General features: G+C 36.1%; 4 protein-coding genes and 2 non-coding genes across 8 annotated transcripts in view; 2 read left to right on the top strand and 4 right to left on the bottom strand.

Annotated features, from left to right (window-relative positions):
• Nucleotides 1-9,130, bottom strand: part of LOC110095832 (guanine nucleotide-binding protein subunit gamma 3) — a 23,345-nt gene extending 14,215 nt beyond the window's left edge. Inside the window, exon 1 of the mRNA XM_020821541.2 lies at nucleotides 8,701-9,130. Coding sequence (XP_020677200.1) covers nucleotides 8,701-8,847 — 147 coding nt within the window. The 5' untranslated portion in view covers nucleotides 8,848-9,130. The remainder of the gene's footprint in view (nucleotides 1-8,700) is intronic.
• A 12,344-nt stretch (nucleotides 9,131-21,474) lies between these two features.
• LOC110095835 (serine/threonine-protein kinase RIPK-like) lies at nucleotides 21,475-26,187 on the bottom strand. The gene is made up of 5 exons (XM_020821544.2): nucleotides 25,540-26,187; nucleotides 25,332-25,467; nucleotides 24,699-24,835; nucleotides 22,847-22,970; nucleotides 21,475-22,217 (listed from the first exon to the last, which is right to left on the bottom strand). Exons 1-5 carry the CDS (start codon nucleotides 25,912-25,914, stop codon nucleotides 21,667-21,669), a joined length of 1,323 nt encoding a protein of 440 aa, XP_020677203.1. The 5' UTR covers nucleotides 25,915-26,187; the 3' UTR covers nucleotides 21,475-21,666.
• Nucleotides 26,188-35,500: 9,313 nt separating this feature from the next.
• LOC110095833 (transcription initiation factor TFIID subunit 9) lies at nucleotides 35,501-42,638 on the bottom strand. Of its 2 annotated transcripts, XM_028694713.1 has the most exons (3): nucleotides 42,285-42,638; nucleotides 36,319-36,493; nucleotides 35,501-35,649 (listed from the first exon to the last, which is right to left on the bottom strand). In XM_028694713.1, the coding sequence occupies exons 1-3, from the start codon at nucleotides 42,621-42,623 to the stop codon at nucleotides 35,612-35,614; spliced, it is 552 nt and encodes a 183-aa protein (XP_028550546.1). In that variant the 5' UTR covers nucleotides 42,624-42,638; the 3' UTR covers nucleotides 35,501-35,611. The 2 variants fall into 2 exon arrangements, with proteins under 2 accessions (XP_028550546.1, XP_020677201.1); XM_020821542.1 differs by lacking the exon at nucleotides 35,501-35,649 and having other exon boundaries at nucleotides 35,795-36,493.
• Nucleotides 42,639-42,701: 63 nt separating this feature from the next.
• Nucleotides 42,702-42,783, top strand: TRNAS-GCU. The gene has a single exon. It is a non-coding gene; the product is annotated as a tRNA-Ser (tRNA).
• A 9,783-nt stretch (nucleotides 42,784-52,566) lies between these two features.
• Nucleotides 52,567-52,648, top strand: TRNAS-GCU. The gene has a single exon. It is a non-coding gene; the product is annotated as a tRNA-Ser (tRNA).
• Nucleotides 52,649-53,849: 1,201 nt separating this feature from the next.
• LOC110095824 (copper-transporting ATPase PAA2, chloroplastic) lies at nucleotides 53,850-71,356 on the bottom strand. 2 transcript variants are annotated; one of them, XM_020821526.2, is made up of 17 exons: nucleotides 70,661-71,355; nucleotides 70,453-70,530; nucleotides 69,003-69,100; nucleotides 68,843-68,893; nucleotides 68,374-68,460; nucleotides 67,833-67,997; nucleotides 64,116-64,226; nucleotides 62,922-62,990; nucleotides 62,731-62,840; nucleotides 62,251-62,356; nucleotides 61,856-61,922; nucleotides 56,236-56,315; nucleotides 55,626-56,080; nucleotides 55,132-55,300; nucleotides 54,895-55,026; nucleotides 54,634-54,784; nucleotides 53,850-54,402 (listed from the first exon to the last, which is right to left on the bottom strand). In XM_020821526.2, exons 1-17 carry the CDS (start codon nucleotides 71,292-71,294, stop codon nucleotides 54,311-54,313), a joined length of 2,655 nt encoding a protein of 884 aa, XP_020677185.2. In that variant the 5' UTR covers nucleotides 71,295-71,355; the 3' UTR covers nucleotides 53,850-54,310. The 2 variants fall into 2 exon arrangements, 1 of the variants encoding a protein (XP_020677185.2); XR_003700664.1 differs by lacking the exons at nucleotides 53,850-54,402; nucleotides 54,634-54,784 and having other exon boundaries at nucleotides 55,132-55,293; nucleotides 70,661-71,356.
• Between the last annotated feature and the right edge of the window lie 733 nt (nucleotides 71,357-72,089).

The following is a 72,089-nucleotide window of genomic DNA, read 5'->3' as shown; positions in this document are numbered from 1 at the left end:
GCACCATTTGTTGATGATCGTGGACAAATGAATAGGTATTTATGGTTCCATTATGGATAGTCCCTTTGTCAAATTGCCAGGGTCGTCCCAACAGCAAATGGCAGGCGTCCATGGGGACGACGTCACACTGAACACGATCTTTGAATAGTCCTATGGAAAAATAAATCAGACACTGTTTGCCCACCTGTACTTCAGCATTCTTTCGTATCCAAGATAATGCATATGGCTTAGGGTGATCAGTGGTGGTTAGTTGTAGCTTATCCACCATGACAGTGACAACAACGTTCTCGCAGCTCCCACTATCTATGATCACGTTACACACACGATCTTTAACGGTGCATCTTGTTCGAAAGATGCTATGACGTAGCCATGAATCATCCTTGTGAATATTTAGGGACTGCTGTAAGACTAGCATATTTCCTTCATCTCCCATTAGGTAGGTAGGTTCGGATATAGGAACCTCAGCAACCGAGTTGGTGGTTGAATCTTCAGGTTCAGGTTCTTCTATCATGGTCACCACACACCTATTAGGGCAGTTGGACGCAATATGACCAAATCCTTGACATTTAAAACATTTACGAGCTGGAGCAGGAGTTGAACCTTGAGTCCAACGAGCAGACATACGAGCCGGCGCTTCGTCCGGTTGTCTACTCGGCCCGGCGACATTTTTGGAAACTTTGGCTTCCTTGTCGCTCACAGACTCTGGACCGACATTCTTCTGATAAAATTTTCGGGCCTTGGATTGCTGCTTTTCTACTTTTAAAGCCAACCCTGTGATATCCTGGAAGGTCTAGTATGGCTGTAATTGCACAACATTGGCAATCGTCGGTTGTAATCCAGATAAGAATCGAGCCATAGTGTGCTCTTCTGGTTCTACGATGTCACATTTCAAGGATAACTGCTCAAACTCAGATATGTATTCCTCTACAGTCAGCTGTTGTTGTTAAAGCTGAGTGAATTTTAGAAAAATGACTTGCTTATACTGGTCGGGAATGTATTTTCTTTGCAATTCCTGTTTCATCTTAGCCCATGTAACAATCTTGCTCTTTCCTTCTCGGTTTCTTGATCTTTTCAAATTTTCCCACCACAGGGATGCAGTTCGTTTGAGTCTGATCGCAACGAACTTGACAATTCTGTTTGCCGGGATTTCTTTAAATTCAAGAACCCTCTCAACTGTTTGAAGCCAGTTGATGAATTCGTCCGGGTCCATTCGTTCGTCGAATTCAGGGAGTTCTATTTTAATTCCACAATCATGGTGAGTGTTCTTGTTAGATCTCACCACCGGTCGTCTTACAGTTTCATATTCACTAGAGCTTTCTTGATGAAATGGGTTAACCTCTTCTTCCTCATTTGTATTGACTACCGGATCACGTTGTTCGCATCTAGCTAGTCGTTGTTGTAACTGAGCTATCTCTTGTTGCAGATCTTCAATCAAGACTTCTTGAACTGGTCTCTAAACATTCTGGCGAGGCAGCATCTTGCCGGCTCTGATACCACTTGACTCCGGACTCGAAGAAAAAGGTCGCGGAAAACTTCTGGACGGAGAATCAAGAACTCTGTCGACGTTGTGTAACTCGATCGTAGAACAGGGGCGAACGTCGTCGTCCTTCAGGCGACGATGATCGTCAATTGTTCGAACTACGATCGGCCAATTCGTTTGAATTCTTGTTAACGCGCCAAAAACCACCACCGGTTGCAAAACCGGATACAACACTCAAATTCCAAAAGGAAAATGAAAATGTGAAAATTCACTATTCAGCCTCCTTGATTAATTCGATACACGAGTATTTATACAGTTATTAGCCACATATAAGGCTACAGTAACATAGGAAAGAAACTAATCACAAACACATTAAACTGAAGTTGCCACTAATACTTCAAAACTATTTCTCCTTCAGCTCCGGCGTCATTTTGAGCATCCAATTTGAATGTAATGAGCTCGCTGTGATGAGCTACATCCTATGACATGATCTGTATGCAATTATAAGCTTGTTTTTTCTTGATTTTGTCTTTGAGTAAAATTGACAGTTACTTTTGATTTAACCATTTGAATTATTGAAAGATTTATGCATTGCATCAGAAATTATGCTTTATTAGGTACGAATTTGTATGATGCCAACAAAACTAACTAAATTTAAATGACATATTAATGATTTAAAAACATATTATTTTTATAGAAGTTAAACTAATTCATAATTATTATTCATCAAAATTAGTAGATCTTACTTGTGTTATATTTTACCTTTTAAGATTCAAATTTTAATAAAAAATAAAATAAAAAGCTAATCGAAGTATCAAACAATATATTTTTCATTAGAAATCATATCATCGTTATCTACTTATCTATATTAACATAATAATTTTTTTTTAATGTAGAATGAAGAAAATTGCGGTATGAATATGAAAGTAGTCATCAGACCCTAAACCGTCACTAGGTGAACATTTCACAGGCTTTTAATAAATTATTTGTTATGTTCCACTTAAATATATAAACAAATGATCCAATGTTCAAGTTTACAGTATTCAACCTTATTCATTTATATATTGCATCATCAAAATCTTTTCTAACTTGATCAATCTTCAAGAGAGATGAGATTTGTGCGATAAATTCCAAAATTTAAGTCATTTCTAATTATTTCAGTTGCGCTCTTCGACCGTTGGATTTGGGCAAGGTATCATTGATCATAATCTAAACAAGTAAGCATAAAGCAGCCTAATTAAGCGCTATATATTCTGTTGTTCCCTTGCATCCTTATTAAGAAACTGGGACCGCTCAGTAACTCAACCCTTGCATCCCTATTAAGAAACTGGGACCGCTCAGTAACTCAAACCTAATACGACAAATCATCTATTAGCCATTGTGGTAACTGTTAAATAGTGACCCTACTTCATTACTTAATTTGCAATGACCACTTAGTAAATATTAATTTGATCAATGTCACGCACAGTAAATTCTCATAAGAAAGAAAAAAATCTATTTTTGCCTAGAATTTTTGGCAAATTTACTCATGTGGAAGGCAGCAATTTACTACAATACCGATCCTCATATATTGAAGTAAAAGAATACAGATTGAATCGCTCATCCATTCGGTCAACTATATTCTTTCAGTTGCATCTTTCTGAGAGAAATATAGTGATAAGAAAACTAGAAGTACAAAGTTTTCCTTTTTCTAATGATAGAATTCGTCCGGGTCCATTCTTTCGACGAATTCAGGGAGTTCTATTTTAATTCCACAATCATGGTGAGTGTTCTTGTTAGATCTCACCACCGGTCGTCTTACAGTTTCATCTTCACAAGAGCTTTCTTGATGAAAAGGGTTAACCTCTTCTTCCTCATTTGTATTGACTACCGGATCACGTTGTTCGCATCTAGCTAGTCGTTGTTGTAACTGAGCTATCTCTCGTTGCAGATCTTCAATCAAGACTTCTTGAACTGGTCTCTGAACATTCCGGCGAGGCGGCATTTTGCCGGCTCTGATACCACTTGACTACGGACTCGAAGAAAAAGGTCGCGGAAAACTTCTGGACGGAGAATCAAGAACTCCGTCGACGTTGTGTAACTCGATCGTAGAACAGGGGCGAACATCGTCGTCCTTCAGGCGACGATGATCGTCAATTGTTCAAACTACGATCGGCCGCAAAACAGAAAATTCGTTTGAATTCTTGTTAACGCGCCAAAAACCACCACCGGTTGCAAAACCGGATACAGCACTCAAATTCCAAACGGAAAATGAAAATGTGAAAATTCACTATTCAGCCTGCTTGATTAATTCGATACACGAGTATTTATACACTTATGAGCCACATATAAGGCTACAGTAACATAGGAAATAAACTAATCACAAACACATTAAACTGAAGTTGCCACTAATACTTTAAAACTATTTCTCCTTTAGCTCCGACGTCATTTTGAGCATCCAATTTGAATGTAATGAGCTCGCTGTGATGAGCTACATCCTATGACATGATCTGTATGCAATTATAAGCTTGATTTTTTCTTGATTTTGTCTTTGAGTAAAATTGACAGTTACTTTTGATTTAACCATTTGAATTATTGAAAGATTTATGTTTTGCATCAGAAATTATGCTTTATTAGGTACGAATTTGTATGATGCCAACAAAACTAACTAAATTTAAATGACATATTAATGATTTAAAAACATATTATTTTTATAGAAGTTAAACTAATTCATAGTTATTATTCATCAAAATTAGTAGATCTTACTTGTGTTATATTTTACCTTTTAAGATTCAAATTTTAATAAAAAATAGAATAAAAAGCAAATCGAAGTATCAAACAATATATTTTTCATTAGAAATCATATCATCGTTATCCACTTATCTATATTAACATAATAATTTTTTTAAATGTAGAATGAAGAAAATTGCGGTATGAATATGAAAGTAGTCATCAGACCCTAAACCATCACTAGGTGAACATTTCACAGGCTTTTAATAAATTATTTGTTATATGTTCCACTTAAATATATAAACAAATGAGTTTTGTTAAACTAATATTTTGTGATTTTGTACTTTGGGACTTGATTTTATTGCATCTACTTTCTTATTTTCCACTATTGCTATTATTTTCCTGCTAAAACCCTTAATTTTTCATTTACGCAATTCTGTGTTCGTGAGGCTTACGCCTCAGACCGCCTCGAGGCTTACGCCTCGCCTCACGGACGAAAACCGCCTCGAGGCGCAGTTACGCAATTTTAAACCTTGGTATCACCAGTAAACCATGTTGAGCCGCTTTCAATTCTTGAAGTAACAGAGTGTGACTGAAGATGTTGGTCGCAGAACGTTCTTCATGCTCCATGACTGGAGACGGCAACAACACCATTTGTTGATGATCGTGGACAAATGAATAGGTATTTGTGGTTCCATTATGGATAGTCCCTTTGTCAAATTGCCAGGGTCGTCCCAACAGCAAATGGCGTCCATGGGGACGACGTCACACTGAACATGATCTTTGAATGGTCCTATGGAAAAATAAATCAGACACTGTTTGCCCACCTGTACTTCAGCATTCTTGCGTATCCAAGATAATGCATATGGCTTAGGGTGATCAGTGGTGGTTAGTTGTAGCTTATCCATCATGATAGTGGCAACAACGTTCTCGCAGCTCCCACTATCTATGATCACGTTACACACACGATCTTTAACGGTGCATCTTATTCGAAAGATGCTATGACGTAGCCATGAATCATCCTTGTGAATATTTAGGGACTGTTGTAAGACTAGCAGATTTCCTTCATCTCCCATTAGGTAGGTAGGTTCGGACACAGGAACCTCAGCAACTGAGTTGGTGGTTGAATCTTTAGGTTCAGGTTCTTCTATCATGGTCACCACACGCCTATTGGGGCAGTTGGACGCAATATGACCAAATCCTTGACATTTAAAACATTTACGGGCTGGAGCAGGAGTTGAACCTTGAGTCCAACGAGCAGTCATACGTGCCGGCGCTTCGTCCGGTTGTCTACTCGGCCCGGCGACATTTTTGGAAGCTTTGGCTTCCTTGTCGCTCACAGACTCTGGACCGACATTCTTCTGATAAAATTTTCGGGCCTTGGATTGCTGCTTTTCTACTTTTAAAGCCAACCCTGTGATATCCTGGAAGGTCCAGTATGCCTGTAATTGCACAACATTGGCAATCCCCGGTTGTAATCCAGATAAGAATCGAGCCATAGTGTGCTCTGCTGGTTCTGCAATGTCACATTTCAAGGATAACTGCTCAAACTCAGATATGTATTCCTCTACAGTCAGATGTTGTTGTTGAAGCTGAGTGAATTTTAAAAAAATGTCTTGCTTATACTGGTCGTGAATGTATTTTCTTTGCAATTCCCGTTTCATCTTAGCCCATGTAACAATCTTGCTCTTTCCTTCTCGGTTTCTTGATCTTTTCAAATTTTCCCACCACAGGGATGCAGTTCGTTTGAGTCTGATCACAACGAGCTTGACAATTCTGTCTGCCAGGATTTCTTTAAATTCAAGAATCCTCTCAACTGTTTGAAGCTAGTTGATGAATTCGTTCGGGTCCATTCGTTCGTCGAATTAAGGGAGTTCTATTTTAATTCCACAATCATGGTGAGTGTTCTTGTTAGATCTCACCACCGGTCGTCTTACAGTTTCAACTTCACTAGAGCTTTCTTGATGAAATGGCTTAACCTCTTCTTCCTCATTTGTATTGACTACCAGATCACGTTGTTCGCATCTAGCTAGTCGTTGTTGTAACTGAGCTATCTCTCGTTGCAGATCTTCAATCAAGACTTCTTGAACTGGTCTCTGAACATTCCGGCGAGGCGGCATCTTGCCGGCTCTGATACCACTTGACTCTGGACTCGAAGAAAAAGGTCGTGGAAAACTTCTGGACGGAGAATCAAGAACTCCGTCGATGTTGTGTAACTCGATCGTAGAACAGGCGCGAACGTCGTCATCCTTCAGGTGACGATGATCGTCAATTGTTCGAACTACGATCGGCCGCAAAATAGAGAATTCGTTTGAATTCTTGTTAACGCGCCAAAAACCACCACCGGTTGCAAAACCGGATACAGCACTCAAATTCCAAAAGGAAAATGAAAATGTGAAAATTCACTATTCAGACTCCTTGATTAATTTGATACATGAGTATTTATACACTTATGAGCCACATATAAGGCTACAGCAACATAGGAAAGAAATTAATCACAAACACATTAAACTGAAGTTGCCACTAATACTTCAAAACTATTTCTCCTTCAGCTCCGGCGTCATTTTGAGCATCCAATTTGAATGTAATGAGCTCGCTGTGATGAGCTACATCCTATGACATGATCTATATGCAATTATAAGCTTGTTTTTTTCTTGATTTTGTCTTTGAGTAAAATTGACAGTTACTTTTGATTTAACCATTTGAATTATTGAAAGATTTATGCTTTGCATCAAAAATTATGCTTTATTAGGTACGAATTTGTATGATGCCAACAAAACTAACTAAATTTAAATGACATATTAATGATTTAAAAACATATTATTTTTATAGAAGTTAAACTAATTCATAATTATTATTCATCAAAATTAGTAGATTTTACTTGTGTTATATTTTACCTTTTAAGATTCAAATTTTAATAAAAAATAGAATAAAAAGCAAATCGAAGTATCAAACAATATATTTTTCATTAGAAATCATATCATCGTTATCCACTTATCTATATTAACATAATAATTTTTTTAAATGTAGAATGAAGAAAATTGCGGTATGAATATGAAAGTAGTCATCAGACCCTAAACCATCACTAGGTGAACATTTCACAGGCTTTTAATAAATTATTTGTTATATGTTCCACTTAAATATATAAACAAATGATCCAATGTTCAAGTTTACAGTATTCAACCTTATTCATTTATATATTGCATCAACAAAATCTTTTCTAACTTGATCAATCTTCAAGAGAAATGAGATTTGTGCGATAAATTCCAAAATTTAAGTCATTTCTAATTATTTCAGTTGCGTTCTTCGACCGTTGGATTTGGGCAAGGTATTATTGATCATAATCTAAATAAGTAAGCATAAAGCAGCCTAATTAAGCGCTATATATTCTGTTGTTCCCTTGCATCCTTATTAAGAAACTGGGACCGCTCAGTAACTCAACCCTTGCATCCTTATTAAGAAACTGGGACCGCTCAGTAACTCAAACCTAATACGACAAATCATCTATCAGCCATTGTGGTAACTGGTAAACAGTGACACTACTTCATTACTTAATTTGCAATGATCACTTAGTAAATATTTGATCAATGTCACGCACAGTATTCTCATAAGAAAGAAAAAAACTATTTTTTCCTAGAATTTTTGGCAAATTTACTCATGTGGAAGGCAGCAATTTACTACAATACCGATCTTCATATATTGAAGTAAAATAATACAGATTGAATCGCTCATCCATTCGGTCAACTATATTCTTTCATTTGCATCTTTCTAAGAGAAACATAGTGATAAGAAAACTAGAAGTACAAAGTTTTCCTTTTTCTAATGTTGAAATGGTCGCAAAAATTAGATTAGTATGAAACACAGTACAAAAATATAGAGAGAAATAGATGAAAAAATGAATGAATGTCCCTCTCTCCCTCTTTATATCTATTGGTCTAATATTGGTTTTTTTTAATATTAAACTCTAAAAAAATCAACACAAACTTTGAAGAAAAAATCATAATTTAATTAGATGAGTAATAAAAATCATTCAAAATTTTTAAAAAATATTACTTTTTAAAATTAAATATCTATATGTTTTGACCATTAGTCTCACAAAAGAGAAGCCGTCCTATCCCATCACAAAAGATATCATTAGACTAACAGACACAACATAGCAAAAAAACAAAGCGGAACCCATCACTACTGCAGACAACACAGTAATGTCCACTAACAAGCCTTTTCTCGTCCACTACCGCTTTATCGCAGCAACCTTGTTTCCCACCCGCAAATCGCTCGCCCTACGCCAAAATCCAGCATCCGAATCCGTAAATTTTCCCTTCACCCCAACTTTCCGATCCCACCCAAAAAAAAAAAAAACTCAAAACCAATCCAAAAATCCGGATTCTGTAATTCCACCAACATCAAAACTATTCATCGCACGTTACAAATCGAAATCGTATGCAAATGAATCACAAAACGCACAAGAAATTACAAAGACGAAGAACATGGAAACGGTTGCGATTGATTACCTCGAGGAACAAAATCTCTCGGTTTAGGATCTGCGCCTCGACCTGGAGCCGATGCCGCCCGCAGATATCCGGGTACTTGGGCGGAGATCTCGGTTGTGGCAATGCCGGCGGCACAGGAGCCAACGTCTCCGGCGGCTTTGCTGCCATCAACGGCTATTCTCAAAGGGTGAAACGGAGGCAAAGTGCCGCGACGCGGAGAAAAGGAGAGTTGCGAGAGATCGAAGGCATTTAAGTCACGAGTGTTCGGCGGGAGGGAACGGATTTCGAGGTGGGAGATGGGAGTGGCTTCAGTGCTGCAGGTGAGCAGAGGAGGCGCAGCACTAATATGGGGTTCAGTACAAATGGCTAGTGGAGAGAGTCAAGAATGGTCAACAATTGTTTTTGTTCAAGCGACTAAAGGCTGATTGCTTAGAATCGGTAATGTTTCTCTTCGAGTAAATATATTGCGGATATAATACTCATTTTTTATATTAAATAATATTATTGTATCTTTGAGATATAAAATTTAATATCTTAATTTTATGCAAAGATTCAACATATATATGAATAAGAAATAGAGGTACAAAGGTCATAAAACATATATTATTTTTTACATGAAATTTTTGAAAAACTAGAAAGTATGGCCCAATTCAAAAAAAAAAAAAAATAGTTAAAACCCAATGAGGGACCTACGCGTTAATAAAAATCAAAAGTACAAAGTCATTAAAGAGACCTCAAGCTCGCTACTGCTCATTAGAGCTGCAATAAAAAGTCAAAGAAACCTATGAGCTCAAAGTCCCTACTAGAAAAAAGTACAAAACACCCTAAATACATTCTAAGGTGCATAAGGATAAGCACCCAAAAAAGAAAATAAAAGCAAAAAACATCATTCTGAACCAGCTTCCCATTCGGAGTCAGATTGGTATCAATACATGCAAAAGATTGATTCTGCAAAACAGGATAAAGAACATAATAGCATAAGCAAAAATAAACAAGAGAAATATCAAAAGGAATATTATACAAGTGAGTATAGCCAATATTACTCCAAAAATCTATCCAGCAGCAGACAGTAATCCCAAATCAGGAGGAACCAACAGTTGAAATAATGTAGTAGGCTCGAGTTGAATGCAACATCAAACAGACAGAACAACTCAAAGTACCCAAATTCCAAAGCCAAAATCATAAACCAAAAAAACCCAGCCAAGATGATCCACCCCACAGCACAGCCAGCAAGAGGCAACACTTGGAATAGAAGATAATCCAATGAAAGGAAATAGCAAATAATCTGAGCCCTCAGAGCCACCCCAACCAAAGCACCAATGAAAAGAATGATCCAAAAAATAGCTCCCAGCACCTAGAAACCGACCATAACAGAGAATCAAAGGTCCCATAAATTGATATGCCAAACGACAACTCAGATGACCTAACCAGACAACAGACAAGTAACCAAAATGGCTGGCTCTACAAACCAGCACAAACAGTTGCCTGCCAGCACTAAACATGGAACAAAAATTATAAAACAAATTCCTATAAAGAACTTCTCTAAACCACCTGATGAACATAAGGCAGAGCCAAAACAGAATACATCCAAACAGCAAATTAACCAAGACACCAAGGCAACTGTCGTCTAAACCAAAAGACCAACTAGGAGGTGGAAAAAATAAGACAAAAGCACAAGCAGAATAGGCCACCAGACTACTAGCAACAACCAAAAGAAGAAACCAAAACATTAAGTTCTAATATAAGGAGTCCCCATCCCATCCTGAAAAATAATCGCTCTAACCTGCACATGAACGTTATTAGCAGCATAATCTGTAAAATGAGGCAAATTACACCCCCAATTTGCCAACCAAAAAGTACAGGAATTACCTTCTCAAATGACATGAGAGAAAGAGACATTAATCAATAACATCATTAGCTTAATCTTCATCATCAAATAGAAAAGATTTGCATTGCAATCAGACTCGTCCATAGAATTAAAACATTGAATAATGTAAGAGGAATCAACTTCAATGCTGAAAGTAATAATGCCCAACGAAATACGAAGTTTAATACCATAAAGAATAGCATAAAGCTCAACAAAACTCATATCCCGCAAGGGTAAGAGACTAGCAAAAGCAATAATAGTATTACCAATATTATCCTTGAGGATCCCACTGCACCCCGAACAATTACCACTAACAATACCCTTCACATTAAGCTTGAAAGAACTAATGGGGGGCTTAATCCGGTAAACAATTTTAGAACTAGCCTGATGGCAATTGCCATCAAATTTAACGCCTAAATCATCAGCAACAAACAAGCAATTTTTAAAATTCTTCACTAAAAGCAGGTTAACAGATATTAAGTTCAAGACTTTGTCTTTCACATTATTAATAATTCTATTTTGGTTCATACCCACACCATTAAAATAAGAGTTGTTATGATCCAACCATAAAAATCAAAGTATAAGAGAAGGAATCACATTCCTAATATGACCATTGGACTTGACAAACCAAGATGCAAGGAGAGCATTAATGGAAAGGTTAGTATTAAAATAATTGAGCTTAAATATATCATCAAAGTAAATCTAAGTTTTAATTGCGACGGGACCAGACAAGAAAACATGATGCATATTCTCAATATGGTAGTAACATTGACATTTGGACGGCAAAATAAAATCTCTTTTTATTAAATTGTCCTAAGTAGGAATGAGCATATGCAAAAGTCTCCAAATGAAAATAGCAACAGTATAAGGAATGTTTTTATGCCAAATTAAAAAGAAAATATATGAACACTCTTTATTAGTTCTAAAAAGCATTCCAAGCATCTATAAGCTTAAAAGTACAATCTTTGGACCAGTTACAAAACAGACGATCATCAGAATTGATGTTAAGGGAAGGTTCAAGATCTGTTGAAAAATAGAGTCAGGTATCACATTCATAAGTTTATTATAATTCAAACAGTTATCGATATTGAAAGCAATGCTGGCCTAACCAATGATCATGCCAAAAGAAAACATCACCATGACCAAGATCCCATGATATATGCAGTTCAATCCTCCATTTAATCTTACAAAGTCTTTTCCAAATATTGGAATCCCCTTGTTTGAAAAAACAAATAGTGGGGTGATTACCCATGCAGTACTTAGCCATCATAAAATTAGCCCAAAGATCTTTATTAGAACATAAAGTATACCACAACTTGAGAGAAAAGGCATAGGTAATGACCCAATTCAAATTATTTCACTAGTATTTGTTGTTGATTACAAATGATGTCTTTCCTCTTAAGGGAAGTCATTGACTCAATATAATAAATATACACCGTATTAGCACATTATATCTATTTTTAAGAGATCCTTGGCATGTTTCTTTGGCTAGCAGGATCGTAGTTGGGTGACTAAGGTCAAAGGGAGCATTGTTGGGTGATACAGATCGGAGGGACCATATGTGAAAGCCTTCTTTTTCTTTTCCTTTATGTTTTGATCTGATTTAATTGAGATTTCCTTCCAGGTTCGTCCGGACGAAGTTAGGATCGTCTGGGACGAACAGTTGAAACATTGGCAACCTGAGAGCATCGTCCATGACGAAAATAATTATCGTTTGTATGATGGCAACCTGAGGAGATCGTCCCTGTACGAAGAGCAAATTTTATTTGTATGAACCTTGTTTGTGAACAACCCGAGGAGATCGTCCCGGGACGATTGGGGCATATTGTCCAGACGATCGAATTTGATAAATATCCGACTAGTGATATTTTTTGAAGAAAGGGAAGTGGAGGAGAGAGAAAACGAGGGAAAGAGGAAGAAAGTTGGATTTTGGGCGACTTCGGAATGTTTTCGCCCGTCGCCGTAGTTGAGAAAGTTGATCGACTCGAGGTAAGGCACATTATGCCTTTCTCAATATTCAGAAATGTGATTTTTGACGGATTTTATGTTTAAAATTTTGTTTCCGTTAGTGAAAAACGGGTATATCTTTGCATGATGTTAAGGGAAGGTTCAAGATCTGTTGAAAAATAGAGTCAGGTATCACATTCATAAGTTTATTATAATTCAAACAGTTATCGAGAATGAAAGTACTGCTGGCCTAACCAATGATCATGCCAAAAGAAAACATCACCACGGCCAAGACCCCATGATAGATGCAGTTCAATCCTCCATTTAACCTTACAAAGTCTTTTCCAAATATTGGAATCCCCTTGTTTGAAAAAACAAATAGTGGGGTGATTACCCATGCAGTACTTAGCCATCATCAAATTAGCCCAAAGATTTTTATTAGAACGTAAAGTATACCACAACTTGAGAGAAAAGGCATAGGTAATAACCTAATTCAAATTATTTCACTAGTATTTATTGTTGATTACAAATGATGTCTTTCCTCTTTAGGGAAGTCATTGACTCAATATAATAAATATACATCGTATTAGCACATGATATCTATTTTTAAGATATCCTTGGCATGTTTCTTTGGCTAGTAGGATCGTAGTTGAGTGACTAAGGTCAAAGGGAGCATTGTTGGGCGATAGAGATCGGAGGGACCGTATGTGAAAGCCTTCTTTTTCTTTTCCTTTATGTTTTGGTCTGATTTGAGATTTCCTTCCAGGTTCGTCCGAACAAAGTTGGGATCGTCCGGGACGAACAGTTGAAACATTGGCAACCCGAGAGCATCGTCCCAGGACGAAAATAATTATCGTTCGTATGATGGCAACTTGAGGAGATCGTCCCTGTTCGAAGAGCAAATTTCATTTGTATGAACCTTATTTGTGAACAACCCGAGGAGATCATCCCGGGACGATTGGGGCATATTGTACGGATGATCGAGTTTGATAAATATTAGAATAGTGATATTTTTGAAGAAAGAGAAGTGGAGGAGAGAGAAAATGAGGGAAAGAGGAAGAAAGTTGGATTTTGGGCGACTTCGGTCCGTTTTCGTCCGTCTTCGTAGTTGAGAAAGTTGATCGACTCGAGGTAAGACACATTATGCCTTTCTCAATTTTCAGAAATGTGAGTTTTGATGGATTTTATGTTTAAAATTTTGTTTCCGTTAGCAAAAAACGGTTATATCTTTGCACCGGTAAAACTTTTACCAAGTAACTTTTGATATGTTGTAGAGAATGTAATTTTACACGTTTTGAGTATTTTCTGGAAGTTTTTCACCTAATATTTTGAATTCTGCAGAGTTTTTATCGAATAGTAAATTATCTGGATGTTGAAAAATATTGCTTCAGTACAATAAAAGTCTTGAAATGATGTTTTACACAATCTCTGGTAATTTAAATTTTTTTTGAAACAGTGAATTTTTTATCCGTTGAATTTCTGTTGTTTGTCGTTATACTCTCTGACGATTTTATGATACGAATCTGATTTCTCTGAATTTGATATGGTTTGATGTTTAATATGATTTGAATGATATCAGAAGGGAGTTATAATGGGCCAGAATCTTTTGAGATTCTGTCTCTGTCAGGGAAGGGAGGCATAAGGGGCCAGAATCCTTTGAGATTATGTCTGTATCAGAGAATATGAAAATGAATTCTGATATGATAATTCTGTATATCTGATATATTCTGGTGCTGTAAGCATAAAAGGGAGGTATAAGGGGCCAGAATCCTTTGAGAATATATCTGTGTCAAGGAAGGGAGGCATAAGGGGCCAGAATCTTTTGAGATTATGTCTGTATCAAGAAATTGTGATTTGATATATGACTTGAAATCTGATTTGAATATGTGATTTGTATGATTTATGTTCTTTGATTTTATACGAGTATTTGTTCTGTAAGAATGTTTGAATTCTGTCTGATTATATGATTATCTGTTCTGTATGATCTGTTCTGTATGACGTACCAAATTCTGTTGATTATTTAATTTCTTTATGAATATATGAATTCCGTGTGACCGTTTCAATCAGTAAATGAATAAATATGCATTTTTGTTATGAGATTTTAGTTCTGTGCTTATGTGATTCGTTCTGTGATTATGTGATTTTAGGTGAACTATTTTTAGATTTCGATGAAGTATTTTATAATGAGTTTTTGGAGATTTTGATCGGCTAGTGTAGTCTTACTGAGCTGTTAGCTCATTGTGGTTATCTTCGTGGTTTTCAGGTTTTGGGAAAGAGAAAGAAATTGTGGACTAGCCATTCAGGATCTGATTTGAAGTCATAGGTATTTTTGTATTTTTGATTTTTGTACGGTCATGACTTTCTCTGTTTCGTTCTATTCTTTATGTTTAAAAGCCATGTACTATAGTGTATATGATTATTTTGATGAATGGTAGAGAAGAAATTTATGGATGAGTTTTTTTGTACATTTGGATGTTTGTAGTAGCTATGTATTTCTGTAATCATGTGCATATTGGAAGAAAGTCGGAAAACAAATTCCAAAGCTAGATCCTGAATTCATTCGTCGCAACTCGACGCGATGGGATTCATTCCAATCGGGTTGGGTCGTGACACCGTAGTTGGCAAGCGACTATGGTCAAAGGGAGCGTACTATGTCGATGGAGGTTTGAGGGAACATTGTCAAGCAACTGAGATCGAGTTGACTATAGTTGGCAAGTGATAGAGGTATGGGACCATAGTCGACGGGTGACTGTGGTTGGAGGGATCATTATCGGGTGATAGAAGTTAGAGGGATAGTAGTTGGCACATGACTATGGTCGGAGGAATGGTAGTTAGTCGATGGAGATCTCAGGGATCGTAGTCAGGCAATTGAGGTCGAGGGGATCATAGTCGGTAGGTGATAGAGGTTGTAGGGATCTTAGTTGGCTGGCAAAAGAGTTTGAAGCGACTGTAGTCGGCGGGGTGACGGAGGTTAGAGAAACTATTATTAGGTGACAAAGGTTAGAGGGATCGTAATCGACCAAAAAAGGTGGCTAAGGGAATTGTAGTCGGCATGTGAAAGTGGTCAGAGGGACCGTAGTTGACAGACGATGGAGTTCCCAAGTTTAGGTGCAACATGCATGTAAAAATTCTAACGATGGTACGACGATCGGGTGGAGGTCTGACAACGATAAGTGGACGTGCAATGGTCCGGTGGCATTTGGCACCCAGGCGGTGGTTGGCGAATGGGAGGCTATTCGATAGCTGCCTGCGACCGAGCTATGTTAGAGATATGGAGGGGAGGAGCTCTAGGATGCTTGCAGCTTCAAAGTTCCCTCTAATATATAGACCCTGGATCTCCTTCGTGTAGAAAGTGAGGGTCTATTTATAGATTTTTGAAATGACATACTATATAAATATGGAGGTCTGTGGCAAATTCAGAGTGCTCCATCAAAAAACTCATATTTATCATCTTAATCATAGAGTATTTGTTCAGCATTTAAGTGACTTAAAGATGTCATAATTAAGTATTCTTGGGCTCATTTGATTTTTCTTGTTTAGCAGCTTGAATTAACTATAAACATACTATATTTGGATACCATTCAATCCTCAAATTAATGTCCTGAACTAAGCTTTGAGCCATTTGATTTGAGTCCATTTGGGCTTGGATTAGACCAATTTTTTTATTGTTGGGTTCTTCTTGACAAGCTGTTCAATTTGACTGTAAGTTTGTTGATGTCGGAGTTCAAATGGTCCCAAGTATAATTTTGAAAGTTTTCAATTAAACTTTGTCTCAAGATTCATGCTCGATCTGGATAATTTCTTGGTGAAGTATTAAATGCCCCATATTTTCAGACATTGAAGCTTCAAAAGTCTGAAAATATATTTTTTAATCCATTAAAAAAGTTGCAATATAAATTTATAATTTTTTCAAATAATTATGATGCACAACCGCTTGCTGGAAATCAACGTGAATATCCCCTCGGAGCTGTGAATGATTGGGGAACCGAAGTCAAGACACAGTGATCGCAGGATCGTAATCATAAGACATTAGTTGGAATGTCGCAACCAAGCTTTAATAGTTAGAGGTCTAAAATCAATCCACCGTGATCTGAGAACCATAAAATCAATCAGCGGGTATCACGTGAGAAATTGATATCACGATTTAAATTGATTTGAATTTAATTATGGTTAATATGATTTAAATCTTATTCAAATCTATCTTCAAATTTGGTTTTAAACATATTCAAATTAGAAATCAATTTTATAAGGGTGGCATGTAAGTATCAATTTTCTGCACTTCCAAACGCTCGACCTTTTGTATGTTGTAATTAGTATCATCCATAAAATATATACTTTATTCAATACTGCCCAAAGCCCACCCCCTTCTCCTTTCCAGGCTAGTGAGGGAGATCAAAGAATACTTCGAGCAAGAGGCGAATCACCCTAATGAGATTATAACTCATATAGATGCAACACCATACAACAAGGCTTACGAATGGGGCGTAGCACCAAATAGTTCAATAGCTTTTTGGGAGGAATATTTAGACTAAGTTAAATTTACACGCACATTATATATCTATTTAAGACTAAAATCTAAGATCTCTTAGTTAATATCATAAGCTTCCAACCAACATGTTGAATAGCTAAGAATTTGCATGCATGTAGTTCATCTTGATCTGTTAATTTGAAATTTTAGCTAATTAAAATAATTTGAGTTTGAATCTTATACATTTAATGTGATGGGTGTGAGGTTGATTAATTGGTCTAAATGTTTCAAACAAAAAGAAAAAAACTTGCGTGTCTCACAAGAGATTTTCTCCCGTGCATGACACGTCATGAACACAGAGTTCGAGAAATCAAGAGAACCGCAGACGCACGTGACGTCCACGCGAGGCACGTGCACTGCGTCAGTATAGGCTCACTAAAAAAAGTCCCGAGAGTTATAGGAAATGCCCCTAATTCGGCTCCGTAGGATGTGGCTGGATGCGGCGCGTTACCGAGGCCGACGGTGGATGAGATTATGGCATAGGAAATCCTATGCGGTTAAAGGCATAGAAATAAAAGCCTTGGCTCAGCCGCCAGTAGCCAAGACCGCTGGCCGGAGCATGCACTGCAATGTCGGCGCTATCGTGTGCGCCGGTCGGGCCCACTTGTCTTTCCCGCAAGCCAGCTTAGCTGATTAGTCTGCCTAGTAGAAGAACGAAGAAAATAGACCATGTTTTGTGACCAATGCGTCTATTGGTTTGATCACTTTGTAGTTTGTACCTTCTGCCATTAAATATTTTCATAACTTTTTATATACAGATCAAATCTGATCTGATGATCAGGTTACTCGCCCGGTTCGTGTTCCGATCTAATTGGTCCGGTCCAGCAAAAGTGGGACCCACTAACCTGTGTAATTAACTGCAGATCGTGTAGATCAGTCGATTAGTTTTAACTACGGAACAAAAAGCGCGTGAATCCACGAATGCTTCTCGCCAAAAGAGGGGCTTTACAGGATTCTTCTCGGCAGCTGATGGCGATTAATGGAAGCTTTAATTAAATAATAAATCCATGTCATATTTTAAATATGTCATTGGGTTAGACTAATTAAATCATTATAAGAGTTTAAATTAAATTAAGAAAGTAATTATTGAGAATTAATTTTAACTGTTAAATTTAATTTTGATTAAAAATCAAATGATTTAAAATTTAGACATTATTTAGGGCGGCTTTCTTAATGCTTTCTAAAACAGATTTTTAATAAAAAATTTCTAGTTCAAGAAATTTTGTACTAGAAAGCTACTTTAGAAAGTAATAAAAAGCCATCCCAAACGAAGTCTTAATCTTAAAATATTCAACAAGCATTAGATATAACTTGGTTTTGAATATTGAGCTATTTAACTCACACGAAGAACTCATAAATCGTCTGTTAATCTATTTATTTAGCAAAAAGAACTTGCCAAATCACTCATAGTACATGCTCGTTGATGGGAGGATCTCATTAGAAGTCTCCCAAGATAATTGCCTCAATTTAAAACTCAACCTATACTCTTTCGATTAGGAGTCATTTGCAAGCCTAACTCATATACTACATACTTATATTAGCGAGGAATTTTTGATATTTTCTCCCCCTCCCCTCAAAAGAACCTTTTGCCATAATATTATCATCCTAAGCATCGTTGCCCATCCATCAAATTTGAATCCCGCAAGTTCACACTTTGCAGCCTCTTTCGCGATTCGCGCATTCAACATTCAAGATGTCGACACCTCACAGCCGTTTTCTTCCCGGTGGCATTCGACGTTCAAGAGGTCGCTCGGCGCTCGCAGTTCACACTTCGCCCTGCTGACCATTGTCTTCAACCATCAATTAATTTGAAGATAAATATGCAATTTCTATACAAATTTGAAGATAAATATGTAATTGGAAGATAAATGATAAAAATTTCTTTTTATAAATTTGATTGCATTATGTTGGTTGTTTTTTTTATTTAATTTTATTATTATTACTATTTGATGTTATTATTTTATTTTGTTTATTATTATTATTATTATTATTATTGTTGTTGTTGTCTGATTAATTAAATTTTTTTTTCACCCTGAAAAAAAAAGCTAGATCTGCCCCTGGGTTTACCCTTGAGGTGCCCTCGAGGGGAAGCTAATAGTGGACAAGGCTTGTGGTAGCCTAAGTGATGAAATGAGATATGAACGTAAGTAGCCCTAACAAGAAATCTTACAATATAACCAATCTAATGTAAAAATGAAACATACATCTATAGTGAAATAAATTATAATTTTTTTTTTTGTTTTAAAAATGTCGAGACTTACATGATGACTAGCCCAATGATTGATAATTTTTTATATCATGTCAATGTTATTAAAAGTCTATTTTGAGGCTAGGGATTAAACTATAATGTTAATGAGGCCTAGAGGTTAATTAATTATTCTGTGAAAGGATTAATTATTCTGTGCGGATGTCGAATGCAGTTTACAGACCAATAAGAATGCACCACTTCACCCCTGTGCTCGGTACTGCGGCTCAGTACTACACGATACCGCTCGGTAACTCTGACATAGAGCATTCTGGTTGGTCTCTGGGCGACGTTTTGCATCCAGTCTCTGTGAAAGGGTGGCGACTTGATGGCCTTATTGACAATGTGAGTGAATGGGCTAGGGCTTATATTTTGAAGTATATTTCATCATGAGATATATAACTCCAATGATAAAACGGACCAAAGATAGTACTTATGAAGGCAATGCCACAGAATGAGTGTATGACATTGAGTTTAAATTGTTCTTATATTGATGTTAAATTGGGTGATTTTTATGATGTTGCAATTATTGCAGCGAGACGATCATTTTGATAGCATCTTTGTAAATTAGGTGATTTTAACTTTTGTACTAAAAAATTGTTTTAAGAAACATTAAGAAAGACGTCCCAAACTAACGTTTTGTTTGGGACGATTTTCTCACTGCTTCTTAAAGCAACTTTCTAGTAAAACAAATAAAATTTTTATACTCAAAAGCTTCTTTAAGAAGCAATAAAAAAGCCGTCCCAAACGAATTCTAAGTCTTAGAATCAATTGTTAAAGCATGCCAATTTTTCTCAGTACTCTCTAAATTACCTTGATACTTAACTCCTAATTAGAAGTAAAACCTTCTCAGATGATCTACCACTAACTAATAATCCTTCACCACTCTCCTGATGAGAAGGATAGATTTTCATCTTAGCCTACCTTGAATTTTCACGTAAGCAGCTACTAATCAAAGCCCAATTTCGAGTTATAATACTCGACATATCAAGAGTCACCAAGCATGGAAACAACCTTAGCTGCTTTTTACTGAGAATATCAAATTTATATGATTCAATCTTCAATCTACATAGAGTTTTCACTAGATCAAAAAGGAGGAGAAGAATAAGATTTTGTTTGAGACAGTTTTTTTGTTACTTTCTTGTGCTTTCTAGTAAAAAAAAAATCTACTAGAAAGTTGCTTTAGAAAGCAGTAAAAAAACTGTTCCAAATGAAGCCTAAGAAGAAGAAGAAGACGACGACGACATGCATCACAATAGGGGCACATAATGTTGCATGGTCTCTGATGCTATATTGATATACTTATTCACTCTTCTGTTAGTGGTTACTTATGAACATACAGACTTGTGATACAGTTCACCATTTGCTTTATTCTGTTGTGACGGTCTGAGCAACAAAGCAAAGTTGGGCCAAATCATTAAAATTGTTCTATGTGATGATCTTTCAGAGCGTTGGCATACCCAACATATATCTTTATTGGTGAATAATAAGTTCAGTAAAACAAGATTTTTTTTTCTTTTCTCCCCTTAAATTCATGAGGAAATAGTTATAAATGACCTTGTTTTCTTGGGAAAGATGAGTTTTCTTTGGCTTTGTTTGGGACAGCTTTCTTATTATTTTTTAAAGTAATTTTTTATTACAAAATTAATTTTTTTGTAAAAGCTGTTTTAATAAGCAGTAAGGATGTCATCGCAAACGAAGCCTTAGACTAAAAATTATTTGTAAAAAAGGAACTTTATTCCTACGAATATTTCTTTTCAAAACTGCAACAGCTTGAGATATGCCCATGTTTAGTAGGAGAGATTATTATGTGCAGAGATCGGACGCAGAATACCGTCCGGAGATCAACCATAATGCATCACGTTAGCCGTATCGAGCTGCAGTACCGAGCAATAACGAGCCGTGGTATCGAGCGAAGGGGTGACGTGACACATTCTGATTGGTCTCCGGACGACATTGGCATCCGCACATAATAATTAATCGTTTATAGTAGACTGCATAAGCTCTAAAATTGAAACTTTTACATGTTGGGCCTTCTCAAAAAACAAATACTAAGACGATTTAATGTTAAAGTTATGAACTCTTTTCTTGAAATATGTTTTTTTTTCCTCTTTATTGCAAACTGAAATCATTACTATCATTCAAACCTTTTTCATCAATATCTGGTCCTAAGCAAAGTTAAATTTAGCTTAGAATGGCAAGGCTGTATTTTCAGAAGAATTTTTATTTTTTTTACTGTCTGTAACTATTTCAAAACAGTAATGGATGTCTTGATTCTGAAGTAAAGTTTAGCTCATAATATCTTATAATGGGTGAAGCCTTCTCTGTTTGTGAAGAATGTTTAAGGTAATTAATTATCTTCTCTAATCTAAAAGCACACTAAATGCTTAAGGTAATTATCTATTCACACTCCATGTTAACTACCATTGCTCCTGTGCCCTTCCTGCTATAATTTGTTGCAGAATTTCTGTAAAGCAAAACATCACTATGCCTTCCACACTTGCTTGACCTCATCTTGTGTCTCTGTCCCTTATGATAATTTCCATTACCACTCCCATTGCAACCTTTCTTCTCCTCCTCCTCCTCCTCTTCTCCAACAACCTCTGTTTCTACTGAGAACACAAAGGTTCCAATCATTCCATCATCAAAGTCCAGGAGAGGCTCCAGAATCTCAACAATGGTGGACATCTGAGGCCTTGATTTCGGGGTATGGTTCAAGCACTGATAGGCTACTGTTGCTGCCTTCTGAACAGCTTTGTGAGAGTACTGTTGATCGAGGCTGGTGTCCATGATTCTCATTAGCTTTCTAGTGTCGTTAAGGCAAGGCCGAGCCCATTCTACAAGGTTCTGTTCTCTGCTTGGGCGAGTCTTGTCTACCGATCTTCTTCCTGTTAGAAGCTCAAGCAATACAACTCCATAGCTGTAGACGTCACTTTTTGTTGTGAGATGGCCTGGAAAATAAATTAAGATGATGTCATTGGAAGTAACGCAAAAATTCGACCCGGCTCGGAAATTTCTGGGTTAGACCGGATCCATTTTCAAAACGGGTCGGGTTTAGGTTCCCGGATTCGACCCGTTTGAAAATGGGTCAGGTTCGGGTTGACTCGATGGGTTGCCGGGTCAACCCGGAAACCTGTTTGAAATGACTACCCGGCTGCCCGTGGACCTACCCGAGCCTGCCCATGGCTACCCGCGAGCCCACCAAATCTGCCCGCGCTTGCCATCAGTCACCCGAGAACCTGAGGTAGCCCACGCACCCGCCAGCACGTGTCCATGCCCGCACACCCGCCCGCGCAGCCGCGTCAGCCCGCTCTAGTCTGCGTCCATGCCAGCCCGCAGCCTGCCGTCCCGCCTGCCAGCTGCCCGCCTTCTCGTGTCGGTCGGGTCAACGGGTTGCGTCCGGGTTCGATTTTCTGACCAGTTTACATACCCGGGTCGGGTTAGGATCGACCCATTTGAACCCGGATCAATTTTGGGTTCAATCCGAACCCGATATGAAACCCAATTTTGACACCCCTAATTTGAAGTATATTCCTAAATAATTAACCAAATCTGTCCCAAAGTACTACTTGATTCTTACCTGTCATGATGTACTCTGGTGCAGCGTAGCCTTCAGTACCCATAACTCTGGTAGAGACATGGGTGTTGTCTCCTTCAGGGCCATCCTTTGCAAGGCCGAAGTCTGAAAGCTTTGGTGTGAAGTCCTGATAAACCAGACAAGAATTGCTCACTAAAGTAATTGGAGGGTCCATTCAGACAAGAAAATGGTCTGAAGAAGCAGATTCATACAGGTTATTCTCAATTGAAAGAATCAAGAAAGAAAAAGTTGAAGATATGGATACAATTAAATAAGAAAGATTAAGAAAAGAAATAGGAAAAGTAAGCCATAGGTTTGAACATAAAGATTGTCCCTTGAAAGAGTTTTTAAGTGTCACATCCAATTAAGAATAAAAAATTCAACTAAACAATGTAAAATGATCTCCACTTCAACAATAAGAATTAAATTCAAGTCATTTAATTGTTTTCCCTCTTAAATGAACCATTGGTAGCTAGTGGTTGATTATTTTTTTCTTGTGAGCATGAAAGTTTTGGTGGACCTACTAGATAATTCCCTTATTTATTGATGAACAAAACAACAACTTCTTAATAAAACGGTAATTACAGGCAGAATTCTATCTAAATGCTAATAAACTTGTTGGCATAGACTAAAATAACTCTAACAAAAAATTTAGAAAAAGCTTGAATTTAAAATGAAATAAATGCTAATAAACTTTCTTACTGTTTTTACAACAGCTTTTTAGTATAAAATTTTTATTTGTTGTAATAAAAAACTGTTTTAAGGAGCAGTAAGAAAACCGTCACAAACAAAATCTAAGTCTTTTTAAGTTCACCTCCATCTTTTTTAACATAGGCCGGATCTAATACATCTATTGTCCTTATAGGATCATCAGAAGGCTGAAATTTTATATGACCAAATCATCTAAGGCGAGTCTATCTAATCTTATTTGCCACTAGAGCTACTCCAACCTTTTCACTTATATACTTGTCTCACATTTTGTCTCTAAGTGTAAAGTTACTCATGCACCTGAGTATCCTCATCTCCGCAACACTTAATTTTTTGCTTCTTTTTAATGTCCAACATCCTGTGCCATAAAGCATTGCAAGTCTCACCACCATCTTTATAAAATTTTCCCTCAAGTTTGAGGGATGCTTTTCTATCACACAATACGCCCGATGCATTCCTCTACTTCAACCATCCAACTTGAATTCTATTAATAATATCCTCGTCTATTTTACCAGCACTTTGAACAATTGATACAAGATATCTAAAACATACACTCTTTGTAATGACTTGATCACTGAATGTCACAATCCCACCATTAGATTTATTACTACTAAAATCATACTCAAGTTATTTGATCTTAGATTTATTCAAACAAAAATCTTACTCTAATACCCTCTCTAGCCTTATCAACAAGGAGAATATCATCATCAAGAAGAATATACAAAGATACATCCTCTTGCAAATGTCTAATAAGAACATCCATGACTAGAGCAAAAAGATATCTACTGAATGCTAATCTTTGATGTTTTTCAACTAAAGTAGGAAAATACTTATGAGTGATAGCTATAAAAAAACTAAAATAAACTTTGTAATTTTTGTTCTACCTTCTCAAAAATAACTCTATTAAAACACATTAAAAAAATATATTAAACTTTTTCATTCAAATAAATATTAATTTTGATTGGTCATTTTTCCTATCTAAAAAACAGTAAAAAAGCTGATTCAAATGATTGCTGAAGAAAATTCTGAAAGCGATTTATAAAATAAAACTGTGACTAAACATACTAGTAAAATCAAACTATGCTAAAAATACGACAATACTTATCAAATCCCAATTGAACTCCATTAGGCTTTTCAGAGGAGTTACCGAATCCAACAATATGTTAGATGCTTTGAAATCCCTGTATATCACTGGTTTCTCAGTTTCATGGAGGAAGGCCAGTCCTTTGGCAGCTCCCACTGCAATCTTCAACCTTGTCAGCCATGGCAAGGAGGTGAAGTGTCCTGCAATCAGTACAAAAGTTTTAACTTTCATATCAGCAAACAAATAGTATAGGATTTTCATTCAAATCACCATTAGATTTAGACTTAGTTTGGACGGCTTTTTTATTGCTTCTTAAAACTTTTTAGTACAAATTTTTTATTTTTTCTACTAAAAAGTTGTTTTAAGAAGCAATAAAAAAGCCGTCTCAAACGAAATCTTAGTTGGAATATGAAATAGATCACATCACATTCTTCTTCTTTTATGTTATAGTGGTTTTGGTATGAAGGCAGAATCTTCCTTCAGGACTTCCAAAAAAAAAAAGTAATTGAAAAATTGGTGTGGATAATCAAAACCGAAGGAGAAAATTTCTTCGGTTTTTTCCATTAATGGATCCAAATTGAAGTCAAAAGATGAAAAAGAACAGAAGATCATATTTCAGAAGCCCCTTCTATCATATAACTACATATTAATCATTTAGAAGATCAAACTTCTTACAGAGGAGAAAAATATACGTACTCTTAAACAAATGGTTCTCCAAGCTTCCTTTTGCCATGTACTCATAAACCAGCAGCCTGTGTTCATTCTCATAACAGTAACCAATTAGCTTCACAAGATGTGGATTACTCAATTGCCCAAGAAAGATCACTTCAGCCTACAGAAACAGAATACAAATGCTTGTAAACTGAAACCAAAGGCATGGAAGTTCTGCGAGCAGGAGACTCACCAGCCACTCCCTGTGGCCCTGCACGCCGTCGAGATCAAGCAACTTCACGGCGACAGTCTGAGCTTCCATTCCAGGCCTCACCTTTTCGTCGATGAACCCTTTATACACAGGCCCAAAGCCGCCTTCTCCAAGGAAATTGCTGTTCGAGAATCCTCCTGTCACCATTTGAAGCTCTGCAAGGGAGAAGACGTAAAGGTTTGAGCCTGCAAGAGAGACGGTGAGATCACTGGGTGAAAGCGGGCCCGGCGAGTGGCTTATTTCTGAGAACGAAAGCCGTTGAAGAGATCTTTGCTTTGAGGCAAGCTTTCCTTGTTGGTCATTACTGGAGCTCCCACAACAGCCCCTGAGAAGAGATTTCCATGACTTCCCTGACATGGCTGAGAGTTTGGTGTGAGAGCTATGAAGGTTTCAGACTTTCAGTAACTATTCCCATGCGTAGCTTAGATGAAAAAGCAAGAAGAGAAACTACTAAATAAATGATTATTCACAGGGGAGTAAAGGAAGGAGAACTGGAGAAGGTTTGGAAGAGTTCAAACAAGGATGGGAGGAGATGGAAATTATTTTAGAGCTCAACTACTACTCTACCAAATATAAAAGAGATAGGGTTGCTTTTTTTACTTCAGTAGAGACTAGTTAAGCCTGTTAAGAAAATGACTATGCTGACATTTGCCTTTTAGCTATGGAAAGAGAGGATTTGAATGAAGAGTTGGAAGATTTTGTTTGCATGGGGCCACCTAACATAGAGGATCTGGAGCTTCTTTCTTTTTGGATTTATTCTCTATGAAAGCTTTCAACAAAGAAATGTAATGAAATGAAGAAAACCTTTGTTCTGTACTTTAGGTGGAAGCAATCATATAATATTTTATGCAGTTTGGAGAGAATTGATTGGGGTTAATTAGGCTTAAATATTGCATTTGTTGGCATAATTCTTTCCTTCTGAAGCATATGGTGATAGTATGTCTTAAATGATTCAGTTTTCTTGCTTGGTTATCGATGAAAACTTACAACTACTCATTTAGATGAGATGCAATGATAAAAGTATTTGGGGCACACTTTATATGCCTATATTTGTTTGGATTGGGATGATCAATTCATCATAAGAGTTTGATATGATTGAGAACCTGCTTGATCGTGCACAAATCTTGAGGCATATTCAAGTTGAAAATTTTTAAAAATAAAATTCAGGACCAGCTAAACTCCAATTTCAACAAATTGATAGTAAAACTGACCTTCTCGAAGAGGCGAATCCAACTGCACTGAAATCGGTCCAATCCGAGCCCAAAAGAGTTTGAAGTGTATTTGGAAGGTTCAAATCATTATTTGGAATACAAAATGATATCCAAATATGGCATGCTTATAGTCGAATCCAGCAACTCGGCGAGACAAATCCAACGAGCCCAAGATCAATGAATTCCGACATCATTAAGGAACTTAAGCACTTCAAAAATGCACTATGATTGGGGGGATCAATATGGGACATCTGATGGAGCACTCCGAACCTATCCTGAATCTTCTCTATATTTACAGAACATGCCACTCTCAAAAATCTATAAGTAGACCACACTCTTTACATGATAGGGGATATTTGGCTACATATTGGAGAGATCTCTAAAACATCAAGAGCTCTAGCACCACCGTCGATCGCCGGACCATTGTCGGACCATCGCTCAGCCGTCGCCCGCCGCTAGACATCCACTTGATCACCGTCGCAGTTTTTCCCAACCACCGTCAAACTTTCTCCCAACTCTCCAAAAATCTGTAAGTAGACCACACTCTTTACTCTAGCACCACCGTCGATCGCCGGACCATTGTCGGACCATCGCTCAGCCGTCGCCCGCCGCTAGACATCCACTTGATCACCGTCGTAGTTTTTCCCAACCACCATCAAACTTTCTCCCAACTTTCCAAACTATTGTAATATCACTGCCTCTAAGTCAAGCGATGAGTCAAATTTTGTAACTCAGTTGAATCTAGTGGAATCTTTTCACCTGGGCGAGTCCCATGATTTTTTCCTCTTTGGGCTTTCCATGGTTTTTTTTTTTTTTTTTTTTTGCCCTTTCTTCAAAAACCTATTTGTGTGCTAGATATCCGTGTATGGCTAAGACAAAAAATTCACTCAATCTATCGCCGTGAATATTCTAACCCGCAATAAGTCCAATCCAAAAGTTGTCTAAATCATTGAATCGCCTATACCCAAATGACACGAGTTCCCACAAGCTAGGCCTTTCTCAACCTCAAGAATCAAACAGCTAAATTTGCTTAAGAATCAAAAAGCTAAACTTGCTTAAGGATTCATAATGTCCACCAACTGTAAATCATGCCCGCCCAAGAAACTTAGTTGCTTTCCTAAGTACTCACCAATCGACAAAGAGCTCTCACTAGAAGGACGAGCCTAAGAATTGACTATCACTAATTGGGCTTAAATATTGCATTTGTTGTCATAATTCATTCATCCTAAAGTATAGGATTCTAATATGTCTTGAATGTTTCACTTTGCATGCTTAGATATTGGTGAAAGCTTAGAACTATTTATTTAGATGAGATCCCTCATAATATATTGCAATGATAAAATATTTGGGGCACACTTCCAATATTTATCTAGTTTGGGTTGATTATTTATCATTAAAGCTTGAATTGGATTCAACTAGTTGTTGATTGAGAACAAGCTTGAGTAACTCACCAAGCTAATAGTTGTCTAAAACATTGAATTGCCCATAGCCAAATGACACAAGTCTCCCACAAGCTAAACCTTACTCAACCTTAATAATCGAGCTATTGAACCCGCGTAAAGACTCATAAAGTCTCTCATTTGGCAATCTTTATCGCCAAAAAAACTTTGTCATTTTTTCTAAGTACTCACTAGTCAACTGGGAGCTCTCTCTAGAAGGACACATCATATCCCCTAATATATGGTGTATATGATCTTTATGATGAAGGTCGTAGCTTGATTGATGTACTTTTAGGATGATGGTAGAAGGGTTATTTGTGTGATGGTAAAACATATATTTAGGATTCGATATAATTGATGCTAAAATTTCTAAGCTATAAAATGACAAGTTTTTCCTTTAAGAAAATGAGGAGGTACTCCAGATCAACTGTTTGAAATATTAGGGAACTAACAATCATATATTCATGAATTATGGATAAGTAGTTAAGAGTTATGGTATTTTAGGGTTTACTCACAATAGGAAATTGTCTCACAACATTGCATTGTTGCTAGTTTATATTAACCTTATTGGAGAGTTGAGCCGTTGGGAGGTTAGGAGAGATGTAGAAGAATATTTTAGAGAGTTTTGAAAGGAATAATGGATGTATTTTGGTGTTAAAGGAAGCTAGGCTTAATGCTATTTAAGGATATAAGAATTTGTTGGGAAAGTTGAGGAATGAGGGTGAGAAAAGTTAACAAAGAACTCATCAAAATCCTTGGGGATCAGCCATCAAGCTTCACCACAGAGTAGAGCATCTACTAACCCTTTTCATATGAAATTCTTACAATAAAAAATAAGTTTTATTCAATGAATCAAAAAGTACAAAACAATGTCCTATTTATAAGCCTTTTTTTTTCAAACTTAGACAACTTTAAAAAATCTCAGGAGCCAATAAAATGTTATTATATCGATTTATGATATCCTCATTAAAAAAAAAAAGAAAATAAGTGAAATAAAATAAAATTTAAAAATTTCAAAAATATAACAATTTAGATTGACCTTATATTAAGCTTCCTTTATCAATAGCTTTTCCATTAGTAGTAAGAATTTGCTATTTCCTGCACTCTCATCACGTTGATTTCTCCTTCAAAAAATAACTTCTTCTGTTTTATTTTCTCTACTAATTTTTGTTCATTCACTTTAGGGCTGGACAACTTTGAGGAACTTACCACGACCTTTAATTAAATTCACATCAAGCTCCTTTGTCTCCTTTGGGAGGTTGGAGATCTCTACATCAAAAGTGGGAGAGATTATTTTCGGCGGATGCCGAACGTAGTTCATTATTCTGAGATCGACCAACCAGAATGCGTCACGTCAGTAGTACCGAGCTAGGTAATGAGCAGCACCGAGCCACGGTACCGAGCAGTACCGAGCCGGGTACCGAGTAGGGGGCAACATGGCACATTCTGGTTGGTCTCTGAACGACGTTCGACATCCGGACATAATAATTTGCCCAAAAGTGAAGCCAAGAATGATAAGCTGTCCATTTGGACATACCTCTAAAGTTGCTTCAACTCATGTCTTTGCCATTGGAGAACCCTCTAACTCTTTTAAAAATTATCGTTGAAATAATTTAAACATATAATTATTGAATATATATACTGTCTGTGTACGAGTTTTCTTTATTTTTATTCACATATTTATATTATTGTATTATTATTATGTCTTTTAAATAATATTTAAATAAATTTCATATTTATTGCATTATCTTGTTTATTTAAATATTATTTAATAATTGAATCATGATCCTCTCTTTCTAATTCCATGTATCGCCCAATTTTCACAACCTTGAGGTTATGTCTAACTAAGACTTCATTTAGGACGACTTTCTTAGAGTTTTTTAAAGCAGCTTTTAATCACAAAAATTTAATGAACTGAAAATTTTTATACTAAAAATTTGATTTAAAAGTAATAAAAAAGCCGTCTCAAACGAAACATAAATAAGTATAAAATATTACTAACAAATTTAGAGCTTCAATAATTAATAACATCATTTGAAGTTCGTGAACAAGCTCGATTCGTGTTCGATTTTGAACTCGTGAATAAGCTTGATAAAAACAATTAATATTTGATTATAGAATTAATAAATATAAATAATATAAATAGAGCTCGACATTAAGTTCGTGAACATGCTCGATGTAATCGTTTGTTAGGAAGCTCGATAAAGCTCGTTTGTTAAGTTAAAGAACATCTAAAAGTGGAGCTCGTTTATAACTCGTTCATATTTGTTTGTTTAAAGCTCGATAAGCACTAAACGAATGAACATGAACTAAATATGAACCAAACATGAACACTCATTAATTTAAATGAATTAAACATGAACACAAACAATAAAACTCGAACAAACATGAACCAAACTTGAAAAACCTGATATTAAATGAACACAAACATGAACACTCACATTCTCGACTTGGCTCGGTTCATTTGCAGCCCTATAATAATGCGTGATTAAGTAAGAGACATCTCAATCAATTTCATCAATAAGTGCTCCTCTGGAACTTCTCCTTCAGAGATACAAATTTCTATCTGATTATATTAAATCAAATTGATTGTGATGTTGATATGACTGAATTTCTGATTTTAATTTAGTGAAAATAAAATTTAAAATCAATTATGAAATTAATATTTTAAATGAAGGAGAGAAAAGGATTATCCTAAATTTAAATTATTATTATTTAAATAGTATACATAATTATAAGAAAATTTAAAAGTAGAGAATTTTTTTTGTTATACCTATATTTAAGGAGTTTTTATTTTATTTTTTAATTTAGAGGATAATAGTCATCCCAATACCTCCTAAATATGATCACTACTCAAAGTCTTTCTATTTATTTTAAAACGATTTTAATATAAAATTTTATTAATTAGTTCTATATTATATTCATCTCAAATAAAAAAGAATCAATTAAGAAATTATACTTAGTAATTTGAATTTATGTGTGCTTATTTAAAAAAAAAAATTAAAAAATTATAGACGAAGATATCTAAAAATAAATTTGTATCTAAGATCATCTAGAAGATAATGAATTTTCAAATATTTATTCTTTATATTCACATATGTTATGTTATAAATGTTGGAATAAATTCTGATTTGTAAAAACTGTGTTGTGAGTGCTCTCTTATGTCATATAGCTTAGGGTGCCAAAATCAGTCAATGGGCTGGGTTTGGGTTCGACCCGAAATTGACCCATCCTGTTTAATAAATGAGTAAAAAATGGGGAACCGAACCTAACACGCTAGCAACTTGAATGACCCAAACACAACCTAATAACTCATTTTGATTAAATTTTTTTTACAAGTTTTTAATAATGTATTTTAGATTAATTATTAAAAAAATAAGACCAGCATACAAACAAATAAAAAATTAAGAAAAAATAATTTAAATAGGTCATTTTAGGTCAAAATCGTGTTGGCATGTCAACCCGAACTTAACTAGTTTAATAAACGAGTCGGAATTCCATACCTGAGCCAAGATTTGTTGAATTTGATTGGCGGGTCGAGCCATTTTTTGACACCCCTAATATAGATATTGGATTGCTCTACATTGTGATACAATTATTAATTCATACATTATTATATCTATCGTATAATATGTCATGTTATAGTTATTATAATCTCTCTTTCTATTCTGTTCTAGTTATTGTATTTCAGCTGGTGTGATTTGTGCTAAACTACAACAGGGTCAACTTTAGAGGCGGACCCGATTTTCAAAATGGGTCAAATTTTTGAACATGTGAATCTGACCCATCTGACAAACAGGTTGACCCAAACCTAAAATTTCTCATATTGGGTCCAAGTCAGATTTCGGGTTGAGTAAATTATTGACACCCGTAATTGTGATTTCATTTTACTCTAGTTTGAACTCAATCTACTATATCTACCAGAGGTAAAACCCTATTCGAATAATATTTAAATAAGGTTAGAATAAGGTATATATAATATAATCAAATTATTAGAAATTTAATAAATTATTAAAAATAAAAGTAGACTATGTACATTGTGCTTTTTTTGTAGATATATTATTTCAGGCAAAAAAAAAAGTTGTTGGAGATCTTTAAAAAACCCTAACAAAATCCTATAAAAAATGCTTTCAAATGGCAAAATGTTTGTCGGTAATATATTTTCTAGCAGATAATCTATAGGAAGTTTTTATTTTTTTATTTTATTTTATTTTTTTATTTTTTTTTTTGTGCTAAACCTAACAGCATCTACCATGTGGGTTCAATAATCCACATAATTTCACACAATTTTTTGAATTCACATCCGCACATGCTACATTAACAATTCAATAAACATGCAATTGATATATTATAAAACATGCATTTAAAAAAATATGTAAGTCCATTAATTACAATATTTATTTTTTATTTACATCTATACACACTCCCTTTTTCCTTTTACACACATGCGCACACACGCAAACACAAACCCACTCCTTACATTCTTCCTCTTCACCTCATTATTATTTGTTGCCTCATTCATTGCCACAATTACATCAATGTTTGGTTGCATTTTAGCATTTATGTTGTATTTCAACTCTGAACGACATGCATTTAACTATGATATGTATACAGATTCCTTGAACCGAGATAAATATAATTGTCCTTAACAGATGGGAATATAAATGAAAGAATTTATTTACCTTTTATATATATTCACATTGTTACTGATCACTGCTCTAGTTATACTGATGTTTATTGATCATATAATATGTTACTATTTCATTGATTATTACATGTTTTACAGTTATATGTTCATACTGATAGTGATTGAATGATTACATGCATATTGTTCATATTGTTGTACATTGATTTCAGTTGTAGGTTTTGATATTCTATTTAATTAGTTGTCAGCTCACTATGTGATTTTACATATTTTTTCCAGCGGAGTGAGGATAGATCTGAGATTCAAGTTTTATTTTGTTTATGCATTTCTTTTAGTTTATAATGCTCTGAAATAATTTTTTTGTTAAAAAAATCTTAAATTTATATTTTTTTTAAATAGAAAGTTGCTTTAAAATGTAACAAAAAGTTGTCCCAAACTTAGCCTAAATCAAGCCTTTGAAATTTCAAATCAAAGGAATCAATACTCTTTGGGTGATAATATATATATTATAAATAAAATTACATTTAAATGTCGCTTGCATAATCGTATTTTTTATTTCCTTATTTTTAGTAATTTTAACGGTAAATTAATAGGCCTGAGTGGTAGTTGCTTAGTGGAAATCATGCTGGCTTTCTTCAATAATTCTGTATTAGTTACCTATTTTTCCACGAGTTCCACAAGTAAGATGAACAACCTCGAGCAACTTATAATTTGTATAATTATTTATTACTTTTTTTTTTCTGTAAATTTGACTTTTATATATATTTGTTTTCATATAAATTAAAAGTAATGGTGATTGAGATGTGAAAGTCAAATAAATCTAGAAGATTTTGATATATTTCCTAAACGACATTTAGTTGATTTATTAGTTAAGGGTTATTGTATTAGAATGGGATGCTTTCATCTATAGCTATTTGCTTAGGCTACAAGTCATTTGTGGCATAAAGATCAAGAGGTGCTAAAATGAGAGAAATTTTCTTAGTTTATAACATTGTATTAAATGAATATTGTTATCATGACATGTATGTGTGTCATATTGATTCATTTTAAAGAATGATTTAATTTTTATTAATAAATATAAATTTATTTGAATTTCAATTTAACCATGACCATCACCAACAAATGCTCATTGCCGTTAATGGACATCTACCAAGAACCCCAAACTTGCTATATTTTTATGTTTATCGCCACAAAATATATGTTTAGGATAAGTGCGGCCTTTATCTAATACACATTATCACTCGACATCCATCATCAAGTTACATTTATCATCATCATACTGCTCAGTACTGTGAATACCGAACGTAAGCTGTGTCCAGTGACCTGACCTAATAATTTCCCCACATGATGCCCACCTTTAGTTGAATCATTTTATGTCTAGCACTTAACACTCAATGTTCATCATTATCTGGCATTCATCATTGATTGACAATTCAACATCCATTATTACATGATGTATCACCGACTTCAAAGTGATTGACCTAGGCTTTGTTTGGGAATGCTTTCTTTCTAATACAAAAATTAAAATTTTTGAACAAAAAAACTGCTTTAAGAAGCAGAAGGAAAGCCTTCCCAAACGAAGCCTTATTCAACCAACTTCAATGACCTCAATGATCTTCTAGCATAGACTTATCTATCACCTCAATCTTATCTTCACCTCTTAGGGCATCTCCAACAGAGAACTCCATTTTCATGGCAAAATACAACAAAACTTCAAAATGCAGTGGTGCTGCTCCAATCGAACTGCATTTTAATTACTTCTGCTTAGGTAATGATCCTTCTCCCTTTCGCGCATTTTTTTCGGTTGAAAGAGCAAAATAGCATAGATGAACAATGCAACTCCATTTTCACACTGTTCACCCGCAAGTAAATGACAAAAAATTTGGCGTTCAGCTGGAGCAACCGAACGACGCCAAACACACATTTGGCGTCGATTGGAGATGCTCTTAGAGATGAACCAATATAATCACTCCATCTAACTTATGAACTACAACACGAACATCATCTCAAATTATTTTATCACTAACATATTATTTGAATTTAGTGACGAGAGATTGATGATAACTTCTATCGAATACGAGTAAAGCTAAAATATATTAATCTTCATCAACCATTTTATTTATTTATTTATTTTTTGATTGCGTCCATTTCCTTCCAACAGAAGTAAGCAGCCATTCACCGCATGGAGGAAAGTCTACATCAAGGAGTAGGTAAAAGATTTGGACCGTCAAAATTTGGATTAGTCTCACATCAACCCTTTATAACAGCCATTAGCAAGCCATAGACTTTTGAGCTACTTTGCTTACATCTACTACCAATTTACTACTTCAAAGAAAGGTCATATACAGCTTATGAATAATTAGAAAATGATTGAGAAGGAAAAACTATTTTGTTTGTGGTGCATCTTTACCTAAGTTTTTGGCTTCTGCTTGTTTGATTACTGATGGCATTGATATAAGTTGACTGAATAATGGAAATGAATAATATATGATTTTTATAAATTATAATATAATAATATAATTTTAGTTAAATAAATGAAAATATGGGATTAGCAAAAAATACTTTCTTTGAAGCTACTTGAATCATCATGATGCCATATAAAAGAAATATTTTCAACTTCCATGTAGCCTGTCATCATGGTGCTGTCAAAAAAGAGAAAAATTATTCTGTGCGGACGTCGAACGCCATCCGGAGACCAATCAGAATGTGCCACGTTACCCCTGCTTGGTACCGTGGCTCGGTACTGCGGCTCGATACCACTAAGATGGCTGCACTTGATTCGTCTCCGAATATAGAGCTGCATCAGACATCCGCATAGAATAATTTCTCCAAGAAAGAAGCGAAAATTGTAAAAGAAAAAAAAAGTTCAGATATACACTCCAAATTTCTAAGAAAACTCTGAATTTTCTGAGAACGCATCAAAACATACAAAGAGAAAAAAATGGGCTGAAATGCTGATCAAATTTTTAATTATAATAGCTCAGGATATTATTTTTGTATATATTATATGCATCTCATAATAAATTTAATACTTCTAAAAATTCACTCTGACACAAATTTGTTCCATAAAAAACAGACTCAGCTGCTCATGCTGAGCTCAAAGGGAAATTATTGAGTTTGGTCATCGGACACAACTTATCGTTCGGAGATCAATCAAGTGCAACCACGTATCCAATATCGAGCAATACCGAGCTCGGTAATGAACAATACCGATCTCAGTACCAAGTAGGGGGTGATGTGGCGCATTTTCATTGGGCTCCGCACGGCGTCCTGTGACCGAACCCAATAATTTCCTGAGCTCAACACCTCTGACGCTTAGCAGCTGGCGCAGCAGCAGAGGAGGCAAGAGCAAATGACACCTTTTGAGGAATTGCTTGCATTTGCTGCTGCTCAGCATCTGTCCTCTGTTCAACAGAAGAGTTAGGGTTAGAGTTAGTGTTAGGGTTGGGATTGGGCTTCGTACCACCATCTTCATCCTCCTCAGTCTCCTCAATTTGTGCGAGATGTTTCTTAGGTATCAAGAGCTGATAGTTAGGGCTGACGAGTGTGTCCTGCTCAGGTGGCAGTGGGATAGAACCAGGTGGTGCGATTGTCTTGGGCAATGGCGTCTTGTTTCTGGTACGAGCAAGCTCAAGAAGAACCTGAAGAAGGGTTTACTCACTACCAAGGTTTAAAAAATGTTGAAGAATGGAAAAATACATTTGGAATGGAGCACAATGAATCAATAAACTTTTAAACAAAGAAATCTTTGATGAATTTGATAGGAAACACTTGTAGATCTCACGTATTTTCTATTAATTTTCGAAAAACAGCGAGATTTCTCCACAAAAATTCACACAAAATCATGAAAACAGTGGATAATTTGTATTATTTGATGAAAAGAAAATAGCAAGATACAATTGATCCTCTATTTGAGAGGAGGATCGATCTCACCCAAATCTCTAGACGCCGCTAGAGCCCAAAAAAAAACCTAAATCTAAGAGATTTTAAATTTCAGCCAAATTCAAGATGCCCTAACCTTAGGAAAACAAACTATTTAATGCCTACAATTCAAAAGGAATTCTCTAAACAACCCTACTTTAAAATTTCCCTTCAAACTCCCTTAAAAAATCTTCCTAACCAGCTCACATGTGACTGGACGGTCGGCTCCTGCGTACAGGAGGCGGAACTCTCCACCAGTTTTGCATAAGTCGGTCTCGTCGGACCAGTCCAATGGACCAATCTAACAGAATTGCTAGCAATAAAATATGATAAGAGTAACCAGTAAATTACCCAAAAAAAAAAAAAAGAGGCGGTAAAAAAAAAAAAAAAAATTAGGCGATAAGGCTCATTCCAAGAATTGGGAGTAATGTTTCAAGTTGATCTGGAAAGCTTTGGCACTACAAATTAAGCTGTTTAGTAAGCAGCCTAAGAATGGATTTAAGATAAATCTAGCCAAATGATCATTTTTTTTTTTTTTGAAGCTGTTGAATTGGGATTTAAGCTAAGGTCAAGATTAACTAAATCCAGCCGTAAATCATTAATTTAGTAAGCATGTAAACAACGGTATGTAAACATTTGAGGATGCAGGATTAAGCAAATATTCTTATATCCAAAACTCTTCAGGATTTAACTTGATCAAAATAAGAATAATGCTCCGAGTAGAAGTAGTTTAACATCGATAAAAATTATTTAAAATAATTTGTGAAATATAGGTTTAACATCTTATACAACATTCAGCAAAAAGCTGAAAACCAATGAAAAATGAGTTGTCGACCCCCAATAATTGTGATGCATTCGTTAATGATGATGAACTTGAATTAAAGATATATAAAAAAAGATATTTTCAGAATTTAAACCTCAAAATTTATTAAATTCAGACTTCATTGATTTACATGATGGAAAATATCTATTTTCACTTGCATTGGCACTTTAGCATCCATTTTAACGGATCTGGAAAAACACTCTGTTATGTTGTCAAGTCACTTTACGGCGCTACTAATGTAAAGCATTATGAAGTAAAGCACTACTTGTATTATTGATAAAGGAGTTACATCGAACACCTGTTTTCCGTCTAGGTAACATCTATGACGAATAAAATACCACCAAGACATCAAGATGAGCTATTGATATAGTTTACTCCTAACAATAAAATCGATTGATTTGAATGAAAAAAGCAGAAGAAAAAAAATTAAGCATACTCTGATTATAAGCAACCTGAATTAGGATATCTAACTAAAGGATAGTTGTCATTGTCATAAACAGCTGAAAGTATCTATAACTTCAGCAATACTGTACAAAGGTGACTAGGTGAGCATGGAAAAGGTTCAAATTGGCAGAAATTTATCAGTAGATAAGCTTACCTAATCAAACGGGATATAGATTAAAGATTCATGTAGCTTAATATAGAAATTTTCTTGAAAAACAGCCATAGTAAACAAATTTTTTTTTTTAGTTTTGTGCCATCACTCTCTAGACATTTCTCTTCAAGCAAAAACAAAGGTGGTATTAGGGGTGTCAATTATTGATCCGGCCCGAAAAATTCGGGTTTGGGCCGACCTGTTTAACAAACGGGTCAGGTTCGGGTTTCAATTTTTGACCCGTTTGAAAAATTGAGTCGGATCCGAGTCAACCTGTAACCTAAATTTGACTCGTCCACATCCGACCAAGCCAGTCGCCCAACTCACCCCTGCACAGGTGCCTCACCCCGGACTCGCTCACCCCTGCTGTCGTGCTCGCAGCGCTTGCACCCGCATCCACGCAAAGCCGTAGACAACACACTCGTCTGTCCCACCTTCACTCGCAGTCCCTCCCTCGCCCGCAGTCGCGCTTGACGCTCTCCCACACGACCCACGCTCGACCCTCACATGGTCCCTCCCTCACCTACAATCCCACATGCGCTCATGTTTGACTCGCGCAGGGCGGGTTTGGTCAACCCGATAACATGGTGGGTCATGCTCGGGTTTGAATTTCTGACCCGTTTTATCTAATCACGTCAGGTTCAGATCAAATCAATGGAAAGCAGGTTAGTTTCGAGTTTAACCTGAACCCAATCCGAAAACTAATTTTAACACCCCTAGGTGGTACAAAGTGTATGCATGCGTACCATCTATTTATGAAAATGTTAATATTAAAGTCGACTGCAATTATCCAACTCAAAATGGTGCCTAAACACAGATTTGGCGAAAACAACACATACAGTTGAAGCATATAGCACATTTCAAACACATTCTTCAGCACGATTATGTAGAGCTAACTTTAAATAAGTTAAAAAAACTAATTAATTAACATACGCTGATAAGACAAAGGCAACTCTTTTATAACTTCATGCGATTGCTCGTCTTCCAATAAAACCACGAGAACAAAGAGGAGACAATCATCTCCACCAATTATGTCACAACTTGGCTCAACCTTCACAAAATCCTCAGCTCCTTTCATGGAACCTACTAGAAGCTTTTTACAAAAGCGGGTTTATTTCTCCTCCTTGGAGATGCTTTAACCCATCCCTTCTTCATATAAATCCTCCTTCATCCCTAATGTTTATCTGTTGTCTTCCACAACTAATTAATTAACTCTGATTTCTCATTCCCTAATACCAATATCTGGTAGCACCATATCGACAGTCTTTGTAATGCTTGTATGGGAGATTTGTTGGTTTATCCAGTCGATCCGGCCTCGGATCCTTCACCAATAACTTACGTGGCTGACAAAACATGTGCTCAAGTAAATTGTGGCAAGGATCATTCACCTCAAAACCATCTACACCAATAAGGCTACGCCGAATCCTTCTTCAAAGCACATGCTAATGACACCAATCATACTTCATCTATTGGTGCTATAGTCCACATCATCAAGATGATTTTGTCATTTAAAATTTCAAAATCAGAGATCAACTTGATTTCAGACTGCTTGAATCTTGCCCTTGTTGGGAATTTCTCATTTGGTATACATAGCATGAAATGCATTCACAAACTTTTTAATGGTTTAAAAATACAAGACTCCATCTCTGTTTGTCTTATTAATGCTAGACACATTTCAATCAGGGTGCATATTGCAAAGAATTAGCTAAGCCCGTCTTCTAGGAGATTCAACTAAACTTCAATTTCCTATCAAACTCCTAAAGTGGCACCTAAAATAGAGTTTTGCCTTTTAAAAAAAATGATTGAAGATGACGAGGATAGCTTCCTTCATCCAAGAGGGATTTTTAAAAATTGTCATCTTATTGTCCCTCACGTATTATGCATCTCTAAGCAATGAAAATTGTACCATAGCTCACCTTGAAATTTAGAAATAATAATAATCATCGTTTACCGAAAGCAAACCTAGCAACTTGTGAATCCAAATGATACTACTTATTATTCTCCTGCATCCATCGGCCAAAAGAGACTGCCGCTTACCTGATCCTCAAAGACGCATTAACTGACTTTGTTAACTATGTAATTTCAATGATCCCAGTGCTTTCAAAAGTGTTGACAATTTATCAATAAATCATGTCATCTTCTAAAAATCCAAACATCCATCTACAAGACATAAGAAATCATCCCACCAATGTTCTACCTGCAATTCCAGAGAATCCAGCCAATTATTGCAAATTCATCTTGTCCCTGTAGAAATCTTCAAAGGTCGGTAACCAGTAAGACACATTTTCTAATCCAAAGATCTATGAAGACACATTTAACCATATTTGTAGAGAAGGTAATATTATGGTTACCTAGCTTGCAAACAAAGGATGAAGATTGAAGGTTACAAGCGTTATTTTCCCTTTTATATTCATTTTGAATCATTTTAGTGAGCATTTCTTCCATCTTTATCAAATCATGATGAGTGGCGTAGTTGCGGTTCTCCATGTTCATTGAAGGCTTAGAATTTTAATGTTCTTCCAAATGCATCTATATTCTTGTCACTGACATCAATCTATTCTCATCGCACCTTTGAGGATGTTGGATCCAAATCAAACCATTGATGATACTTAACAAACTAGCAAGTAATTTCTAGGCGAGATTTAGGGAGTCGAGTTGTGTTTGAATGAACGTGGAGAGTAAGAGTCTTAGATTTATTGTAAGCAATACAAAAGCAAGAGAGACCACGAGATGTCAAGCGATGGAATGGACTCCAAAAGATTTAAATGTTTCAAAAGTATTTATCTTAACATTTTATTTATAAGACTTAAGGGCTACTTGATATGTTGTACATAAAAAAATGTAAGAAAATAGTACAAATTACAAAGTATGATGTGGCTTATTCTAGACTATCATAAACACATGACCTACTTGACAGACCTCCACGTAAGGTGAGTCCTTTGTGCAAGTCTTCATGAATGAGTGTCTCAAGTAAGTCCTCAAAGACTGAAATAAGAGAAATTCTATGAAGGCAGATCCTTTGATTGCGGTGACAAGTCCATTGAGACATAATTTAGACTCATGAATGCAAAAGAATGAGTTCTCTTAAATGAAGATACTCAAGAGCCGAAGATGACCTTAAACCTAAAAATTGTACTTGCGGCCTTTGAGATATGTGTTTCCTGTAGCTAGAACAATGATGTCAGCGATAGTTGAGTGGCATTGACGGTAAAAGATAATCATGGATGAACAATTCCTGTCAAGATGAGTGACATAATATGAGGCTCAGGTAAGTTTGGGCGAGTCCCTCTGAGAGGCTTGGCAAAGTTGATGACTTCTCAATCAAGACAACTTGGATGATTCTTCATATTACGATCTCGCTAGGAGAATGGCTATGAATCTATGAATTGGCAGCAATCAACTTGTGAGGTGGTCACTTTCCCTCGCCACGAATGCTCCTCCTAAGAGGTATAACTATTTGCACCGAATCTCAAGTAGAAGCTTGTTGAATAGCTGTGAAATACCTAAATATGCATGTACGAGTATACAAAATATATTTTATACTTTGAATATATTACCAAGATCTTATCCATTAGTAAAAGCTTTTAGATTAATGGTCTTATATCTATCAGTGTGTGTTGCTCAATCTGAGCCATCAATGTCATGTCCCTCATAAAGAGTGGCATCAATTCTAAGTGATTTTAGGCTCCCATGGATCTTGATTGATTTTATCATGACAGAGCAAAGTTCACTAGCAGGTGACTCTAGGTGTAAATATAGGAATTATATTTAGCGCAATAATAGAATCAAAGTTTATTTTCTTAAAGAAAATTCATTATTACAATAGTTGCAACCCGGAAAAAACATTAATGGCAAGTCATAAATCTTTCTGGAATCCTCTCTAAGATTATGACAATTATCTGAAACCATTACTTGGCCAACTCTAAACTTTAAACCCTAGTCAATGCAGTTCACCTACAAAAGCGCTACCCTTCCTGCACAACCGCAATTTATCCAACAAATCAACAGCTCATTACCTATTTTTACTATGATACAAACTTAAAGTATTTAAAAAAAAAAATCGTTACGACTAGGGTTAGAGGTAGAAACATACCTCGCGGGGCGGGGGCTGCGAGAAGGAGAGGTTGATCTTAGACTGAATCGCAAGGCGAACGTCATCGGGATCGATGTTATTCTTTCCAGCATGTTCGGCGTAGACCTGGGCGTCGGAAAGTATGTCGACGACGTACCGGTAACATAACTCTAGAAACTGATGCAACACTCGAGGCTCGTATTCCCCCTCCCCGACCCCCATCGACCTCAAAAGCTCCCGCACAACCCGCGCGTCTCGAGGCTCGTCGGCTTCCGTCTCTCTCCCGGCGACGCCAACGCCCGCGTCGTCCATCTTGACGCTGTCTTGTCCGCTCCTTTGTTCCTTCTTGGAACTCGGCATTTTAAGTTGTGCGGCGGTTCCTAATGAAATATTTTAATGAATGGTTATAATAATATCAAATAGCACAGAAACAAAACCGTCGCTTTGGCCGAGTGGTTAAGGCGTGTGCCTGCTAAGTACATGGGGTTTCCCCGCGAGAGTTCGAATCTCTCAGGCGACGCAAGCAGTATAAATAATTTTGCTTGTGTTCTTAAAGGAATTTTTTCTTTGAAATTACCTTCTTTGCCCTCGTCTTCCTAAGACGGAGAAGGTGATTTAGGTTTTAATTTGAACTATTAATTTTGTTTGAAATATTGATGGAATATATATAGTCAAGAAAAACAAAATAAAAGTATATTGGTTTTTTTGGTTCGACTGCTAAGGGAATTTTTGGGCCGGATCAAATTGGTTGGGAGAACCGGGCATAAAAGCGGCTGAATTATCGAAGATAAGTTTGTGTGGAGAATTCATTCAGTGCATATATTAAAGAGATCATCATTTTAATTAGGATAGAATTAGTTGTTTTTTTATTAGCGGTGTCAATTATTAACGTGAAAAAAAATTTAGGGATTGGGTTTACCTTTTTCATTTTTTGACCCGTTTGAAAAATTGGGTTAGGTCTAAATCAATTTGTGAATCCAAATTTGACTTGCCCCGCCTGACCTAATTAATCGCTTTACTCACCCTCGCACAAGTGCCTAGCCCCAGACGTATACTTGTGTCGTCATGCCACATCGCTCGCACCTGCACTGTCGTAGAGCAGCAAACTGAGCTCTCGCACAGTTCCACCCTCCCTCATAGTAGAGCACGCACTCGGACGGTCCAACGCTCCCTCACATTCACGCACTCACTAGCGCACTGGCACAATCTCCCTCCCTCACCCACAATCCTACACATGCTCGAGCTGAACGCTCACGGGATGAATCAGGTCAACCTGATCCCTAGGGCTCAGGTCCCAGTTGAAATTTCTAACATGTTTATCTAATCTTGTCGGAATAGGGCAAGATTAATGGAGAGTGAGTCAACTTCGAGTTTAACCTCTAAACTTTTATATTTACTAATATACCACCTAAAATCCTTTTTTCCTTCTATTCTACCACTCCATTGAAGTAATGATATACTTATATTCACTGTGAAAGGATGTCATTGACAAGGAAGACAGCCATTGATAGTGATTTTTGACGGAAGGTTTAAACGGAATGTTAGAATTGATTAAAATAGGGGTTTATGTGGTATATTAGTAAATATAAAAGTTTAGGTGTTAAATATGTATTTTTAATAGTTTTAAGTGTTATATATGTAAAACCCCCATATTTTTTATAGTGATGTTCATGAATGATGATGATATTTTAAATTTCTTAGCTGTAGTTATATTCCTTTATACATTTCTGATATTTGTTATTTTGAGCTTCAGAGCTTAAGGTACTCCTCAGCATGTCCTTTATTGTAGTTGTAGTCCTCACTACTATAGCAGCAGTCTTAATGGCAGTATATTTGATATTTTGCTTAAAGATGTCCGTTTTAGTTATGTTGGACGAAATTTTGCTCAGGGATAACATTAAGCCACTTCTAACCAGACTAATAATAATAATTAAGGCTTTATTTGAAACAATATTTTTATTATTTTCTTAAATAATATTTCAACACAAAAAATTTCTATTTCAATTTTTTTTAATTATAAAAACTTATTACTTTAAAAGACAATAAAAAAATTTATCACAAATGAGATTAATTATTCTGCCCGGACACCGGACATCATCCGAAAACGAATGAGAGCACGTCACTTCACTTTTTTGTTGTGGACCGGTGTTTTATACCGAGTGCCGTAACACTTATTTGCCTCCGAACAGTCCATTGTTCATATAGAATAATCTCCCCACAAATGAAGCCTAAAAAAATAAAAGAAAATGGAGAGATGTTTTGGGAATTCTCTTCATTAGAAAACCAGAACTTGATACAATGATTTCATCCATTTTTATACTTGGCCTTTGACCTCTTATTTATGGGCAAGAGCCTAAATATAGCCCTATAAAAAATATAATTACGAGAATTAAATAAATTATATTATGTGGCCTAATGAAGATTTTTAAATAAAAAATTTTTAAACTAAAAATTACTCTAAAAAATAATAAGAAAACTATCCGAAATAAAGCCTAAAACACAAAAATGTTAAATTTAGGACTAACTGTGTATACATACATACATATATACATAATTGAAGCAAGCCAAGTGAGCCAGTTTATAATAGATCCATTTGAGATTGCAAGTCTCATCCACTTGAGCATCCTCATCTCCACAACACTTAATATAATGCTTCTCTTTTGATGACCAATATTCTTCACCATAAAGCATTGCAAGTCTCATCACCATCTTATAGAATTTTTCCCTCAAGTTTGAGTGGGACTTCTCTATCACACAACAAGCCTGATGCATTCCTCCACTTCAACCATCCAACTTAAATTCTGCTAATAATATCCCCATCTATTTAACCATCACTCTCAACAATAGACCCAAGATATCTAAAATGTATACTCTTCTCAATGACTTGATTGCCCAAATTCACAAACCCTCCACTAAATTTATTACAATTAAAATTACATTTCATATATTCATTTTTATATCTACTCAAACGAAAACCTTTTAGACTCCAAAGTTGACCTACATAATTAAAGTTACCTTGAACTCCCTCTCTAGTTTTATCAACAAGTCAGTAAAAAGTATACACCAGCATACAACCTCTAGCAAATGTCTAGTTGGAACATTCATGACTAAAGCAAAAAAATATGGGCTTAAGGCTGATCCAATCATTGATGTAATCCAACATAAATAGGAAAAAAATTTGGTCAACCCATCTTGTGTTTGAACACAAGTAATAGGACCCGCATACATATCCCTAATGACTTGAATATAAGCATCATTAACTTCTTTTTTTTCTAGAACATTCCATAGCACCTCTCTTGGAACTTTATCATATGTTTTCTCAAAATCAATAAATATCATATGAAGATTCTCCTTATTCTCTCTATGTTTCTCCATCAAACCTCTCAATAAATGTATAGCTTCCATAGTAGACCGACCCAACATGAATCCAATTTGATTTTGAGAAACATTAGTATCACGTTGTAACATATGCTCCATAACTCTCTCGCAAAATTTTGCAGTATGACACATTAACTTAATTCATCTATAATTCGCACAATCTTGTGCATCACCTTTATTCTTAGAAATAGTAATCAACGCACTCATTCTCCACTCATCTGACATCTTTTTAGTCTTCAAAATAATATTAAAAAGTTTAATAAGCCCAGAAATTCATGCATCTCCTAAGCATACCCACATCTCTATTGAAATATCATCAGTTCCAACAATTTTTCCACACTTCATTTTCTTTAAAGCCTCTTAAACTTCTGTTTTACTAATATGCCGATAAAAATAAAAATCTTTATTATTATTTAGGATGTTAAGGACACTAAAGTTAATTGTATTCTCACAATCTTCTTTAAAAAATTTAGCAAAATATCTCATCTATCTTTGTTGAATTTCTTCAAATAAAAATACTTTTTGATTTTCATCCTTAATGCACTTCACTTGCACAAGATCCTACTTCTGACAATTGCACTTATTTATGCAAGTAGCTATAAACATATAAAGAAATATATACCATAATATTAAAGAGATATTTCTTTTAAGAGTCCCATGATGGTTGGGGATGATTTCAATATCATTCTACATGATTATGAGAAATTAAGTGAAAGTCCCCATAACCATGGTTCTATGAAAGAATTTCAAGTACTACAACAACAACAACAAGCCTTTGTTTCATTATGTGGGGTTGGCTATATGAATCATTTTTCTCCATTGTGTCATGTTAAAAGTCAAATTCTCGTTTAAATCTAACAAAGAAAGATAATTTCTAATATTTTTTAACCAAGTCTTTTTAGGTCTACCTCTACCATTCTTAATATAAGTCAAATTTAATACCTCTACTTAATTAGTATCCCTAGTCAATTACAAGTTTAACCATATTAGTAGAGAAGGCAATATTATTGTTACCAAGGTCGCAAACAAAGGATGCAGATTGAAGGTCAAAAGGTTTATTTTTCCATTTTGATACTCATTTTGAATCATTTTAGTGATTCTTTCGTCCATCTCTATCAAATCATGATGAGTGATGTAGGTGAGGTTCTCCATGTTCATTGATGGCTCAGAATTTTAATGTTCTTCCAAATGCATCTATATTCTTATCACTGACAATAATCCATTATCATCGCACTTTTTAGGATGTTGGATCCGAATTAGTTCATTAATGATACTTCACAAACTAGCAGGTAATTTCTAGGTGAGATCTAGGAAACAGAGTGGGGTTTGAGTGAACATGGAGAGTAAGAGTCTTAAATTTATTGTAAGCAATACAAAAGTAAGAGAGACCACGAGATGTAAATATATAAAATTGACTCCAAAAGATTTAAATGTTCCAAAAGATCCGAAGTATGTATCTTCACATTTTATGTATAGAAGGCTTAAAGGGATACTTGAAATGTTGTAATATATATATATTGTATAAAGTAAAATGTATGATGTGGCTTATTACAGGTTATCATAAACACAAGACCTACAAGATAGACCTCCACATGAGGCAAGCCCTTTGTGCAAGTCTTTATTGATGAGAGTCTCAAGTAAGCTCTCAAAGCCCAACATAAGGGCAAGTCTGTGGAGGCGGGGTCCTCTGAGTGCAATGGCAAGTCCATTGAGACATAATTTAGACTCGTGAATGCAAAACGGTGACTTATCTTAGATGAAAATACTCAAGATTTGAAGACTACCTTAACCCTAAAAATTGTACTTGCGGACTTTGAGATATGTGTTTCCTATAGCTAGACCAAGGATGTCAGCGGTAGCTTAGTGACCTTGACGGTAAAGGATAATCGTAGATGAATAATCCCTATCAGGATGAGTGACATATGAGGCTCAGGTACGTTTGGACGAGTCCCTCTGAGAGGCTTGGAAAAGACGATGACATCTTGTGTAAAATCCTTAAAAAAAAAAGCTGATTTTTTTGTGCTGTTAGTCCCGTGACGAATCCTTTCACTATGGATGCCTGGGGCGTCACATCTTGATCAAGCACACTAGGATGATTCTTCATATTACGATCTCGCTAGGAGAATGGCCATGAATCTACAAATTGGCACCAATCAACTTGTGAAGTGGTCACTTTCCCTCATCACGAATGCTCCTCCTAAGAGGTATAACTGTTTGGTCCGAATCTCAAGTAGTAGCTTGTTGAGTAGCTGTGAAATACCTAAATATGCAAGTAGGAGTATACAGAATAAATGTTAAACTTTGAATATATTACCGAACTCTTATCCATTACTATATGCTTTTAGATTAACGGCCAACCATCCATCAGTGTTTATTGCTCAATCTGCACGATCAATGTCCTGCCTCTCATAAAGAGTGCCATCGGCCATCCATCCATCAGTGTGTATTGCTCAATCCTGCCCCTCATAAAGAGTGGCATCATTTCCGTGTGATTTTTGGCTCCCATGGATCTTGATTGATTTTATCATGACAGAGCAAAGTTCACAAGCAGGAGACTCTAGGTATAAATATAGAAATATATCTAGTGCAATAACAGAATCAAGGTTTATTATCTTAAAGACAATTCTAGATTACACTAGTTGCAACCCGGCAAAACATTAATGGAAAGTCAAAAATCTTTCTGGAATCCTCTCTAAGATTATGACAATTATCTAAAATCATTACTTGGCCAACTCTGTACTTTAAACCCTAGTCAATGCAGTTCACCTAAGACAGCGCTACCCTTCCGTCACAACCGAAATTTATCCAACGAATCAACAGATCATTGTTAAGGAACCGGCTCATATGTACTTTCTTGGTTTTATTTCTTCTTGTAAACACTATATATATTAGGACTGTTCATTGCAATAATAACATAGATTCATTTTCTCTCTTCCCTCCTTCGGTCCGTTTCTGCTCCTGTTCTCCAATTCTCCTCTAAAGAAATTCTATCTTGGTATCAGAGCGATCTGCTCCACAGCATCTGTTCCCTCTTGGGCGTCACCATGGCTGAAGAAAGTTCTACAGTTTCTCGCCGGACAACATCCAATGCTTCCGGCCAAGAGACTGAGCTCATCATCCCTCACCTCAAATTCTTGATTTCAAATATCAAGAATCTGGTTCCCACTCAGCTCACGACTGAGAATTATGCAATCTGGAGATTGCAACTCTATCAACACTTCTCCGCTAACGGGTATGAACAACATCTCACCGGAGTTTCTATGTGCCCGCCGGAGTTTGAAACCACCGCCTACAATCGGTGGAGACTAGTTGATAGGAATCTTATTTCTGCAATCTTGTCAACTATTTCTACGCTGATCTTTCCATATGTGCTTACTCTCAACACCGCGCAAGAAATTTGGGCTACACTTTAACGTCGGCTTCAACCAACGAATCGATCGCGGGTAATCCAGCTAAAGAGCGAACTTCATCAGATTCAGATGAAGGATAGGACAATGCAGCAATATCTTGATCAAATCAAGAAGATAGTTGACAGCATCGCGGCCGCCGGATCCAAAGTGGATACCGAAGACATTGTCCTATACATACTTAATGGATTACCGACAACCTACAATCTGTTTAAAACGGCAATTCGAACATCTTTACAGCCTATTAGTCTTGATGATCTCTATTCATTGCTTTGTAGTGAAGAAATAAATCTTCACCACCAACACAATCAAGAACTTCAGAATTCCGAAAACACTGCCCTGTTCTCAAATCGGAACACGGGATATCGATCCAGGAATCAGAAGCCCAAAGGAAAATCGGTCTTCCCATGGCCTCAAGGCGCAACCGAAAATTCGAACACATCAAGAACTCCGGCAACTCGGCTCCAATGCCAAATTTGCGGGAAATCCGGTCATTCGGCACTCAACTTCTGGCATAGGTGTAACCTCACTTACGCCCTTCCGTCAAATCTGAGGGCTCTCACCGTTCAGCAACATCCCTTGCCTCCGAACGAATGGATCGTCGACTCCGGTGCCTCGTCTCACTTAACCTCGGACGTCACAAATCTTCAGCACCCGTCTCCATACAACGGGCTGGACTCAGTTTCAATAGCAAATGGAAGCAATCTTCCGATCCAGAACTCGGGCCAAGGGATCCTGCTGCTTCCCGAGTCGCATCGTAAGCTTTATCTTCGTAACATTCTTCATGTTCTTTCCCTATCTCACAATCTTTTATCAGTTGCTAAGATGACTGCGGATAACAATGTCTCTATCTCGTTTAATGCTAATGAATTTACTGTGAAGGATCTTCAGGACAAACGTCTTCTCCTTCGCGGTCGCAAACGCAATAGTCTGTATCGTCTCACGGCTCCTATCCCGCCTAAGCACACAACTCTTGCAGCAGACGGCTCATCCGGTTCCTTGTGGCACGCAAGGCTTGGACATCTCAACAGCCGCACATTGCACAAATTAGCTAGCTTAGACTCTGCTATTAAAACTTGTTCTACTTCATCTTTATGCATTTCTTGTAATCTTTCCAAAAGTCATAAACAGCCCTTTTCGTCCAGTACGTCTGTCTGCACTAAGCCTTTTCAACTTGTGCACTCAGACGTCTGGGGTCTGGCTCCGGTATCTTCCATGAATGGTTTTCGCTACTATGTCATATTCATTGATGATTTTACACATTTTTCATGGCTTTATCTGTTGCATTTTAAAGCTGAAGTTCTTTCTAAATATCAGCATTTATGTAATATGATTAAAAACATTTTTCATACGCAAATACAACAATTCCGGTCGGATGGCGGCGGGGAATATACGAGCACTGCTTTTCAAAATTACCTAACTCAACATGGCACAACTCATCAAATGTGCTGCCCTCATACGCCGGAGCAAAACGGCACGGCTGAACGGAAGCATCGCCACCTTATCGAACTAACGCGCACGCTACTCCACGCCACTCACCTACCCTCACAGTTCTGGGCGGAAGCTGTCTCTATAGCCAACTACCTCGTCAATAGACTACAGTCCTCCACAATCTCGTACCAAACACCGTATCTCTGTCTCAATGGACATCAAGCATCTTCGCACCTTCGGGTGCCTATGTTTCCCGTGGACTCATCCTTATTCCGAACATAAACTGTCCCCTCGCTCACAACCGTGCGTGTTTTTGGGCTACTCCACGCAGCACAAGGGATACAGATGTCTAAATGTGTCCCAAAATCGCATCTACATTTCACGCCACATGGTGTTTTACGAGAATATTTTTTCCTTATCAACATCCCTCACCAAGCTCGCCGTCGGGCACGTCACAGTGCGACTACTCTCCTCTTCTGCTCATTCCCAGTTCGACGGTCTCTCAAACTACTTCTGCTCCGCTCACCTCGGCTACAATCAGTACTCCAGCCAATCTGGACTCTGCCCAGCTTGATCTGTCTCCTGCTGATACTACAACCATCTCCGAATCCCCGCAGGCCTCGTCTAGTTCTCAGCTCCAAAATTCAATTCGCAACAGGCCTTTATTCTCCTCCCCCCCTCGTCACCATATGCAAACAAGGCTGAGGTCAGGTATTTCAAAACCAAAACAAATATTTGATCTCTTGGCTTCGCAGGAAACTTCGCCAATGCCTTCTTCCAACACCGAAGCGGCAAAACATGCCCACTGGCGTTCGACCATGTCCACTGAATACTCTGCATTGCAGAAGCTTGGTACCTGGTAGTTGGTTCCGGCACCACTCAATAAGCTCGTGTAAGGCAGTAAATGGACTTATAAGATAAAGTCCCTTCCAAATGGCCAAATCGCAAGCTACAAGGCTCGCTTAGTCGCTCTCGGTTGTTCTCAAGAATTCGGGGTAAACTTCACTGAAACATTCAGTCCGGTGGCGAAAATGGTTACCATTAGAATGCTTCTCACGATAGCCCTACATCACAACTGGCCGGTAACTCAGTTAGACGTCTTCAATGCCTTCCTACATGGCGACCTGCACGATGAAGTGTACATGAAGCAACCTCGTGGTTTCAAGGACGAACAACACCCGCAATACATTTGCAAGCTACATAAATCGATTTACGGGTTAAAACAATCTCCTCAACTCTGGTTTCACAAACTAACACAGTCGCTTCAACTCATTGGTTTCACATTCAGCAAAGCAGATCCTTCCCTCCTATTATACGTGAAGGCGGACACCCGTGTCTTCATCCTCATTTACGTGGACGACATCCTGGTCACAGGCAATGACACAACTCAAATACATCTCACCTTAAATCACCTTCAGTCCGCATTCCGGATCAAACAACTAGGCGATGTCTCGCTCTTCCTTGGAATTCAGGTGATTCGAACCACTTATGGTTATTTCTTAAATCAAACACACTACGCACATGAACTTCTCTCTCAAGCAGGTTTCTCCAGCTGCAAACCTTCCTCCACACCGGCGCTCACCAAGCCGTCTAAGACTCAAGATGAGTCTCTCTTCTCTGATCCACAGCTCTTCCGCAAATTGGCGGGATCGCTCCAGTATTTGTCCATCACACGGCCTGACATCGCGTTCACAATCAATTCAATATGCCAGTGCATGCACCAACCAAGGAATTGCGATTTCGCAGCTCTTAAGCGTCTACTCCGCTATATAAAAGGCACAGCTGATTTCGGGTTGCCGATTACTCGAGGATCCTTATGTCTCCGAAGCTACTCCGACGCCGACTGGGCGACTGATCCGGTCGAACGCAAGTCCATGTATGAATACTTTCAAGCATGTTCGGCGTAGACCTGGGCGTCGGAAAGTACGTCGACGACGTACCAGTAACATAACTCTACACACTGATGCAACACTCGAGGCTCGTACTCCGCCTCCGCTGCTTCGTTCCTTCTTGGAACTGTGCATTTTAAATTGTGCTGGAGTTCCTAATGAAATAATTTAAAGAATTCTTATAAAATAATAATGATCGTCGCTTTGGGCGAGTGGTTAAGGCGTGTGCCTGCTAAGTACATGGGGTTTCCCCGCGAGAGTTCGAATCTCTCAGGCGACGCAAACAATAACGTAACTGATTTTGCTTGTGTTCTTGAAGGAATTATTTTTCGAATTACCTTCTTTGCCAAAAAAAAGTAATTTGTTTTTTGGTTGGACTACTTAAGCCATTTTTAGAGCCGGATCAAAATGGTTGGAGAACCGGTACAACACCGGCTATTTGGCTTAATTCTCTGGTCGAAGGCGAGAGAGGTATAAAAGATCGTAGTCGGCAAGGGATAGTGATCAAAAGGATTGCAATCGGGCAACAGGGGACAAAAAGATTGTATTCTGGAGATGACTATCAGAGTGATCGTAGTTGACTGGCGACCGTAGTTAGAAGGACCGTAGTCTGATGACAGTCGATAACCGGGAGGAAATCCGACAATAATTAGTGGTTGGCCATAAGTTCGACAAAAGTTTATAGTTAGGTGGAAGTTTGACGAAAGTTCGATGACGACCGGTGATCGGGCAATGATCGAGGAACATGATAGTAAAAGAGATATCATATTTCTCCTTGCTGCTTCCTCTTCTCCTCCCTTTTTCTCCTTGCTTTCTCCTCTTTCTTTCGACCCCTCCTCTTTTATGGAGAATGAGGAATCTATTTATAAATTTTTAGGAGTGGAATGACGAGTAAATAGATGACTATTTTGAATTAACGGTCAAAATCGACTCATTGATCATAGATTGTTTATTGAGTATTTAAGTATTTAATAATGTCATAATTTAGCGATATTGGGCTCGTTTGATTCGTCTTGTTGAGCCGCTCGATTCGACTATAAGCAAATCACATTTGGATGTCATTTGGTCATCAAATTTATGCTTTGAACTATCTAAATGTGCTTCGAGCCCTCAATTTGGACCCATTGGGATTCAGATTGGATTGAATTTGATGTCGTTGGGCTCGTCTTTTCAAGACATTCATTTCAACTATAAGTATGGTGAAATAAAAGTTCAGATGGCCTCAAATTTAATTTTGAAAGTTTCCAATATGAATTTGCCTTGAGATTCGTGCTCAATCAAGATAATTTTTTAATGATATATCAGCACTTGTTATATTTGTTATTTTGAGTTTCAGAGCTTAAGGTGTTTGTACAATGTACTCCTCGTCATGTTCTTTGTTGTTGATATAGTTTTAAGTCCTCACTGCTATAGCAGTCGTTGGGAAACCATGAAGGAGTTGGAAGTTTTAATGGATTAAGAGTGGTGGCATATTTGATTTTTTTATTTATTTATTTTTTATTTTTTTATTTTTTGGAGTTAGGGATCGAACATGGGAGCCGGGGGAGGAATTTTTTCGCTCAACCAGCTGCCCTGCTCGTCCCGTATATTTGATATTTTGTTCAAAGATTTAAGTTGTAGTATAGTAACGTTGGATGAAATTTTGCTCAGGTAGTAAACTGTAGTATAGTATATTTGATATTAGTGATTTTCAAGTACGAAGTGAATCAACATGAATTTGCTGGCTAACTTCACTAAGGTTGGACAAGTTCCAAGGAGCAGTTATGTCAATGGTTTATTCAAATTCAAACAAAACCTAAGATCAAGCTTTTATTGGCCAATCAATTATTTAAATGACAATACAGGCAAAGCAGGTGAATGAGAACTAGTTATACAAAGAAACCAATATATTGTGGAAAGAATAAATTGTTGGAGGGGAAATCACAGAACCATCTTTCTTTAGCTAGCGCAGTTCCCTCTTCCTGTCAGAAAACTGCAGCCTCAGAAGCAGAGAATTAGAGACAACGAAGATGGAGCTCAACGCCATTAACCCTCCTGAATAAAAACAAAACATAACTATGTTAAATCTATATTTATTTCATTCATCAATCATGATTGAAAGCAAATCCATAAAGATTATTACGTGCGGTGTCCGGACCGTCCCGAGGCGAATCCGGACGCGCCACGTCACCCAGATGCACTGGGCCCCGGGTGACGTGGTGCGACCGGATTCGCCTCCGGACGAATCCGGACGCCGTACGTAATAATTTTCCCTTCATCACTCACCTGAGAGTGATGGTGTCATAGCAAAGTCAAATTGTGGTAGTAGTACTCCTGCAGCAATTGGTATGGCAACAAAATTGTATGCAACCGCCCATGCTAAATTCTGATGCACTTTGGAAATAGTTGCCCGAGCAAGATCTAAAGCATCGACAATCTAAGGCAAACATTGTAGATTTGGTGCAGGAATATTTAATAGAACTGAAGTAAAAAACAATTGTAAGTGTAAAAAAAGTTCTAACAGTAAAACATTTGAATATGATTTACCTGAGAGAGTCTGTTACCCAAAAGTATTACAGAAGCTGCATCTGATGCTGCGTTCTCTTTGGCATCAATTTGTAAAGCAATTCCAACATCAGCAAGTGCTAAAGATGGCGCATCATTTATGCCATCCCCAACCTTTATGAAAAAGGAAATAGGAAATAAATGGATAATCTCATAATTCCTTCCTAATCAAAGCGATGGCATTTGAACCAAAACTGTTCAAAAATAGGATTTAGTTACCATCGCAACATGATTTCCTTCAGCTTGCAAGCTCGATATGAAATCAAACTTTTGTTGGGGAGTTACAGATGACCTTAAAAGTTCAATCCCAACCATCCTTCCCACATCAGCCACTGCCTCTTCCCTGTCACCTGATACGAGGACAGTTTTGATTCCCTTCTCCTGAAGCCTTACAGTTCAAAGAGACAGAGTGAGGAAAAATCATCTGGAAATATAAATATAAATAGCTTTTTTTTTCAAAAAATAAAAATCCCAAAAGTATAAACAGACGCACTTTTTTTTTCAAACAAAAGAAAAATAAAAAGAAAAAACTCCATTTTGACCTTAATAAACAAAATGGACAGAAAGTTCAAGCTGGAACAGACTCTTGTTTGATGTAATGGCGGAATTCATGTGGTTTATGAAACAAACTTGAACTCCAACAGTGCATTCTAATAAAGGAGATAAAATGCAACAAAGTTCTGGGAAGGTGCCTAGTCTGTTTAGTAGAGTACCTCTTCACAGTTGAACTTGCATCAAGACGAAGTGTATCCGAGATTGCTATTGCACCTATGATGCCTTCTCCTTCACGGCCCACATAAACTACTGAACTTGACTGATTCAATGATGGTGCCCAATTGGATGAAACGTAACCTAAATGATTTTCGAGATCCATCAATTCCTTTTTAGCTATTTTCCTCTGAAAACGTTCATGAACCCAGTCCATATTGCCGACAGCAACTAGAGATCCATCAATCTCTGCCATAGAGCCAAAACCAGGTTCGGTTAATTGGCCTCTAGTACTAGGTAGTTGTAACCTCAAAGTTTCAGCTTTGTTTAAGATCGCCGTTGCAATGGGGTGACATGCCGTTTTCTCCACAGCAGCAGCAAGTCGAAGAATTTCAGTTTCATTGTAAACCAAAGAAGCAATTGCTGTAATTGCAGGCTTTCCTTCTGTGAGTGTCCCAGTCTAAAAAGGGTAAAACGCCACAAAATATGTTAAACAAATCTTAGAATAGAACTTAAAATGATCTTCATTGTAGCAGCAGATAAATTAAACGCAAGCACCACAAGATAAATTAAAACTCATGCACTAAAGCTGAAGGCATGTCTGAATAAACATACTTTGTCTAACGCCACAATATCAACGCCTGCTAAACACTCTAAAGCATCTCCTCCTCTTATAAGAAGTCCCTGTTTAGCCCCTGAAAAGAATATCAATTTTGAAACGAACAACGAAGATCACAACAATGAGAGAGAAACATGGCAAATTTCACCCAAGAAAAACATGCACTAACCCTGTGGCTGATTTCAAATTTATGAAAATATCGTGAATGCATTTGAAGATGGGAAAATAAAAAAATTGAAGCCAATGAAATGCCATAACAAAACACCATATGAACTCAGAGTGAAAAAAATAAAATAAAATATACCAACTCATGCATCAAAATAATATCCCCGTTGATGCTGGTAAACAGACAACACCATAAGTTGGAATGAAGGTTTAGGATACCATCATAAAATTTCTATGAGAATATCACCAGAGCTAGAGCATGGGCAATCTATGGCGTTGCTACTTTTACACATCAGCATGTTCATGAACCTTATCTATTTGGTTTAAAATGTTTATCCGTTCATAAAGGACATGATTATGCAAAGAAGCAAAATAATTGTAGCCCAACCCCCATTTCTTAGAGTTCACCAAGAAATAAAGCATTGTAAACCGCTCCCCCACCAAGGCTAAATACCGCTTTGTCACCACCACTGATGTGTTACGCCGGCCCAGGAGGGGCCGGCTAGACCGGTCCAACCTGGACCGGTCCGGGTCTTCTCGCGACGAAACAGAAGCACGCGGGCGGAACCGAGCGGAGGGAGCAAAGCCGACGGGGGCCAGGGAAGAATTTTGGGAGGGAAATTTTGAATGTGAGGGGCTGTTTAGACATTTTGTAAAACTCCTTTATGGTTAATTAGGAGGTTAGGAGGAAAAGGGGGATTATCTTGATTTTGAATTTCTTGAGAGATCTAGGGTTTGTTGTTCTTGGGCTCTTGGCGTTGCCGGAGATCGTTGGAGAGTTTTTCCTTCCTCTCGAATTGAAGGAAAGTTGTATCTTGCAAGTGCTTTTCATCCTTTATTGAAATAAAAGCGTTTGCATCGTTTTTCTTCGATTCTCCCTACTTCTTTCTCTCAGTTTTTCTGCAGTTTTGCTGTTTTTCTGCTGTGGAAAGCAATATTTGCTTGGATTTACTTTGGTTTTGGTGAGAAACACTTGGAAATCCAAGAATTTCCTATCATGATGTTGAGCATTGTTGGGTCTACTTCCTACTTATTGAACAAGGCATTTTCGTTCCTTAGTCCCCAATTATTCTAAGTTGAAATCCATAGACAATGATTCGCCCATTTGTTATGAATTTTAAGCTATTGGGTTTCTATTATTAGTTACTAGCTAATCAATTTTTTATACATAACATAATTAGTTTTATCTTATATTTGAAATCAGTTTAAGCACTCATTTCTTTTTGTTCTATATGTAATTTTCACAAGGTGCTCAACTTATATCATTTTGCTCTGCCCTTCTTTGGTTATAATCTCTAATCATTAATTTTATCTATTGGTTTTGTTACAGCATCTTTTTCCGCTTGTTTATGTACAAATCACCGAAGCTTTTTTTTCTTAAGATACCTTCAATAGATGTTACATTCAACTTATATAATACTTTTATATTCATAATTATGAAATTTTACAAAATGTGTATGATTTACTCAGATTTCACTTGTGAATTCTACTATAAAAGAGGGTGGAGACAACTTCTTACAATTTGGTGATTTAATGTGATAATGTAGGTGTTACCCATTGTTTGCTCAAGAAAAATGCTACAAACCCCAACTTCTAAGTTAAGAATTCATTCTTTACTTCTTTTTTTTTTTTGGTGCATTTTCTACCTTTCTCGACCTACGAAAAAAAAAGAATTCATTCTTTACGAGGTAGATTAATTTTAAATTAATAAGATTTCTCCCAATATTTATATCAGGTTTTATTTAGATCTAAGATCTAAACTTTTTATGAGTGCCAACCCTTGTAATTAATTACCCCTCCCACTTACGGAAGAGTGTTCTCGATTAAGAATGATTAATTTCATATTGTTTTATACTTATGCTTAATACTTTGAAGTGTGTCTAAATTAATTGAAATGTTTGTGGGGAATGGATCGATAAAGATCTCGTGGCTCCGTCGTACCATGAATCCTTGCGATCTTAGTCTACCAACATCAAAGAATCATAAGTCATAATTTTTAAAGAATTTAATTAGTAACAATAGGTTGCCTCCTCTCGAGAATCTCAAATAGACCAAGGTGACTACATGTGATTTTTGTATAAGTTATATTTGTAGTTTCAACTAATTTGATAGGCTTGTTAGTATAGAGGTTGGCTCTGATATGTTTTGAGTTGAGGCTTAAATCCATTGAAAGACCTGAATTTAATTAGTTTGGGGGCTTTCAACTCTATTTATGAGTTTGTCGAATGACAAACTTAAAAACTCGCCTTATAGGAGAGGCCACTTGATTACAATTTTAAGTTAGGGTTGACATCCATTAAAAGGACAAATTTAATTGGGATCGGTGTAGTATCCATTGGAAGGCCCAAGATGAACTATTATGAGGCTTAATATTTTATTTGAGAGTTGCCCAAAAGGGTTAGGTCTTATGACATTGCCCTATAGGCAAGATAGCCTAATTATAATTTTGAGTTTGGGCTTGCATCTATTAAAAAGTTGACTTATTTTGCATAGCCAATCATATATTGTATAGGAGTATTAATAACTTTGATATATCAAGAAATATTGAATAGGTAGCAACTTATAGATCTAATTCTAGGCACCTTTTAATGTGAGTGTTTTTGCACTGAGTTGAAGATCAAAGAATAGCGTTCTACAACCTTGCATTGTGAACAAGGCGGACCAATTATTGTATCAGGACCCTCAGCATGTAAGCCTAATCAATCGAGTTGAAATTAAGCATATTTAGGTTGAGTTTATTAGCCAAAGTCTAATATTGACACAAATAAGCCCCAGGCATGAGTTTTTAATAATTCCACGCCCTTCTTTAGCTTTACGATTAATTTCTAATATTTTTTAGCACTCTCCATTATTATTAAAAATTAAATCAAATCTCTTGACTAATTGTGATTATAATTCCTTGAAGTGTCTAAGGCTATTACATGTAGCTTGAAATTTCTTACATGCAAGTTTTCTAATACTTTCCTTTTGTTGTAAATTGAGATTTTTTTTTTCTTTTTTGCAGGTTCTATGGCAAGGTGCTGAATAAAAGAAGATGTCATATTTGACATAAAACCATCCAATTTGGACAATCAATGGCTTTTCTGATAAATTTTTAAAATTTTTAAGATAGTCATAAGAACAATGATACTTCTTTTCTCTGTTTCTAAGTGAAGATATTTGCATATTGCATTGACATGTGGATCTGCATAATTATAAGGCCTCATTTTCTAACGCCTTTTCATAAATTTTGATGATGGTGATATTTTTTGTCAGCTGAAATTTTGACTTAAAAGCAATTCAATAATGAACAGTTATTACCACTTCTAATCCTGCTTGTCTTCTCTAACATAAGCTAAACAAAATTAGCGATTATCACCTTTCTCAGTTTCCCGAACATACCAATCAATATGCTGTTCATAAAATAAGAAAAAAATAGTCTTAATGCATTATTGATGAAGAAATTTCTGAATTATGGGTTCAGATTTGTTTATATATATAGATTTTTTATTTTATCATAACTCTAAAAAACAAATATTCACACAGTTAACTAAGACTTCCAATTTCCACTCGTATTATCTAATGCAAATAAAAGCTATTTGGTTAATTTATTGAATATTCATGTAATAATTGCATGATAGAAAAAACTTCTCATCATCATTTTCTTTTATTGGAACTCAACACAGTTCGAGTCCCAGTTCAGTTCAAGTTCAAGTTCCTTGTAGTTGTCCCAAACTACAATCTCAAGTCATTGTTATTTGTGAATTGATTTAAGTTCATGTTAATTTGTTCAAGTCAAGTTTATGTTCATGAGTCCTTCGTATTTTCAGATGGAATTTCGGTAGCCTCCCAGCGTCTCCCTCGTTTAGGGGAAAAACCAAGAGGCAACCTTCCCCTCGTTGCTACTTGAGCGCTTCAGGTAGGTGTCAAATGACACCGCGCTTCAGGTAGGTGCCAAATGACGGGATGCTCTCGTATGGCGTCAGACTGGAGTTGGAGAGAGAGGCTGCTGGGCCGGAGCTCCCGGTGGGGTTCTGTTTGGGCTCGACGGTGGGAGAGGAAGAAGACCCGAAGGCTTCCTTCGTTTGGTATTTAACGACGAGAAAAGCGTCTAGGAGGCACGCGATTCGGGTAGCTTTTCCAGGAAGAGATGCAAGGAGCGGCGTCGGCGCAGAACAGTGTACTGTAGCGAGATTTCTGGCTGAATTCACTGGATCTCGACAAATATTAGATATCTTTGCCTCTTTTTTTTACCTAGAGGTTAATATGTGTATGCATATAACATCAACTTAGCCATCTTATATATATGCATAATTTTACACATTATGTGCATATGCATGTAAGCTTTATATTTTTTTTCTTTTTCTTTTTCTTTTGTTCAATATTTTTTTATTTTATATATAGATACATGTGAAGAAATCATCATTTTTACTCAAATAAATTTATTTACTTGGTTAGATATTCATCAAGAACATGTTAATGATTTAGAACACAACCCAGCATGTCATTTCCTTCTAGCATGCAATCCCAAATGTTTTAATATTGGTGAAGGAAACGTGATATAATATTATAATTAAAAAATTATTTTAAGTAAAAGAATTTTTTTGTCTTTTTATTTCGAGAAGATTACTCATGCAATATTAAGAGTGGGTTCGTTGATTCAACTTGTAACATATCAGGTTCTAATTAAAAATAATAATTTTACTTGCTTATACACTTTTAATTTGAGCCTATGGAGTATGAAATATTTTATAACTCAGCTCCGGATATTTGAAGTATGTTAGAAGCTTGAATCATTTTCATTCATTCTTTTTTTTATTTCTTATTATCATTATTATTTTTAATTGTATTATTTTAATTAATTATATAATTGAAAACACTCATTGTTGTGCAAATCCTTTCACGGATGGATGAAACATATGGCTACTAATTACCATTTCATCTATGAAAAAGTTCAAAATGGTGTCTTTCATGTGGCCCATACATCATTTAAGGATAAACTATAGGAGACTTTCACCAAACAACTTACAAGAACTTGCTCCTCTACATTGAGTGTCAATATTGGACTCTCTGACCAGAGCTCCATCTTGAGGGAGCATGTTAACGAATAATGCATTCATTGAATTTATTTAGTTACCCTAGTTGTATATATTTTCTTAAATGATTTGATATGCATTTAATTAGGCTAAACTTGATTTGTAGGAGAATTATATATATATATATATATACTGCTAAATTCAAATGTTGCATCTTGTTATATATTCATTTGAATCAATGGCAAACATGAGAACATTACTCCAAATTTCTACTAATAAAGCATATTCTATTATTTTAAAAAGTATAATGCGTACATAAATGGAATCTAAAATTTTATCGAACACAAATGAGTGAAAAACATTAGATTGTTTTGTCAAATATTATGCAAAAGAATTTAGCGCCATTAATTGCAATTTCTCAAATTAGAAATGTTACCCAGAGAAGTGCCAACTAAGATAGCCGTAGGTGTAGCAAGACCCAGCGCACATGGGCAGGAGACTACCTGAGTTAAAAAAAACAGCAAACGAAAGGATTGAGTCTAGATTTCTGGACTAAGATGTACAATCATGCTATGTATATAACTATATAAGAATTTCAACGGAGAAAATAGGCACGCGATAAATCCATAATGTAACATTTAGCTTATGATAAAATGCTCTGAAATTAGTAAAATCATCTAAAAATCTCAAAATGAAGGAATTATATATTTAGAAACTTGTGCTGCATTGAATATATTACTTCATTACCACAAATAATGCTTTTAAACGGAAAAAATATATATTTTAACAATTTAAACTTGAATAGAGTTAAAAAAAATGATCAATACTCACTAACACATCAACAGCTAGTTTCAAGCTTAAAAGCAGGGAATGCCCTTCAGGACCAGCAATATCGTTCAGCAGTACATCTGGGAAAATGTCTGTTCCGATGTAATACCTATCATATATAAAAGAGAAGAGACAGCTAATACTAAGTGAGAGTAACTCATAAATGAATTGTTGTGGAAATGAAAATAATTTTTTTAGAAATGAACTTTTGCAGTTTACTTCTGCTTTTTATTCCTAGGAAGCTTGTTTATTTTTTATATTACACGAATTAAAATGAAAAATGCTTTGACTAGACCACTCTGCTTCTTATTTCCGGGAGATTTCAAACAAAAGCCAAACCCCTTTCCTTTGTTTGACCAGACCACTCCCCTCTCCCATAATAAAGGTTTTGCCAGTAAGTGGAAAACCAAAAGAACATTAACAAAAGCAAAAATAGTTACATCCTAATGCAGTAAAAATAAATAGCAAGTAAACAGGACTTACCAAAAAGCAAAAGTAGCAGCTGATAAAGCCATTACAGTGTAAACAAAAGGCCCAGCAATCGAATCTACAAGTCTCTGAACGGGGGCTTCCTTTGCCTGTGCATCCTCAACCTATGACAAATGCAATATAACGATTCTCGCACGTTTTCTTTAAAAAGGCAGTTGATATTTTTAGAGTGAATGCATACATACCATTCGAATAATTTTGGAGATTGTTGACATGGCACCAGTTGTTGAGGCTTCAATCCTTAGGGGACCATCCTGGAAATAAAACGTATCAAGAATTCAGCTGTCAAAAGTATTTAAACTCAGCCTAAGTCTGAAGTTATGAGAATTCAATATGTTTTCAACACGCCTAAGAGTAAAATACAGGTAAAAAACCATCTTTTTAGCCTTACAGAATTATTCAAGATTGACTTTATGAATTCTTCTTCTCCATTCCTTCCTTATTGAGAACTACATAGGTGCTAGCTCTAGTTCATGCCCCTTTTTCTTTCTTAGTCCTTATAAGTTCTATCAACCCATAGTAATGATGTATGTTTCGCCCTCAATTGTCCATCAACAAACCTCCTACATATCCTCCCCTATCTTATTCTTCATAGGTATTATTCCTATCATCTCTCTAACAATATCATTTTAACCTCTATCCTACTCAACTTTCCTACACATCGATCTTCACATTTTCAATTACGTTTAACTAGGCTGTCAGATGAATAATAAAAGAATTCAAAGAAAGCATGATTTGATAAACCATTCAATCCCAAGAATTAAAAAAAAAAAATGAAACTCTGCTAAAGAATCAAGTTCATATATTACTTACGAATTATTTATGTATAGTCATAAATTAGATGATGACCAACCATTAACTGACAAGAGTAAGAGACAAGTCCATCAGAGCCATTTTCAGAACATTTTCATGGGCTGCATCAGAAGTAATTGGATACAAAAGTTCTTAATTTTACTTGAGAGCCTATGTTGATAGTGGTTGGCCTTGCTTTCTTTCACTACATATATTCAAAAAGACATGACTATTCAGTGTATATACTTCATATTCATGTGTCTGCTTTTGTACCCGTATTTTTAAAAAATATGCACATTTTTTGTATGTGTGCATGCGTATATATACTTTAATCATGGCCTGATTTTGTACTTATATAGTCATACATGCACATATTTATGTATCATGATCAGCGAAAAATGGCAATAGATATAGCTCATTACTAGTCGGTGGCTACTGCACCAAGTTTCTAGATAAAATATTAACTAATATCTCATTATTTCTTTTCTACTATAATGGAAAGCTTTTTCGTGTAGATGATGTTATTGTTACCAAGAATAGGTAACTTAGGAGCCATACGTAGAATAATGTTGCAAGAATACTCATACCCAATTAATAGTTCCGGCAGAAATGGGTGAACCTTTTTCTTTCAACACCGGAAGAGACTCTCCAGTTAGCATGGATTCATCAACAACACTTCTTCCTGCAAGAACATTTCCCTGCATAGGAGCACAAGAAGAAGCATAATATACAATCCTGAGTAGTTCACTATGCTAAAAAACAAAGATTCTGCAATACTGACCGTAGGACAAGTTGCTAATCATAAAAAGACCATATATATATATATTCCTAGCAAGCAACTGCAAGTGAGAAATAGAAGAAGTTGATCTTCAATCTAATTAAATTGATGATTTTGCACAAGTGATTTTTTATTCAGTTTGATTTTGAAGAACACCATTTTGCCATTGATCTTTGGTATATCATGGAGTCTCCCCTCCCTTCATTGATATTTGGTTTGGATATAAGGAGTGATTGTCTATCCTATAACAACCACCCATGATCAAGCATTCTGCGATGACTATCAAATTATTCAAATCATTGTCAAATGTTGTCATCATTATCCTAAGGAAAATCTAACCCATCAACGCATTCATTCTCTATGGCAGCCTACCGATAGAAATTAGTTGAAATTGACAAATTGTTGTTCTCATAATTGCTACCGAGAAAAGTAAGAAATGTGTTGAACAGTCAATGTGTTGCTGATCTTTAGCTCAGCTACATCAAAAGACCCCGTGCCATCGTCTTTGGCCTGACAAAGTTTTAAAGACCACCCCTCTATTATTTATATTTAATTTGGAACTAGGTTTCTATTCCCTCTAGGGAGTAATTTCTTAATTATAGGCAATTGCATAAGGCTAAAACTCATCAATATCTTTCAGGAAATCATAAAATTATTTTGATGTCATCAACAAGCTTAATCAAAATTTTGATTATAAAAAATGGACTAATTTCATCAAATTCATCTGTCATTCTGGTAATAAGACAATAAAAACAATCCACAAACATATCTTAGACCCGCAAAATGACTCGATAAAAATATTGACAATCATCTGAATGAATCCTGTAAAACTCTAAAATTTGCTTTAGACTTGCATCTAAATTTGGAATGCCGAAGAAGAAGAAATTCGATGAATGCAGCACATTAGTAAATATGTTAATTGTAATAAGCACTCGCTTAAGATTCACACATTCGCAACCATTGATAGCATTTGACATAGCAAAAATTGCTATTTGAAGCTGAGTAAGTCCCATGGCTTAAATATTAAAAAGAAAAAGTCACCAAAGCCCACTGCAATCTATCTCACATAGAGGAGGCTGCGATTCTATTTCCTTACAAAGACACAAGCGAACTTCGTTTCCTTACAGGTACACGAACAAACATAGTAATGAAATCAGATGAAGAAGGTGAGAGAAAATAGAGTTGAGTGCATAAGCTACAGTGAAAGATGAAATGGTAGGCAAAGAACGAATGAATTCACAGAGAGAACAAGAGAAAGAAAGAAAGTCAGAGGGCAGCAAGGAGGAAACAGAAAATAATGGAATAGAAAAATTCACTCATACTAGGAAGAGAACGAAGGCAAAACTAAGAGCGACTACAGGAAGAGGCTAGGTCATCCGATTTAGAGAGAAATCAGATGAACGCTCTAGCACGCAAAAGAAAAGATTGGAGTTTTGTGTGTAACCAAGCTGAGCAAGATTTATACAAAGGTTTACAAGATGATTTAACATGATTGAGTTAATGTATTGGAATGTATTCGTTTTGCCTTTCCTGAGATACAAATCAGAGAAGTCAATTTAGATTTGTTTTGCTTTATATTTATAATCATAGAAAAATTGTATCAGATTTCAAAGTGTAGTAATAAAAGAATAATTCAAGATGTGGTGACTGCGCAAAAGAAGCATTTGAGGTATGATTAAATAAGAAGATTTTTGAGAATTTTATTGAGAAATTGGAAAATTAAGATGTTTTTCTATAATATATGTTGTTCCCCAGATTTTAAGACTACAAATTTTATAGAGAAAATTTTGGACATTATGGTTTAGTCGATTTGAGGTAAATTTATTATATTTCATACCAAGTAACTTATTTAAAAGACTAATGGTCTTAATCTTGATCTAGGTTAAGCGAGAAAGATACACAAATTAAATTTTTTTAAAGTTGTCTATTATAAAGGTAATCAAGTTAAGAGATTGATTTGAAGAAGAATAATTTATATATATACAAATATCAGAGTTGAGAAAAAGAAAATAATTGGATTAACAAGAACATTTTATATGTATGATTATAGATATTCAACTAAGGAATGTGTTGTTTCAAAAGTAATGGGTTAAAACAAATCTTTGAGGTTGAGTTGGGTAATTAGAGCTCTATTTTATGACAAAGTATAGTTCTTATCTTAATCTTGATCTATTAATTGATATAACGTTTAAGTGCTCACTTAATATTTTTAAGAATATAATTTGCCGCTAAATGATTGAAATAATTATTTCTTTTCTGAGCATATATGTCTTCCATGGTGTTAAATAAAATGTATTTATTTCAATCATAGTCAAAGTATGTTTACATATAATGAATGAAAGGTTGTAAATAGGAAATGTATATGCATGTCGAATGAAGGAGTTCACCCTCAAATGGTACTAACTGGGGACGCAATATACCCGTGAATATAAAATAAAAAAAGTTTAGAAAAAAAAAAGGAAATGAAAAAGGGGTTGTGCCTTAATTGGTGCAAGTTTTAGACATTGCTCATGAGACAACTGCTATAATAAAAGATATGATATGATAAATACATCACAAAATGTTAGCTTTTGCAAACTGATATTGCCTTTACTTTAACTTAGTATAGCATATATGTAAATTCGTTGTAAATAAAATGTAAATATACTTTCAATCACTCACATGCATTTTATTTTTTTCAAATTGATATATTATAGAACTATAATTAGCCATTGAGTTTTATTATGTTAACTCAACTAATTATAGAATGCTAATATTCAGGAAATGCCCCTCTAGATTGAATGGGTGACAAAGAAGGATTTGTTTACCATAGGAGAGGAGCAAGTGAAAATAGGTATTTAATAATCACCTGCACATGATTTTAGTTCATGTATTTGAAATGTATGAAATTGAACTATTTTGTGTGTGGTTTGACTATTAACAAAATATTATGGTTTAGTAGCTCTTAATTGCTTATGTTGGACTAATGGTCATGTTAATTAAAAAGAATAAAACAAACACCTAGTTGACTACACTCGCCTGGGTATTCCAATCTCTCAAGTTGGGTCGTATAACCAACCTCTTTAAGTGAAGCTCACTCCCCCAAGCGAGAGATGTAGTCAACCATGAGGACTTGGGCTCATAGCAAGTCCAAACTAAAATATAAATAAACTCATATTTAACTTCAAGTGGGATCTAACTAAAACAAACCCAATCTACCTCAAAGAAAACTACTCGCGAGTTTCTCTTGAACATCGAGGAAGGACAAGGAAGGGGTGGCTTTTTCCAGGTGATCAAATCGTTATTTCCAAAAATTATATAATATAACTAGGACGCCCACATCCTAATTTAAAGAGTTAATTTTATGTATTGCATATGAACAAGTGCTCACGTGCTTAAGAACAAGAACAAACCCAAATGTATCAATATCAACATATTCCAATTTGAGGTAAATAAGCTTTAAAACCATCACTATATAACAATATTACATTAATAAAATAAAATAGAGGAGCATTCAAAATTCAAGCAATTGATAATGATAACATACATCAACTGGAATGGTTTCCCCAGGCAACACCAAAAGTGAATCTCCGATCCGGACATCATCAGTTGGGATTTCAATGCTAACGGAACTAGCACTTAGAAAGCTATCAGGTGATGTGGGTTCTTCAGATGAAGTTATCACTAATCGTGACTTAGTAGCGACCAAAGACTGCAAAAAATGCATCATATTAGTAGCATGCGATAATCAAATTTAATTTTTAAAGCTTCTTGTATAAACTAAATCCACATGTTTTCAGTATTTAATAGGCAGCCCATTATAGGCAGATAAATTTTGTATACGTGGAGCAGAAGATTTATCATACTTCATGCAATAATCAACTCCATTTTGCAATAGCATTTATGATTTTAGTTTAACTAAAGGTTTATAGCTCAAAATCTTTAATATGTAATTTTGTCAAAATGGATTTAACTAAACTTCTCAACATGTAAGGACATATGTAGAGGAATAAATTAAAAGACCAAACAAAATTGAGTGGACAACATAAAGATTGATAATAGGATACTTCATTAATCCAAGAACTTACCAGCAGTTCATTCATGTCACTGGAAGCCTGGAGCCTGGCCCTTTCTTCAAGAGAACGTCCCAAAAGTACAAAACCAAGAAGCATGACCTGAATGCTAAGAAAAAAATTATGAAGATTGAGAATATGCTTCCAGAACAACGTGAAACCCCGGTAAATCAATATGAAACTAAATGTATAATGTACTCACGGAAAGATAAAAATGGGTACATTAATTTGCATATAGGCATTCAATGACACATCCATTCAGATATATATCAAGTCACCAATATGCATGCAGTAGATTCAGCATTTGTAAGCATGAACAAACACAGCAAATTAAAGGCAAGCTTTGGAATTCCTACATGCAATGTGTTTGTGTGTGTGTGTGTGTGTGTGTAAAGGTAGAAATTGTTCTAATAGAGAACTCATATCTGTGCCACAAAATAATCAGGGGAAAAGGTTTACAAAAGATAATGGAAAGAAAATTCACCGGCTCATCAAAGAAGGACTCCCATTCTAGGCCTGGGTTCACAAGTGAAACCTGCAATAAAGAAAAGGTGATTAGTAAATTAAGCATGCTAAAAGTGAAAGGAAAGAGCTCAACGGAAAACAACTATCATTAGAAAAACTAGTTCTTAAATTTGACTCACAGAGCTAATCAGGAATGCAGCAATTGATCCAAAACCCACAAGAGAATTCATATTTGGTGAGCCTTTTCTGAATGCTTTGAGACCATCTAAAAGGAGATCTGCAAACAGGGGAAGTATACATGCCTTAAAAGTGAGTAATGTTAATTGAAGTCTGATTGAATAAACTAATGTGAGTATTATACGTGTTTGCTAAATAATATACACCCTAGTTCAATCTATCAGTTACAAGACTTTCTCACAAACTAGTTCTAATTACTCTAACACCCTCCCACAAACCCATAATGTTATAACAAGAAGCATCGAGAGCTTGTGCAATGCAAGAAGAACTAAGAAATCCAAGCTAAGAGCTATTTAATAGATTTTCAAAATGTTTAACAAGAAAACCAAGAACAACCGAGATATTGATGCATGAAAAATCGAGAGATAGACATTGAGTCAACCTTTATCGAGATCAAAGGTGACAAAATCATCACCAAAAGATAGAATCCTCACAGGATCTTCAAGGGGTCCTAACAAGATCTTCAAAGGATTCTTACGGGATCTTCATGAGATCTTGTATTGTCCACATGATCTACATGATGTTCACAAACCTTCACCACCAAACACAAAGGTCGATCTCCATTCATGGAGCGAATATAAGCCAAAAGGACTAATCCTCACAGGATCTTCATGCAAAGAAGTGATAAAGGCAAACACTTAGAGAGGTGCCTCTGATATCATGACGAAATTTGTAAAAAACTTCATCTTTATTTCATTGATCCTAACCCTAAAAAAAATGCATGCCAATATAAATACAAGAGAATAGAATAGCAATAAAAGAACGATAAAGGAGAGTATCATTTATAATGACTATATATTATAATAAATATTAAGCACGTGTGATAATATTAACGATGGTAACAAATTGATTCTAATAACTCTAACATAAAAATTAAATAATAATGAATTATTAATGTATGTCTATTATATATAATGGCATTAAATATTTACGCGGGGGGGGGGTACGTGCCCTCTCATGCCCTCCTCCTAAATCCGCCCTTGCATTTAATCCATACAAGGAAGCTCATATTTGCATTGAGATGTATATGCAAACATGTTTTATCACCAACACTTTTAGCCAGCCCTAAGCCATACAGATCATTCATGGTTCATCATTTTTAGCCTATAAATATTTTCAAAATGTCTAAGAAATGCACGAAAGTAAATTGCCAAAAAATTAACTGAGACCATGGAGTAAAGTTGTCAAACACCGTAAGCACAAATGCCTGAATTCTTGCAGCTTGTCAGCTTTCATTCAATGCTTATTTACGCCCAGAAGAAATTTTAGCTTAATGCTTCACAGTAGTATTCATAAGGTAACTTTCGGTTTAGTTAAGGTTCATCTCTTGATAATCATCATAAAACTAACATTTTCCATGAACAAAATTTGTTAAGAAAGTGCTGAAATTACCTCTACCAGGTCCAAGCAAAGAAGCAGCTGCAATACTGCATTTCAAATAAGAGTTATGCAGCAAATCCCAAAACGATCCTGTATAACACATCCAATGTAAAGATCAACTATTTAACTGAAAATGGGTAAGAATTTAGCAATTAAAGATTTTAAGCTTGTTTTTGGTTACTTTTCCATTAACAGCAAATGCTTTGCAAGAAAATCCTACCATGTGCAATATGTATTCCAAGAGAATGCAGGAGATGCGAAGCATGCGATCCGCAGCACAGAGCCACCAGCGTCCAGGCAAAAAATACTCTATTCCGACTTCTTGCAAGCAATATCTCCTTTTTCTCCGCCATCTCCCTCCACTTTCTCACGTTTTCCCCCACCCCCTGTCCCGACCTCCTTCTCTTAGCCGTAAAGCCAAAATCCGCCAACTTCCTAGCAAGCTCCTCGGCCACTCTTTCCTCCCCTTCCTCTTCAACTCCATCTCTCAGCTTTAACGCCGCCGTTTCGGTGACCATGTTGACGACCGTCGATTCGACCCGATCGTCGGCAGACAATATCGATTTCACACGGGAGACACAGGCGCCGCACATCATACCCCCAACCTCCAAGAGAATTGTCGTGTTTCTTGCATCCTGATGCTGGATACCCCCCTCCTTTGCTCCAAACTCCACGGCCTTTGCTCGGACTAATCTCAGCGACTTCGAAACCGACCTTCCCGCGCCGCTGCCGAGGCCGCCAAGGCCACCGCGGAGGGGACCGAGATGGTGGAGCAATCTGACGGGACGGAGTAGGATTACGTTGTTCGATTTAGGGCTAGGAGAGAGAGCAAGTCTTAGCAGAGGAGACGCCATGGAGAAGGAAGAGAAGAGAAGTTGGGCTCGAGTTGTTGAATGAGGACTGAAAGAAGGAAGGGACTGCTCGTGCGGCATTAAGAAGGGGAAGGGATAACTGGCGCGTTCGGATGTCGGAACAGAAAATAATGACTCCAAATGTGACTATGCTGACCTGGCTAGTTAAAGTGAATTGTGAATTGCCACGTATGACCATATGACGGGTGGAATGGAGTTATGGTCAGCGTAAAGGTTTGATTTTTTTTTTTTTTCAACCACATGTTTATTGCGTGAGTTTATACGATCGGCTCTTCCGTAAGCCGTTTGAAAATATTTACAGAAGTCCTTTATATTATTAAATATAATTATTATTTTTAAAGAAAAATATATGTGGTCGGAGTATTCAGATAAAAATTTTAAATTATTGAAAATAAATTTATATATAGTATGCTTATGTTCAAATTTAATCATTATAATATTTTAATCAAGATATTATATCAAATTATTCTTCATTTATAGTTTGATTTTGACTACTTAAGATTATTGTTACCATCTAAAATGATTTATTTGCACTAATTAGTTGGCCTAATTTTTCTTTTAGTCATTTGACTAATATCATTTGCTAAGATAAGAAAATCTTAAGGAAATAAAAACTTTGATTTTTATATGATATAGAATATATATTTGATTAGTTTACATTTATTCAATTATTCCATTAAGGGGAAAAAAATTATGATAGACCAATCCGAAATTATCAGGGTCATCTTCGATGAAACTTCCACAAAAGACTTTCCAACAAAAAGTTCAAAGCAAATT

Source organism: Dendrobium catenatum, unplaced genomic scaffold (genome assembly GCF_001605985.2).
Source record: "Dendrobium catenatum unplaced genomic scaffold, ASM160598v2 fragScaff_scaffold_542, whole genome shotgun sequence".
Lineage (NCBI taxonomy): Eukaryota > Viridiplantae > Streptophyta > Magnoliopsida > Asparagales > Orchidaceae > Dendrobium > Dendrobium catenatum.
This window is presented reverse-complemented; position numbering and strand designations above follow the sequence as displayed.

Bases quoted from the DNA above. Each gene is read 5' to 3' on its own strand.
- LOC110095835 (XM_020821544.2), bottom strand. From the start codon at position 25,914: ATGTCAGGGAAGTCATGGAAATCTCTTCTCAGGGGCTGTTGTGGGAGC. The intron at 25,468-25,539 runs GTGAGTCTCCTG...CTGTTTCTGTAG, and splicing joins AGGGCCACAGGGAGTGGCTG to GCTGAAGTGATCTTTCTTGG. The intron at 22,971-24,698 runs GTAACTCCTCTG...CTGGTTTATCAG, and splicing joins CTAACATATTGTTGGATTCG to GACTTCACACCAAAGCTTTC.
- LOC110095833 (XM_020821542.1), bottom strand. From the start codon at position 42,623: ATGCCGAGTTCCAAGAAGGAACAAAGGAGCGGACAAGACAGCGTCAAG. The intron at 36,494-42,284 runs GTATGTTTCTAC...ACCCTTCTTCAG, and splicing joins CGCAGCCCCCGCCCCGCGAG to GTTCTTCTTGAGCTTGCTCG.
- LOC110095824 (XM_020821526.2), bottom strand. From the start codon at position 71,294: ATGGCGTCTCCTCTGCTAAGACTTGCTCTCTCTCCTAGCCCTAAATCG. The intron at 68,461-68,842 runs GTGAATTTTCTT...CTTAGCATTCAG, and splicing joins AGTCCTTCTTTGATGAGCCG to GTCATGCTTCTTGGTTTTGT. The intron at 64,227-67,832 runs GTATGTTATCAT...GCTCCTATGCAG, and splicing joins GGGAAACCATTCCAGTTGAT to GGAAATGTTCTTGCAGGAAG.